The 71,606-nt window shown below is 49.8% G+C and overlaps 2 protein-coding genes across 5 annotated transcripts in view; both read right to left on the reverse strand.

Annotated features, from left to right (window-relative positions):
- Spsb1 (splA/ryanodine receptor domain and SOCS box containing 1) overlaps positions 1 to 1,919 on the reverse strand; it is a 69,452-nt gene extending 67,533 nt beyond the window's left edge. The window contains exon 1 of the mRNA XM_036177325.1: positions 1,705 to 1,919. The gene's annotated coding sequence lies outside the window, so the exon portion shown is untranslated. The remainder of the gene's footprint in view (positions 1 to 1,704) is intronic.
- A 24,912-nt stretch (positions 1,920 to 26,831) lies between these two features.
- On the reverse strand, positions 26,832 to 56,593 carry H6pd (hexose-6-phosphate dehydrogenase/glucose 1-dehydrogenase). Of its 4 annotated transcripts, XM_036177834.1 has the most exons (7): positions 56,286 to 56,593; positions 50,936 to 51,109; positions 49,336 to 49,474; positions 42,801 to 43,437; positions 41,535 to 41,652; positions 32,112 to 32,381; positions 26,832 to 31,070 (listed from the first exon to the last, which is right to left on the reverse strand). In XM_036177834.1, exons 4-7 carry the CDS (start codon positions 43,416 to 43,418, stop codon positions 29,707 to 29,709), a joined length of 2,370 nt encoding a protein of 789 aa, XP_036033727.1. In that variant the 5' UTR covers positions 43,419 to 43,437; positions 49,336 to 49,474; positions 50,936 to 51,109; positions 56,286 to 56,593; the 3' UTR covers positions 26,832 to 29,706. The 4 variants fall into 4 exon arrangements, with proteins under 4 accessions (XP_036033727.1, XP_036033728.1, XP_036033726.1 ...); XM_036177835.1 differs by lacking the exon at positions 50,936 to 51,109; XM_036177833.1 differs by lacking the exons at positions 49,336 to 49,474; positions 50,936 to 51,109.
- Between the last annotated feature and the right edge of the window lie 15,013 nt (positions 56,594 to 71,606).

The raw sequence follows: 71,606 nt of genomic DNA on the forward strand, positions 1-71,606 counted from the left end.
CATCACTTTGCAGCTGCCTGGCCTATGACCTCAGTGCCGGGGACACTAACCAACAACAGCCAGGACAGGACTTGGAACTTGGTCCACAGCACTTTGGGTAAGTCACCCAACCTCTCTGGGCTTCCACTGGGAAAGGGCTGGTCTAGCTAGATATTCTCTGAGTGATGTAGTGCTTTCCTGACTTCATGATTCCTTCTGTCTGTACCACTAATGTTAGTCTAGTGATTGCTACCTCCTAGAGATGGAAGTTAGGAAGGCAGTACTACTCTCCTAACAGCTAACAATTGTAAGAAAGCCAGCTCACTCCAGGTCATCCTCCCTCAGTGTACACACACACACACACACACACACACACACACACACACACACACACGCTTCTTCAAGGACACCAAGCCTTCATCATGGGGGACAGTGCTGTTACCATAAACACCTGTTAAAACTCAGCTCATGAGCAGTTTCTGATGCCACTAACTGGAGTATTTAATTAAATATTACTCACTCAGGAAGCAGCCTCTGCCAGCTCACCACCACACTGTACGGTTTTCTTTCAGAGAAAAAGAGAGAGGAAGAGAGAGGAGCCTGAGCCCTGCTCAGCTGGCACTTGCAGGGGCTTCCCTGGAAGGGTGCCGGCTAACGCTCTAGCAATACCCCACTTACCAGAACCATACAAGCAAGGGGAGTCACACTCCACAGCCTTCCAGAGCCAATGGCCAGCCCCACTTGTTACCCCAGATGGTGCACGCATAAACACACACGCACACACACACGCAGATGTACAGACACATGCTCATGCCACAGAAATATGTTCACAGACATGCAAGAGTACTTGGAAAACACACTCACAGGGATAAACGTATACAAACGCACGAGGACACACGCCCCTACTCAAAAGCACACACAACTTCCTGGCCGACCAGCATCTTGACAGGCACCATTTGGCGAATATTCAGAGCCTTTGCTCTCGGTAAACTTGGAAATTAACGTGTCTTTACACACTCGGCAGGCGCGGGGCAATCCATCCCGCTGCTCCACCAGCCGACTCCGGCTGCTCTTGTTTCTCTGGTTTCCATCGATTTCCTGACATAACCTCGGTTGCCGGGAGAAGCATCAGCGGCTCCGGGGTGGCTGGCGCCGCGCGCAGTGTCGTTAGGCTGTCTCCCATAGAGAGGCGCTACCGGGCCGGATCGGGAGGGGGACGGGATCGGGAGGGGGACCGGGACAGTAGTGAGCGCTACAAATAAGAGCCCGGACTGGCGGGAAAAGCGAAACTGACTTAACTCAGCAGGGTCGTAATGCTCGGTGCAGAAGGGATCCACTCTACTTTGGCGACGCGAGTCAGCTTCGAGAACAGAACCCTAGGGCACCCCGACACTACCGCGCTCCCCAGGCTTCTTTCCGTTCTGCAGCCGCCGAAGCTCATCCCATGGCGCGACAGTCCCGGCTCCACTGAGGCCCCCGCCCAGTGCCACCCCCGCAGGTGGGACCTTAGAGCCTCCCGGAGACGCCCTCGGCAGCACAGGCGGCAGCGCGCTGGGCGGCGCCCGGCCCCTCTCCAGGGACCCACAGCGAGCGGGGATCCTGGGCCAGCGCTTCACGCCGGGTGCCCACGCTCTGGCCCGCGCCCACCCTCCCAGTTCCCACAGCGCGACGGTCTCCACGTCGCCCCCTCCCCGGGTCCCAGAGGCCGACCGCGCGCCCACCCACCGGGTCTTCGGAGTCCCGCGCCGCCTACGGTGCAGAGAGGCCGCAGCCCCTGGAGCTCTGGAGGCTCGCGGTGCCCCGGGCCGCGCCCGCCGCAGACAGCGAAGTCGCTTCCTTCCCGCGGCCCCGGCGCCAGCGCCTGGAGCTGGTTCCTGCAGCAAGCGCGCGGGCCGCTCGAGCGCGACTCGTGCGCTGCGAAGAAAAACCAACCGACCGCTCTAAAGTGGGGGGGGGGGGGGGGAGGGAAAGGGGGACGCGCCGTGGGCGGGGTTTGTACGCCCCACCCCGCCTTCATCTGCCCTGACACGCCCCTTGCCCAGTGCCTTACACCACGCCGGGCCTCGGGTCACGCCCTTTATCCCCGCCCTCCCCTCTTCGGCCAGCCCCTCCCAAGCCCCTCCCCTCCCCGCTTTTCCACCGTGCCCCGCCCTGTGCCCCGCCCCTTCTCCCCGCCACGCCCCTCTACTCTCCCGGCCAAGTCTTGAGTTTCCCAGCGCTGAGCGCTACGAGGCGCCCGAGAGCGCACAGGGTGCAGAGGTGGGGCGGGATAGCGGGCGAGCGAGCTCTGCAGCCTCAGCCACCGCCCTCTTGCGGAGGCTCCCTGGGGGCCGCCGAGGCTGCAGCCAGGCATCTCTCTGCTCTGGCGTAGGCGGCGGCAACTGCTTCGATCCCTCTGGAGGAGTTTTTGGGAAAGGCTGGGCCTGAAGCCGGGATTGTAATAATGGAAAGCCTGCCGAGAGCTGCAGTGGTGCCAGGCCCTGCACGGGGGAGTTGAGGTTCATTCATGGGGTGGGGGGTTACGTTTGGCAGGGTGAGGTTATAGCAATAATCACAGGAGCAAAACCTTGCTTAACTCATTTGAAACTCCGCGTTTTAAGGTTCTGTAATGCCTACATGCAAAGGAGCGGTATATGAGTCAATTCGTAAACCGACTGGACTATCCTCACTGTTTCTGCGCCCATGGGACCAAGCAGGCATCTCAGGACTTCGAGACCCTGAGGGGCTGGTTACATAGGCATCCACAGTATCTAGACAGTCCCGAGTCTCCTTCTTTAAGGACCTCACATAAACAGTGCTCTGTTACAAGCTCTAGTCTGGAAGGAATCTTCCTTTCCCTCACCGAGCACAAGAGAGTAGTCACAGGTGATTGGGGGATTTCACATTCCTGTCTTAACGAAATCCCCCTAAGGTTTTCCCACTCTTCACCATGGGTGGGAAGGGAATGCCAGAGAAGATCTATAAATACTGTGGCCACTGTCATTTAATTACTCACTGTAAAGATGCAACCTGAAGGGCCAGAGGTGCTGTGAAGATTCCAACATCACTGTGTTGCAGATAAGTTTAGTTTTGTTTGAAAACACAGATGCCTCCACCTGCTATGAACAAGGTGGGCCTGAATGAGAAATGAGGCCTCAAGTGCACGGCTATATAGATGGGCAGCCTGGTCGGTGGCTTGGGGGTGCTTCCTACTTGGTGGACCATCATGACTGACTCCCTCTTGTTGGCTCCACTCCCTCTGCAGTTTGAAAACATGTGGCATTCTGGAGTGATCACAGCAGCCACTGACCGACTCCAACTTAGGAGGACAGCCATGCTCGGTGTGCAGTGCAGAAGGTGTGTGTTCCTTATCAGGTGTGGCTGTCTCATAGGGCTGGTACACCATACACCAGGGGCAAAGAGTATTGTTCCAGGCTTTGTCTTTTGCCTGGGGGACAGCTTCCAAGACATAGGGGGGCACATTTCAAATGATTAGAATGACAGCTGTTCCTTTGGGGTCCTCAGCTTTGGTGACCCCCAAAAAAGGCAGTTCTCAAAAGCCGTGAACTCCTATTTGTCAGCACTTATCTCAAACTCTTGAGTTCTGGTCTTGTTGGGTAACTAGATACTGACAGTCTTCCCCACCCCTGGGATACTGGGAAGGTAGGCTAGATACCAGATGGTTAGTCATATAGCAGTGACCTCTGTGATTCAGATCAAGCACTATTAAAGAACCCTCAAGGCCAGATTGTGAGTGAAAGGCGTAATAATATTGTTTGCTGAAAAGTCATAGTCTTGCAACAGTGTAACACCAGCTGAGAAACACCATTGGAAGGTCAGCTGATAAGTGCTTGAAGCCTGAGTCAGGCCTGTGATCCACAGGGGAGGAGGCGGCTCCAGACTCCCAGTTCTGCCCAAGCCTCCTCTGTTCCCCTCCCACATCTTCTGTATCACGTATGCTGTTGGTATAGTTTGATCACTTCTCTAATCTTGAGAAAATGATAAGAAGGGATCACTAGGGAACAAGCCTGTGTGGTGATATATTGTGTCTCCCAATATATTGTACACCCTAATAAACTTATCTGAGGATCAAAGAACAGAACAGCCACTAGATTAGATATAGAGGCCAGACAGTGGTGGCACACACTATTAATCCTGGCATTCCAGAGGCAGAGATCCATCTGGATCTCTGTGAGTTCAAGGCCACACTGGAAACAGAGCCAGGCAGTGGTGGCTCACACCTTTAATCCCATGACTTGAGATTTCACGTCTTTGTTTGGGAAAGACACACACCTTTAATCCCAGGAAGTGATGGCAGGACACAGAAAGGTATATAAGGTGTGAGGAAACAGGAACTTGCTTTCTTAAGGCATGAGGATCAGGAACTAGAGGTTTTTAAGCAATTCAGCGGAGATCCATTCCAGTGAGGACTCAGAGGCTGCTCCTATTCCGAAGAATCTCAGAGAAGACAGGAGCCTGTAGCCTTTTAAGAACAGCAGAAGGGTAAACTCCAACTCTGTGTTTCGTTCATTGTGTGTCGTTATCAAGATACTTAACCTGCAAGGATTGTTAGTTTTGAGGTTTGTGTGCACGCTGGTGTATGTAAATGTGGGCATGAGTGTACTGCAGTATGCATGTAGAGGTCAGTACCACCTCAGGCACTGGTCCTCACCTTCCACCTCGTTTGAGACGAGGGTCTCTTACTTGCTACTGCATACATTAGGCTAGCTGGTCTTGGATATTATCAAACTTGGGGATTACAACTTGTGATTCAAGTCAGGCTGGGCCACCCGTCCTCAATAAGCCAATTAATAGAGCCAAATTAAAAATGGAAAGCAGAAAAAGAAGATATATTCATATGATTGCACTGGGAAGAAGGACAGAGAGGATCTAAGAAATCCCACAAGTTCATTTTTGGGGTTCTGAGGTGGGCTAGAAGCCAAGGATATGCACACCTAAGCAGTCCCTGTCAAAGCATGGCTCCATCCACCACCTTGTTGGGGCTTCTGTCACATCCTGTGGGAGGTCTGATGAGTTCTTAGAACTGTGTGAAAGCTCTCTGGGAGACACGTTCCCCCGACTGGCATCCTTTCCTTCTACCAGCGTGAGATTCCTGGGGACAAACATACCCATTTCTCTGGGCTCCACTGTTGTTCAATAGTCTGACATGTGTCTCTTTAGAAGACATTTCTGTCTTCATTTCTGCCAGGCCCATTGCCAGAGCCTCTGGGGATTCTCCGGTCTCCACCTCACATCTTGAAGTATGAGTGTCGAAATGAGATTATAGGTGATCACCACCACAGCCTGCTTTACATGGTCACTGGGGACCTTAACTCAGATCCTCACAGTTGTGGGGTGTGCTTTACCCAGCCCAAGAGATTCAGCTTTGATATCCACAGAACTGCTCCAGTGTTTTCCAGGGTTCAGAGAGGCACCTTCGCATAGGTGGGTGTTCATTTAACAAATATGAGTGCAGGGCACTGTGTTAAGATGAAATCAGAAAGCTTTGAAGAGTTTAAAGATTCCACGGGATTTGTGAGAGCAATCCATGACACAGAAGTGAGGCAAGAGCTACCAGAACAGAACAAACACTGGGCATATTAATAAATGTAGGCCGCTGGGCCCCATAGCCTACCATTTCTCTCACAAAGTAAACCTAGACTGGTTCTTTCACAGATTTTGATCTTATAACTTTCATGAATTAGTGTGTTCATTCTTCCTACATTTGTCCGTGTCCGTGTCCGTGTCCGTGTCCGTGTCCGTGTCCGTGTGTGTGTGTGTGTGTGTGTGTGTGTGTGTGTGTGTGTGTAGTGCTGGTTGAGGATCACATGTTATTGAACAGTGACACCTGCTGGCCAAATGTGAGATTGCAGGATAGCTCTATCAAACATTCAGAGAAAAGTTTCAGTAACTTTATACCAGGCTTTGGATGGTACCCAGGCTTGAAGAGTTCCTAAGACTCTGAGAAGGCATTAACAAAGAAATGGTCATTCTGTGGGACACAGCTCAATTGGTAGAATGCTTAGCATCACATAAACCTGGCCTTGGGAGATAGAGGCAGGAAGATCTAAAATTCAAGGTCAGAATCCCTTACACAGTGAGTTTAAGGCCAGCTTGGGCTACGTGGGATCCCAAAGAGATGGGGGATAGAGGGAGAGAAGGGATCTTGGGACAACAGTTATTACAATGTTTATTTTTAAAGATGTATTCATTTTTATTTTGTATCAATGAGTGTTTTGCCTACATGTACACAAGCATACTTTGAGTGCCTGGTACTGCTGGAGGCCTGAAGAGGGTGCCAGATGCCCTGGAACCGGGAGTTTTGGATGTGAGCTGTCATGTGGGTGCTGAGACTGGAACCCACATTCTCTTAACCCACCTGCTCTTAACCACTGAGCCACCTCTCCAGCCCCTACCACAATGTTCTAAAACTTCTTCCAGTAAAATAATACCAAGTCGGCTGGGATGCCGGTGCCTGTCAACTTTTCACTAGTAATTTTTACCAGTCCTTCAGGGTATTTTTCCCATAGGACATTTTTACTAGAACAGTAAAAACTTTATTAAAACAGTGTAAGTGAACGCTTCCTTGAAGTATTTCTTCCTTTGGTCCCTCAGTATCTATTTTTAAATTAAATGTTGAGGGTCTTAATGAACACATACTGTGCTCTTCTTCTTTTTCCTTTTCTTACTTTCTATTTCCTTTTTGATCCTCTAGTTCAGTGGTGCTGCGTGCTGGAATGTGGACTGATCTCGTTGGCTTGCTCTTACACAGGGCTTGTGCAGGTAACAGTAGCTGCAGCAAGATCTGGAGCACAACATCCGTGCATGCCCTGAAGACAGCATTTCACAGCGCTCCTCCACATTCTCTGGCTCTTCATCTTTCTGTTCCCCCTTCAGGGATGGCCCGTGACCCTCGGGCAGTGTGTATAGGGAGAGGTTAATGTAGATGTCCCATTTAGGGATGAGCATTCAACAGCCATTTGTTCTCAGCACTTTGGCTAGTTCTGAGTCTCTGCATTAACTACTACTCAGAACAGAAAGGAGATCTCTGGCCAAGGCTGGGAGCAGCAGTCTATAAGTATAAGCACAGATGTTTAGAAGGTGCTCTGACGACATGAACATTTAGTAAAACAACAGTAGTATCCTCTCTCCCGGCCCCAGGGCCCATGACCTCCCAAGCTATGGGCTTTGAACAGGTTTACAGTAACAGAAATGAATTCCCTCTGGAGGAAAGCAGCTGGTTACTCCTATGATCTTTGCATCTTACCTGCCAGGCCGGCATTGCAGCATTCAGGATCCAGCACACTGGGGACTAATGCTTTTTCCCCTCAGCCCCTGTACAGAACCTTCCTTTGCTGTTCTGCACAATGGCAAATGGTAAACAAAACAGAGCAAGTCCTGGCTTTAGAGACTTTCCATGTAAATGGGAAAGGCTGGGATGGGATCATTCAAGGCTGGGAGATGGATCATTTGGTAAAATGAAGACCTGATAAGAATGTGGCCATGGTAGCACACCTATAACCCCAGTGCTGGAGAGGCAGAGACAGGAGGATCCTGTGGCTCACTGCCAGCCAGTCTAGTCCATCAGTGAGAGACCCTGTCTCAAAAGGAGACAGTGAGTGATTTAAAATGACATAGTGTTGACTTCTGGCCTCTACACACAAGCTACACACACCTGAACACACACACACACACACACACACACATACACACACACGCACGCACACACGCACACGCACATATACACATACACAGAACAAGTGGCATCGCTTAGACAGTAGCAGAGAGAATGAAGAATCACTTCATGGGACTGGAGAAATAGTTGAGTGGAAGACTCAGCTTTGGTTCCCAGCACCCAAGTGTGGCTCATAACTATCCATAATCCTAGTTTCAGGGGACTGATGCCTTATTCCGACCTCTGAAAGCACCAGGATCAAACATCATGTCCAGACATTCAGGCAACACACACACACACACACACACACACACACACACACACACAAATAAATCTTTTTTTTCCTTAAGCCATTTTTTAAAAAAGACTATTTTAGGTGTATTTGTTCAATGGTTGTTTTTCTTTTACTTAGAAGCTTGGGGGAAAGAATGCACCTATTCAGGACTCCGGCTCAGAATTTTAGTATATCAGTGGTTCTCATCCTGTGGTTTGTTACCCCTTTGGGGGTCAAAAGGTCCTTTCACAGTGGTTCCTTAAGACCATTAGAAAACATAGATATTTACATTACAATTCGTAACAGTAGCAAAATTACAGTTATGAAGTAGCAATGAAAATAATTTTATGGTTAGGGTCACCACAACATGAAGAACTGTATTAGGAAGGTTGAGAACCACTGCTCTTTAGAAAGAATCTAGAAAAGATACTCTGTTGTCCCCAAATGACAAGACACCTCCAGCAGCTAGGGACTCAGTCTCCTCTCCAGTCCTCACCACAGAGCTTGCTGTGTTTGGTGGATATCTTGATCATGAGTCCAGACCCACAGATCTGGACCCTCTGCTCCATCTTCACACCTAGCAAGACACAGTTGCCCCATCCGTTCAGCATTAGCATTTATTAGACATGAGCCATGTACCTTGCTGCATGCTGGGAGCGTGTTAGTGTTGATCCCACAGGATAGAGTAAGAGGAAAAGGATGGAGCATGAGACTGAGTCAGATGCCTGTTCTGCCTCACACCGAGAGCTCGGAGCATTGGTCCTGTCACCCTCTGCACACAGCCTAGAACATTCTAGAGTGTTCCTTGAAGATGTCCTGAATCTTTTCAGAGAAGATCAGGATGGAAGAAGAATAATTAAAATGTCCAGATTCGGGCTGAAGAGATGGCTCAGCAGTTAAGAACATTGGCCTCTCTTTCAGAGGACCTGGGTTCAATTCCCAGCACCTACATGGCAGCTCACACCTGTCTGTAACTCCGGTTCCAAGGGATCTCACACCCTCACACCACATAAAATAAAATTAAATCAATTATTAGAAAAATAAAATAAAATGTCCAGATTCATCAGACAAACACATATCTCTCTCAAGCTACATCTGTTATGTGCTTACCAACTCCATGAATTGCAGGTATCACATGCCTCCTCCCACACGGCCCTCCTAGGAAGTACATTCTATGATTCTCTCCATTTTGTCATGGAGATGCTGAGACACAAAATCGTTGAGTCCAGTGCCCAGAGGCATCCATCCCATAACTGGCAGAGTCAGGATTTGAACTCAGAGCTCCTGCAAAGCTAAAGCCAGGCTGAGCATGAACCCAGGGCAAGACATCAGCCAGAGAGTGACTCTGTGCTCAAGGAAAGGCCAACAGAATACTGGAGAGAAGGATGAGACACTACAGCCCCTTAGCAGGCCCAGCCCCACGTTCCATTCACTTTACCCCACCACCCCAACATTATCTACCTGTCACCTTTGCTGTCTCCTCCCTGTTCCATACTGTACTGGAGTGAAGAGTGTAGCCCCACAGTCCATGTCCACCCAAACCCTGTGAATACAGTCATACTTAGTCATTGGATCTTGGGTTAAGGATGTAGCTCAGGTGGCAGAGAGCTTGCCTAGCATGCATGGAGCCCTGAGTTCAATCCCCAGCATGACATAAAATTCAGTTTGGCAGTATATGCCTGTAATCCAAGCATGCATGTGGAGGAAGAGGCAGGAGGATCAGAAGTTCAAGGTCATCCTCGGCTACATAGCAAGTTGGAGACCAACCTGAGAGACCAAGGGGTGGAGAAAGAGAGACAGAGACAGACCAACACAGAGAGAGATCTTTGAAGATCTAAAATGACATCATACTGGACTCATGTGGGATTTTATCCAATGATGAATGACCTCAGAAGAGAATGACACAGACCCACAGACCAGAAAATTCAAAGAGAGAGAGAGAGAGAGAGAGAGAGAGAGAGAGAGAGAGAGAGAACACACAAGCGAGCCCCAGGCATGGTAGCACTCCATTGTAATTCCAGCACTCAAAAGCTGAGGCAGGAGTATGGGGCCAGCCTGAGCTACTCAGAGAACCTGTTAAACAACTAAAAAATCAAATCAACTGAGCAGAAAACAGGCAGATTAAGTCAAGAGGGCACACATCAATAAAACCAAAACTGTCGATATTCAGGGGTTGGGAGAGGTAAGAAATGAGTATTTCCTCAAGCCTAAGACACCTTCACCTTGACTTTGGCCCTGACAGGAAACTAATATGCACACCCCCCTCACCCCTCCGCTGCCTGTCGCCTGGCCCTCCATCCTCTTCCCTGTGGGAACTCAGCCCTTCCAATCAGCGTCCCACTCAACAACAGAAATGGTCTCTGCAATGCAAACTCCCACTGTCCCACTCTGTTATTAAAACAGCCCAAAGGTAGTCAGGATGGCTCAGTAGGTAAAGGGCTTGCTGCCAAGCCTGAGGCCTGGGTTTAATCCCCAGAATTCACATGGTGGAAGGAGAGACCAGATTCCCTTAGTTTGCCCTCCATATTCATTGAACAGGACACATGAGTGTGTGGGCATGTACGTACACACTCCACAAAAACACCACAGTCAATCAATATTTTTAAAACAGAGTTCCAAGATCTGACCACATCTACAAGGCCGTCGATGGCCTGCCTTCTGCCCCCCCCCCCCCCCACCCCTGCCCCCGCTCTCCCTCTCCCTCCTGACACCCTCTTCCACCTCTCCTAGCCCCCCTCCACTTTCCTCCACCCTCTCTCTCCACCTCCTGCTTCCTCCCACCATGACTGCCACAGACACTCTCCTCCTCCCCTGCTCTGCTCTGGCCCCCAGCTCCCATCTGCCCTTCTTGGCTTGTTCATGCCTGATTACATGCTCTCCCACCTGACCCTCCCTCACAACACCTGTCAGAGAGGCAGTCTCTACAGTTGGTCTGAATCTCTGATGAATCCCAACCTCATACTCTTATATTACATGAGGGGCTATGTTGCATTCCCACAAATCCCCAAGGCTCACCCGGGTCCAAGCTTGACTCATGGTATCTCTCAGTCATTGCCATGAAACAACCCCCCCAAACCCAGCGGGTTTAAAAAGCAATCATTTCTATTCTGTCACATGTGTTGAGCGGCTGGGGATGAGCTGGTTCTCCTGGCCTTGGGTTCCAGGGTTGTCTGATCCTGACTCACAGATGAGCAACCCAGTGTGTGCAACCCGGGACCTGTGCTGAAAGGGCAGCGGAAACTCTGTAGAAGACCTTGGAGGAAAACCTGTAGTTTGTATGCCTTTTAAGTCTCTCATACACTCCAGAAGAGAAGGAAGTCACAAGGGTGGAGGAAGGTGCTCCAGTGGGTAGGATTGAGTGACTATTTCCTTAACAATCTCAGTCCCCACTGTCCTCAAATAGTATTTGATGAATTAAGGAAGACATTAAATCCAATAAGCTTAGTCACATAAAGGGGTAGCACAGTGAAGAATGAAAAGGAGGAGCCGGTCATGTGACATGCTCTGTGCCCAGTATTCTTGAGGTGGCTTCTGGGCTGTGGCATGCAGAAAGCCTTGGGTTCAGTCCCCAAGTTCTGTCAATTTTTTTTTTTCAAGACAGGGTTTCTCTGTGTTTCCTGGATCTCACTCTGTAGCCCAGACTGGCCTCGAACTCACAGAGATCCACCTGCCTCTGCCTCCCGAGTGCTGGGATTAAAGGCGCCTGTTGAATAAATGAATTTTTAATTTTTGGTTGTGAGCCTAGCCTTTAACGGCTGAGCTATCCCTCCAGCCTGATAAATGAATTTTTAAAGAAAAACCTTGTTTAAAGTGCCAGCCATAGCTGCCTGACAATCCCAGCCCTTCGGAAGCAGAGGCAGGAGGATCAGCAGTTCAAGGCCAGCCTTCAATAAATGAGGCTCTGCCTCAAACAAAACAAAAGAAAACCTCACCTCGTTAGTCCTCACAGAAGCCTTCCGGGGTAGACGAGGAAATATGAGGCACAAATGAAATGAATGGTTTGTTCAGGACAGTGTAGCCACTGGCTCAGTTACTTACAAACTTATAGCTTGGATTTGAACCCAGCAACCTAGCTTCAAAATCAGCACAGGCACTGGTAACTCTTCTTATGACTATGACTAAAATCCCTCCCAGAAGCAATGTGTGGGAGGAAAGGTTGGTGTGGGCTCAGTTTCAGAGGCTCTCCCCGTGGGGAAGGCATGGTGGGAGGAACAGGTCAGTTCCAGGTTGGCCAGAGCTTGTAAGGAGCGACAAGAAGCAGAGAGCTCAGGCTAGAAGCAGAAGCAGACACCAGCTTCAAGGCTCCGAACCAACAACCCACCTCTGCCAGTCAGGCCACTGTCCCGTAGATCCCACGACCCCAAAACAGCTCTATGGACTATACTTTACATCCCAACTGTTAACAGCATCTCCCAGCTGCCATGGGCCCCTGGTTAGCTCTTCCTCCAAGAAAAGGCCCTTGAACCCAAGGTCTCTCCTGCCAGGCAGAGCTTAGAACCCGGGACATAGCTTCCTGGCTCTCACAGACACCTCAGGAGGCCAGACAGCCCTGGAAAAGGCTCCTGTAAGCACACCAGCATGCCTGTCCACTTTCCATTGTTACAGGTCTCCCCAATCCGGAACCCTTGCCTCTCCTCTGTGCTATGGAATGCCCTGGGCTTTGAAACAGGCCCCTCTGGCTACATGATGCTCTGGACATTGGGTAGACAAACACCAGTCTTACCCTGTCCTATCCCAACCAGTTCTCAGCAGTGGACAAGCCACATAACCACTCCTCACCCCACCCGACCCTGCTCCATTCCGGAGCCACGGCAGCTCAGTGTGGGGGCCGCTGAATCTGGCTGAGGTCCCAGGCGCCCACCCAGAACACAGAAGGCGGAGGCCTGGCATAGAGGGAGCTGAAGGGCCTTTCTATTTAAAGGAAAAACACAAGGCAATATTTTTGGGTGCCAGCGAAGTTGTCTGTTGTGTGGCTTAGTGGTAGAGGGCCCGTCTGCAGCAAGGACTGGAGCAGAGGAGGAAGAGGTGAGCTGGCGCCTCCTGTCTCTGAGTGGCTGGAGAGATTCTGACATCTGGTTTTAAGTGTGGGGTCTGTTATTTTTCTGTTCAACTGGTGGGTTTGCCTGGAGCCCTAGAAAAAACTCTCAGGAAATTGGTGGCAATCTGAATCCAGATCCTTTGGCCTCTGGGTCCCTGACACTAGACCACCCAGGATCTGGAACATACCATGAGTGGGCTGAACCTTTTCTAGTAGCTGCACCGGGAAACTACTCTGCAGCTGGGGGTGTGGGTGGGTGTACGAATGAAGGGGCAGAGCTGGGGCAGAGTGGGGGCAGGGATCCCCGGCTCTGGATGTCAGCTTGTGCTCCTCAGGTCTGGGCTTCACAAGGCTCCTGCTCCCTAGGGGCCAATGGCACAAAGGGACACCAAGCCAGTTCTGTGGCTAGGCAGGGCCACCCCAGCTAGAGATGACATGAGAGTTACAGCTAAGGCTGGGAGAGAAGCTGTGCCTCCTCAGGAAACCTGGTGCCATTGTGGCCAGGCTAAGTCACCTGCTTGGGGCCTGTTGCCTCCATCATAAACCTGCTTCCACAAGCCAGCTCTCGGCTGTAGGGGCACTCTGGGTGGCAATGGCTCCCAGAGGGCTTCAGTCCTAGCCAGGCGTGGTGGTGGTACACGTCCCCAATTCCAGCACTTGGAAAGAGGAGGCAGGAGAATCAGGAGTTCAACGCTAGCTTCATAGCGGGCTTGAGGCCAGCCTGGACAATACGAGATCCTGCCTCAAAAACCAAAGACAGAGCCAGGTGGTGGCGGCGCACGCCTTTAATCCCAGCACTCCGGAGGCAGAGCTAGGTGGATCTCTGTGAGTTCAAGGCCAGCCTGAGCTACAAACTTGAGTTCCAGAAAAAGGCTCAAAGCTACACAGAGAAACCCTGTCTCGGACCTCCCTTCCCCACAAAAAACAAACAAACAAACAAACAACCCCCAAGACAGAAAAGAGCCAGCCAAAGGCTTGATGGGTAAAAAGACTTCCAGCATTAGCCTGAGGATCTGAGTTCAATGCCCAGAAACCACAGTGAGGGATAGAAGAGACTCCTGGAAGCTGTCCTCTGACCGGCATGCGCTGACATGCTTATTCACACAGACATGACATAGACACAGATACATACATATGTACACACACACAAACACACAGAGAGACAGAGAGAGATGGACAGTCCCTCTTACTGAATCTGAGAACACCTGATAGTTACGCCATGGTAACTGCCAAAGCCTGAAAGGCAGCTTCTCACTGGGGGCAAGAGGGGGTGAGGCCAGGCCCCTGGGGATGAATGACCCACCTGTGCAGTAGAGCCTCCCATCTGTCTGGCTCCCAGCTGGGAGTTGGTGTCCCTGCAAGAGTTCCCTCTACCTGACTGCATACAGTCCTGGCTGCACAGTGCTCAGGGCCGTGGTTGCCTGGGACTTTGTCTATCTCCTTCAGACTGGGAATCCCAGGGCAGGTCTATGAAGTTTGTCCCGGTACTAAGCACCATGCGTGGCACACAGTGAGTGCATAAGTACCTGTAGAACCAAATTCCTGAATTGTGGCTCTGGCTCGGCGAAGGTCTTTCCTGACTCTTACTGCCCCCAACAGAAGTGCCCAGAGCCCTGCTGTGGACCATCCTAAGTTCTCATGATATCTGCAAGGTCTGAGGATACTCCGTTCTCTCTCCTGAAGTCCCTGGCAATAGACCCTCTGCTTAGCTCATTCTGAGCCACAGTGAGGTCCTGGCTTTGTGCCTCCTTTCTGGAAAGCAGAATTAACTATCCCAGTTCACAAAGGAGGAGACCAAAATTCAGAACAGTGACGTGACCCCATGACATTCACTGCTAAATTGTGGAGCCAGGATTTGAACTCTGATTTTGTGTGTGGACTCTTACAAGGTGTTATGTGAGAACAGGGGTCCCACATCCTTGCTCCTTGCTTCCTCCAGAGAGGGTAGGAAGCGTGTCACAGCCAAAGTTGATCCTCCCTTGTGGACCTGGGAGGAGGCCTGAAAGGAAATCACTGTTGGCAGGAGCCAGAAAACGGCTGTGTGAGCAGAACGCCAGCATGAGCCAGGCCGCTACTGAGCAAGCCCACGGGAAGGAAATGTTCGTGGGCAGGGCAGCATGGTGGTCTGGCCCACAGGCCTGACTCACTTTCTGAGTGTCCACCGCACACCAGGCAGGGTGTGTAACAAGGAACAGCAGCCCCTAATTGGGGAGACATGTCACATTGTGGCAAAGAAAGAGAGGACTTGGTCAGCTCCCTGGTAACCAGGGACCCAGCATCTGCCACTGTGCCTGAACTGAGGAGTTACAGAGGGATGAATGAGTGAATGAGTGAATGAATGGTGTGTTGGTATGCCCATCACCCACCCCTGTGCATTCCTGAGCATTCATACGGCAGCTGTCCTGGCTGGACACCTCCTAGTGTAAGCAAGCCATGCCAAAAACATTAACACACACATACTTGTATCTTCCCATAATGTCACAATAAATTCAACCAGTTCTCTTGACTGATGGTCCTTCAGCCCCAAAGAGAAGATGTTAGTGAACCCAGCTAGAAGGATGCTGGGGGCACATAGAGCTACTGGAGGGCCCCCCTCAGAGCTGAGTTGAGCTGCAGAAGGTTGTTCTGTGATCATGAGACACAGGAACAAGCGGACAGACGACAGCAATGTGGTGACGCCACAGCTTAAGCAGACACTCAAGCAGTGGGGACTGAGCTGAGCTGGAGCGCTGGGGACAATAGGGAGTTCTCTGCCTTTCAGTCCCTTGACACACACACACGTCAGGTGATCACACACAGGTCAGTCGGATCCTCCATCTCAGTGTTAAATGCCCTCCTTACCATGGAGTCCCATGAGGCTATCATCATCCCTTCAACATGTGGTGTGTTCAGCAAGTTCTCAGGCCTGCTTTCCTGATACGGTTTTATATTGTATTATTATTATTATTATTATTATTATTATTATTATTATTATTATTTGCATGTGCAGAGGTCAGAGTACAGCTTTGTGGGTTCAGTTCTCTCCTTCTACCTCTACATGAGTTCCATCAGGCTTGCATGCATGGGCGATGGTAAGCCTTTTTGCCAGGCCTGATATGATTTGGATCTCATTTTCAACTCTAGCTTTGTTTTAGGGCAAAAGTCTTTTCTGTGGATGCTTGGATATGGTTTTTATCTGGGAGATGGAGACATGAAGGTACAGGGGATGGGGAACCAAGTCTACGGGGTGGCCCAGTCTGAGAGGCTGGGACAGCATTCAAGGCTGTGGGGCTGTCCTCACAGCCTTCATAGCCCAGGCTGCCCACCTGGAACCATCCTGTCCAGCAGTTCAGGGCCTATGGGTCTCCCATCTGAGACACAGTGCTTTCGGCTGCCTGCCTGAGAAGCCCATGCTCTACCCTAGTCCTTTCTCCTGGCAGGGGTCTTCAGAACACAACCATCACCTCCTCCTCTTCCTGCTGAAGCCAGCGCCCTGCTTTGGGCTCCCCATATCATTGGAATCATGTTTTTCTGTGTCTAGAGATACATAGCTCAGTTGGTAGAATGTTTGCCCGACATGCTTGAAGCCTTGGGTTTGACCCTCAACACTGCATAAACTAGAGTGGTGGCCTGTGCCTATGATGTACACTCTGAAAATGATGAGTTCAAGCCTAAGCAGTGTGAGATCCTGTCTGAAACAACAAACAATAACAACAAACCTGTTTGTCTGTACCTGGCATGCACACATCCCTGGGGCTAATCCCTAGGCCTGCAAAAATTAAATAAATAAATACATAAACTAAATATAATATGACTATGAAGAATCCTAACTCTCTAATAGTCTCTTGGGCTGGGGATATGTCTTGGTGGCAGAGCACTGGCCTGAAATACTCTATTCTGTGCCTGTCTGTTCCATTGTCCAGGGGTTCTTTCCTTAAGAGTGAAAAAAATCGCTGGGCAGTGGTGGTGCACACCTTTAATCCCAGCACTTGGGAGGCAGAGCCAGGTGGATCTCTGTGAGTTCGAGGCCATCCTGGGCTACCAAGTGAGATCCAGGAAAAGGCACAAAGCTACACAGAGAAACCCTGTCTGTCTTGGAAAACCAAAACCAGAGAGAGAGAGAGAGAGAGAAAATCCAGTTCAAAGTAGTTTAAGCTGGGAAAGAAGCCAGATGGATTGGTTTACAGGCAGGGGAAGGCGTGGGCAGAGCCTTAGGCACCACAGGCTGGCGGGAGCCCTCAGGCCCCCTGTCTGCTGGGCTTCCTTCTCTGAGATCAGCAATGGGAGAGGAACGAGACCTACTGCCTGCTCTGCAGGCTTGAAGCACAGGACCAGCTCTTAGTCAAAAAGAGAAATTCACTTTTCCTCTCACTTCCGGGTAGAAATGTCAGGGGACAGTGCTTGAGTCCTAGCCCCAGCCTGTGGCTCATGCCCATTAGGGATGCCCTGATGGGTGGGAGTGTCGGGACCCTCCTATACTCCCTTCTAAAGGAAAGGAAAGGACTGGCAGGGAGCAGACCTGCATGAGATGAATGCTCACTGATGGCTCACACCTTGGTCAGGGCCAAGGGCGCCTGGACTGTTTATAGGATCAGCTTCCCTCAGATCAGGTGGAGATGGAATGGAGGAAAAGCTACTGGGCAGGACAAGACACCTATAGAGGACCAAAGCTGCCTGCTGCTACCCCTCTTCCTGGGAATCTGTGGCCATGGGAGAAGACCCAAATATAACCAGCCTAGGGCATCCAGCCTACCTATGGAGAAGGGCTCAGAGTCGGAACCAGGGGAGAGAAAGGGGACTGGGAAGTCAAAGCCATGGCCATTATACCCCCAGACACAAGGCTCCTCTTCCTGTCCTTAGCTCTATCCTCTCCTCTCTCTCTCTTGCTCCATTTGCACTCAAGATGGATAAATAAATGAAAGGGATAAATGAGGTGATCTCCAAGTCTGGCACTCAGGACCCTTAAGTATGTTCCAGGGCCCACCTTCTAGGGCTTTGACTCAGATTTTGGGCTAGCCAGATGGTGCATTCCTCTGTTCTCTTATACACTAACTCCTTCTAGGACAGGGGTGGCAGACCCAGGCATCCTGAGATCCAGCCCAGAGGAGGCCCTGGACTGCTTGCCTGCTGCACAAACCTGAGTTGTACCTGGGAACACATCCTTAAAGGAAGCTACTGAGTGGCATTTGGGGTGGGAGGGAAAGAGAGATGGGACACCTAGAGTCTGAAGAGGGGGAGAGAAGATGGGGGAAGCGCAAGAAACAAGTGAGGGGAAGCCTGTTTGTTTGCTTGTCCCTGGAACATTCTTTCTTGTACACTCCCCCAGTGGGCTGAGTGCAGTGGCTGTGGCCAAGCAGATGTGCAGAGGCACCATCTGCCTCTGTCACTGGAGGTTGGGCTCCAGGGCTCCTGTGTCTCATACTCGGCACTAACCAGCTTGCTACATCACTTAGATCTAAGAGACACCCACAGCCCCCCTCTCTCATGCATTCTAGGGTTTTGTGATGCCCCTCCACCACAGCACATGAAGTCACAATATTTATAAGAAATCAAAGGTGGATAAGAGCAGAGTGGCTGTGGCAGCCTTGGAACTTTTGAGGTACCAGCAGGTATTTAAGCATTTGGCCTCAGAAACCAAAGGGAAGCATCAAACGGTGGGAGATGACTCAGTGGGTACTTGCCTAATGACTTGGGTTCAATCCTTGGCACTCACATGGCAGGAGGAGAGAACCAACTTACCATAAGTTGTCTTCATGCTTTGTATACCTACACACACAAACAGAGAGAGAGAGAGAGAGAGAGAGAGAGACAGACAGACAGACAGACAGACAGACACAGACACAGACACAGACACAGACACACACACACACACACACACACACACACACACACACACACACACACACTGAAAACTTCAACACACTGGAAAAGGAAAACGAAGCTGGGCATGGTGGCACAGGCCTTTCATCCCAGCACTCAGGAGGCAGAAGCAGGCAGATCTCTGCGAGCTCAAGGCCAGCCTGGTCTATGTAGCAAATTTCAGGACAGCTAGGACTTCATAAAGAGACCTTGTCTCAAAACAAAAGCACAAAAGGAGAAGAAAAGAAAAAGGGAGAGAGGAAACCAGCGAAGAAGACCCTAGATAATGGAAACACTAAGTTTCTGGATTGGCAGGATTAATGTAACGAAAATGGTTCTCCTACCCAAATTAATCTAGTTAGTTGTAGCAGGTCCAGAAGTCCTGTGCTCACAGTTAGGCACTAGGGGGACCTGGAATATTAAACACACAGGGTTGTTTTTCAAAGGAATGGATGTATAACCTGTTATTCACCCAGAAGGCTGGAGTGGATCTGCTTTAAATAGCCTGGTGACCTTCCCTCTATCTGTGTGGCCAAGACCACACTGGAGACTCCTCAGACCCTTATGGTGAGCTGGTTTACTTTTTTTTTTTTTTTTCAATATATAGAACCTAACTTTATGGAAGGTGTCACATGTACTTTACAAAGAATTTCATTGCAGTCATGTCTGATCTTTATTTAGCTAATTTTGTTCCTCAAAGAGATTAACGGCTGCTTTGTTGTATACATGGACTTGAGTTAATTGTCACCAGAAAAGTTTCACCAAATTATGCTGTGCTTCAATATGCTTTAAAGAAACTACTTGGGGTCAGATTTCTGAAGTTTGAACCAACACCGGCTATTCAGTTTTGTTGAACCAAATTGCGTTCTTGGCTACCACAGAATGCCACTCTGCTGGACATGGAGGTTTCAGAGACCTCCCCCAGATATTCAATGTAATATTCATTAAAATTCTGACAACATTTTTTTTTTTGAGACAGGGTTTCTCTGATTAGCCCTGGCTGTCCTGGAACTCACTCTATAGACCTCACTGATCTTAAACTCAGAGATCCACCTGCCTCTGCCTCCCAAGTGCTGGGATTAAAGGGGTGTGCCCCCCCCTCCCCGCCTGGCTCTGACAACATTATTCACAGATCTAGATTAAAAACAAAACAAAACAACAACAACAAACCACCTAAGAATTAATGTGGAACCACAAAACAAAACACACACACACACACACACAGCCAAAGCAATCCTCAGAAGTAAGAACATAGGTAGTTGTATCACAGATTTGACCTCAAATTATACTACAGAGCTATAGTGACAAAGACAGCTTGATCTGGCATAAAAGCAGATATTTAGACCAATGAATAGACAGAATAGAATACACCAAAATAAAGCCACAGCACTATGGGAGCCTAATTTTTGACAAAGAAGGCAACAGCATGTGGGGTGGTGGGGAGGGAGGTCTAATCAGGAGACAGTGCTTGTAAAGCTGGGTCTCCACCTACAGAAAAATGAAATTAGATTCATGTCTTTCACTCTGTGTAAAAATCAACTTGAGGTGATCAAAGACCTTGATTTAAGACGTGAAATGCTGAAGGTGCTGGAAGAAAACATGGGGACCACTCCTCCAGCCCGGGGTAAGCAAGGGCTGCCTGAGTAGAATGGGGTAGTACAGGAACCGGCCTTAATATCCACACACAGGACCATGTGAAAACAAGTTTCTGCACAGCAAAAGAAACAATCAGCAGAGCAAACACACAGCCCGCAGTGGGAGGAAATCTTTGTCAGCTGTACCTCAGACAAGGGCTACTATCTAGAATTTACAAAGGACCTCAGAAATGAAGCTTCAAGGAGACAAAACAGCAAATCAACAGATGGACTAATGAATTGAACAGAGCTGGAAAAAGAAGAAACACACACAGAGACAAGATCTATTTTTAAAGTCTTCATCATCCCTAGTCACTGGAGAAACGCAAATTAAAATTACTCTAAGACGCCATCTCATCCCACTCAAAATGGCTATAGCCAAGAAAACAGACAAAGCTGTCTAAGTTAGGGTTGTCACTGGTGTGTGATGAAACACTGTCACCAAAAGCAAACTAGAGAGGAGAGGGTTTATTTGGCTTACACTTCCACATCACTGTTCATCATTGGAAGAAGTCAGGACAGGAACTCAAACAGGACAGGAACCTGGAGGCAGGAGCTGATGCAGAGGCCATGAAGGGGTGCTGCTTACTGGCTTGCTCCTTATGGCTCGCTCAGCCTACTTTCTTATTGAACCCAGGACCACCAGTCCAAGGTTGACCCCACCCACAAGGGCTGTGCCCTCCCTTGTTAATCTCTAATTGAGAAAGTGCCCTACAGGCTTGTCTACATCCCAACTTTATGAAGGCATTTTCTCAATCAATGCTCCCTCCTCTGATGACTCTAGCTGGTTGACATAAAACTGGCTAGTATACATTCCCATGTTGCATGAATCTTAAAAGTTCTTATTAATAAAACAAACCTGAAGCTGGGTATGGGGTGAACACTGAAAGATCAGAGAAGCAGAACAAGCCACAGCTAACCTCATCTGGCCAACTTCTCTGCTGATCCTGTTTCCTCAGACTGGAAGCCTCTATGTCCTCATCCAAATGGATATCAGCTAAAATGCTTCTCAAAAGCCTAAAAGCTTACCCAGCCTAGTTCCTGGTTCTCACACCTTATATACCTTTCTGCTTTCTGCCATCACTTCTTGGGATTAAAGGCATGAGTCACCATGCCTGGCTGTTTCCAGTGTGGCTTTAAACTCACAGAGATCCGGATGGATCTCTGCCTCCCAAGTGATAGGATTAAAGGTGTGATGAGTGCCTCTCATAATCTAGTGGCTGTTCTGTTCTCTGACCCCAGGTAAGTTTATTAGGGTGCACAATATTTTGGGGAACACAATATCACCACACTCCAGCTGTTAACAGTTGATGGCTTCTGGGGGAGGGAGAGTCAGTTTTCTTTAAGGGTATGATCCCTAGTAGGTTGACCATGGCCCAGTGGATGACCCCACCCATGAGTATTTGGTCAGCACAAATTGGACTCAGTGGGTTTTTTGTTTTGTTTTGTTTTGTTTTTTAAGAAGATACAAGAGCTGGAGAGATGTCTTAGCAGTTAAAAGCACTGGCTGCTTTTCCAGATGACAGGGTTTCAACTTTGAGCACTCACATGGCAGCTCACAACTGTTTATAACTCCTGACACAGACCAGACGTCCTCTTCTGTCCTCCTTGGGTATTGCACACATGTGGTACACAGAAATACATGCAGGCAAAACACTAATACACATAAAATTTAAAAATATTTTTTTAAAAAAGATACAAAGTTGAGAATGGTGGAAAAGCAGAGATGGATTCAGAAGTTAGATGGAAAGGTGAATTCCATCAAAATACAGTGTGTGGAATTCACAAAGAATTAATAAAAATAGCATTTAAAAAAAGCCTGACAACAAATGTTGGGAGGTTGTAGGGAAAGGGAACATTTGTTCACTGCTGGAGTGCAAATTAATGCAGCGATTGTGGAAATCAGTTTGGAGGTAACTACCCTATGACCCAGCCATTGCACTCTTGGGCATTTATCAAAGATCTCGATATTCCATCACAAAAAATATTAGCACATTCATGTTTGCTGTTGTTCTATTCATAGAGCAAGGAAATAGAATCCAAATAGATGTCCATCAACAGATGGAAGGTTAATGCAAATGTGGTATATTTACACACTGGAATACTTCTCGACAGTTAAAAAATGAAATTGTGAGATGTTTTCAGGAAAATGGATAGACCTGGAAAGTATAATATTATACAAGGTGATCCAACCCAAAACACATGTTCTCTGTCATACTTCAATCATAGCCTGCTGTGGGTTGACCCTTCTGTACACTGTGAAGATTTGTCACTGTGATTGGTTTAATAAACAAGCTGTTCAGCCAACAGCCAGGCAGAATAAGGTTATGTAGAAAAAACAAACTAAGGAGGGAAGAAGAAGGCAGAGACAGAGGGTCGCCATCCAGACACAGAGGAAGCCAGATGAGAATGTAGCACTGAGCAAAGGTACCAAGCCATATGGCTAAACACAGACAAAAATTATGGGTTAATTAAAGTGTAAGAGCTGGTCAGTAATAAGCCTGGGCTACTGGCTGATCATTTATAATTAATATAAGCCTCTGAGTGATTATTTGGAAGTGGCTGCAGGAAGGGGCGGGACAGAGAAAAGCCTCCATTTACAATAACTTATAATGTATTTGTGTGTATATGTAACAGGAGTCAGTATATATAGTCTAAAATTTAAAAAGGAGATGGAGAGAATAATATTAGGTAATAAGGAAGAATGAAATATAGGCCAAAGGACACATGAGTCATGAGAGAGAATCTTTTTTTTTTAAGTTTCAGCTCTATCATAGTTGTTTTCATGGTGGATATATAAATTCAATTGTCTTCTGAGCAGCATTTTGCATTCCAAAACAATAAAATTTTTTAAAAATTTACTTATGGCCAGGCAGTGGTGGTGCATGCCTTTAATCTCAGCACTCAGGAGGCAGAGGCAGGAGGATCTCTGAGTTCAAGGCCAGCCTGGTCTACAGAGTGAGTTCCAGGACAGCCAGGGCTACACAGAGAAAACCTCTAAAAAATTATGTATATGAGTGTGTATGTGTGTGCATTGTGTCTGTGTATGCATACATGCATGCGTGCGTGCGTGCGTGCGTGCGTGCGTGCGTGCGTGTGTGTGTGTGTGTGTGTGTGTGTGTGTGCATATCTCTCTGTGTGTGGGGATGCCCTAGGGAACCAAAAGAGGGCCTCTCTCTTTCCAGGTGACTCTAGCCTGTGTCAGGTTGACAAGCACTAACCAGTGGTGTCTCTGTTCCATGTCCCCTCCTCCATCACATTAGCCAGGCTCACAATCCACTTCACTCCATCCCCCAAAGGAAGAAACTTGGATTTTGGCAAATAAACAAATTTATTGTTTTTTTTAAAAAAAAAATCAGTGTTACATTTGCTATACAGAAAAACATAAAGAGTCTCAGAAAGTTTTAAAAGGCACTAATTCTGAATGTCTCTCATTCTCTGAGGCAGGTGCCAGTCTCCCTAAGATTGGGGGAGTTTCCCTCATGGGGGGGAATAAAACCCACATTCTTGCTCCTGGACATTCCCACCTATGCCACTGCCCACTACCATCCCAACCTGACAAGGGCCCAGACCCCCAATTCCCTTCTATCCAGCAGAGAGTAAGGGCACAACCCGGGTCACAAACCCGGGTCACAAACCCTGCCCCAGGCCCTCAGCACAGTAGTGACCTTCTGTGATACCTTGAGTGGAATCTGTCTGCAGAATCATGCTTGGGGAGCTGGGCTGCAGCTGGTGGTCTTTGGAGAACTGTCCTGAAGATGCTGAGGTCACGGATGCATTAATCCCCTGCTGACTTTATAATGTGAGAGCATTCTCAGAGGAGACAGGAGGTCAGCCTTCGCTGGAGAAAGCAAATACCCCGAGAGCGTGCTTGTGAAGGACATGTTCGTCCCTTGCCTCCTCCCTGCCTCTTTCATCCTACTTCTGGGTCACTATGCTCGCACCATGACATTCTGCCTTAGTTCTGGCCCACAAACAACCCAGTCAAGTAACCTTGGGCTAAAATGACCCATGAGTCAAAATAAACCTTCCTCCTTTGGTGTTTGTCAGGGTGACTAAGAAGTATAAAGGTCTCTGGGGACTCAGGCTCCTCACACAGGCACGGGTGGGCAGGAGCCGCCCTGGTAAGTGCTGGAGTCCACTCACCCGGCTCTCCCACCTGAACAGACACGGAAGAGTCAACTGGACCAGACCCCCCAGAGACACTGAGGGAAACAACTTGGGTGTTCTCACTCCCAGCTAACCTGGTCCTGTCCTTTTTCATTCACAGTGCTTTTTTTTTGAAACAGGATCTCATCTATCCCAGGCTGGTTTGACCTTGCTACGTAGCCAAGGATAGCCTTGAATTACCGGTCCTCCAGCCTCCACCTCCTAGGATTACAGGCGTATTCCACCATTCCCAGTTTATGCGGCACTGGGAATGGAGTCCAGGGCTTTTTGCATGTTAGGCAAGTGCTCTATCAGTTGAGCATAATGCATCATAACCAGCCCTCTGGAAGGCACAGCAGACCACACACACACACACACACACACACACACACACACACACACACACGGTGCACACCTGTACTATCAATGCCAACTCAACTCCCAGCTGTTCATGAACCCAACAGTGCTTGGCAAATGCAGATCTTTTGCCACTCAACAGAAAGGGACAGAAAAGACACACAGACTTCCTTTAAAACACCAACCATTGAAGCAACTTGGGGCTTTAACAAAGCTCACCCTTGGAGGTCAAAGAATGGACAGAGTGTCATTAATTTGAGGCCTTGTCACACACAGACATGGACATCCCCTGGGGATGCAAATAAATATACTCCCAATGTTGGTTGGCTGGAGGGACAATACATCCAAGCCATCTCTGTCCCCATGGCTTGCTAGATCACAGTGATGCATCCTCAGATCACTTGCCAGGATGTCTTGTGCTGGTGACAGCAGTGGTGAATTGACACCTTGCTCAGCTAGGAGCTGAAGGATTCTTGGGGTGGGGTAGAGGGTTCCTCACTCCCATCTCTAGGTGTGAAGAGTCTGCAGTAGGTGTGAAGAACCTGCAGAAGGTGCTACTAGCCTGCAGAAGGCAGGGTTTGGTGTTCCTGGAAGGCATCTGCCACTTGCACCTTCCAGGAACACATTCTGGTTTGATCCCTGCTCTCCTTCCCAGAGGCCACACTCTTGCAAGGACTCCCTGGATTCCTGGAGGGTCAGTTCTGCTGTGGAGCGGGAAGGGCTGGAGGCAGGGCAACCTTGTGTCTAGAGCCCACATGGGCTGCAGCATGAGGCAAGCAAGAGACATGTGCAACCAACTGAACGACAGTGCAGCTAACGCCAGCTCTGATGGGCTCAAGGTAAGTGAAGGCAGGGCTGAGTCAGGAACAGATCTCATCTTCAACCGGGCATCCCCACCACTGCAATTAAAACGGGCCCAGACAGAGCAGTGCAGACTCACCCTGACTGCTGCTAAGGGTTGCATTCTGACTAACTCCTGAGTGCAATCCTTTCCCCCAGGGATATGCTGTCAAACCAAGGCATGAGCATGTCTTCAAGTGCGAAGGTCCCTGGGCCACAGCACGACCTTGGGGCCTGAGACACTGGTACAGAACTGCCACATGAGAGCTGGGAGCTTGGGAGAGGAATGCAGGGAGCAGAAGGGCCTGCTTTCTCCAGTTTGGCCAGCAGAAAGCCTCATGACCTGTGCAGTCTGTGACACCTGGGGACAGCAGCCCGTTCAGATCCTTGGTTCACCTGGAGCGTCATTCCCAGGGCAGGTATGTGCTGACCAACCAATGTGACTTCCCTCCACCACCTGTGGCTCATCCCCTGACACCGGATGTTGCCAGGTGGTTTTTCTACCAGTAGACTGAGGGCTGCAGGAGCCCCAGCTGTTTAAGATAAAAATACAGCTGGGGATCTGCTGCAGGGCCCCTTTGTGGGGCTATACATACTTTGTAGGAAACAAAAACAAAGTTCCTGAAAATTAAATTCCAAGAAATAGCCCCATTTGGGCTTTCTGGAAACTTCTTCACTCCCTTTTCCATCACACGCCCCCGGCTCTCTGTCAGGACGGGGGAAGAGGGAAACTGGGTAACATGGAGAACTGGGGATCAAGCCTGGTTTCGTTTCTGGGAGAAGGTCCTTGAGGGAAAGGTCTAAGGTGTCGGTGCAAGAGGCAGGGAGCTCTGATTACACCGATAATCTGGGGACCAATGTGGAAGAGAGTATTTTTGTAGAGCAATAAGAAGCAGAGAATACAGGCTGGAGAGATGGCTCAGTGGTTAAGAACACAGTCAGCTCTTCCAGAGGACTCGGGTTCAATTCCCAGCACCCACATGGCAGCTCGCAACTGTCTGTGACTCCAGTTCCAGGGGATCTGACACCCTCACATAGACACATATGCAGGCAAAACACCAATGCACATGAAACTAAAAAAAATTAATCAAAAGAAAAAGCAGAAATTAAGAAGATGGGACCATTTAGCACACAATTAATTAGCAAGAACACTTGCCCAGGACTGGAAATCAGATCTAGCTTGTGACACCCAGCTGCTGCAATGTTTGTGCTGGAGATGCTAACTGGCATGTCACCCAAGGGCTCCTTCTGCCATTCACATGCCCCTACGTTCTTCCCAGAGTAATCATGGGCCCATTCAGGGAACCTGGCTGCCATGTGAGGCCCTTGTGGGTGCTGGGAACAGGCTCTAGAACCTAACAGAGTTTCTGGCTGCCACTGGACTTCAGTTTCAAATCATCAGTCACTGAGGTCCCACCAGCAGCAAACTGGCCTGTCAGCGGGACAAGGTGTGCTCTCTTCAGCACAGGACACACAAGAGCCACCTGAGCAAGGGGCAGGCCTCTGCTTCCACTGTTTCCTCTTCCTCCTCCCCCTCCCTAAGAGGGGGATGGGGACGCAGTCAGCAGCATCCACCAGGGCTCTGAGTGAGCACAGGGCGAATGCTTGCAAGGCCAGGGGTCCCCACAGCTGCAGGGACCTCACTTCCCTGGGGAAGCATGCGTGGAAGTGGACTGCAGGGAAGGAAGGCTGTGTCCTTGATACAAATGACCATACATCCCCTGTCCCCAGGGACCTGGACACCCATCCCCTCTTCCTAGCCTCAGACCCCCACTTCCTGACAGGCAGGAAGCTGGCAAAGGCTGTGTTCACACTGTTAATCAACTCAACATAAGTGATTTGCAAGCAACCATTTTTTTTTTTTTTTTAATGAAGAACAGAAAATTGAGGGTGTCCCAGGTTCTAAGGCTGAGAACTCCTTCCTGAAACTCAAGACAGATTATGTGACTGACTGGCGATGTAAAGCACACTGCTTGCAGTGGATGATGGACCACAGGGTCTGAAGAGCAGCAGCCTCAGTGGTCCTGACTCTGAGCATCTTCCTAACTAACCCTGGGGCAGGAGGGGAAAGGGCGCACACAGGTGCATGCCAAAGAACACTGACAATGTCTCCCGCCAACCTTTCCAACGCGATTTTATTAGTGCTTGCTTCCGGAAAGGAAATCTTTGGTATTTCCCCACACTGGCCTCCCCTGTGCAACTCCCCACAGATAGAGGCGAGTCATTCTTCTGGGTAAGAACAGGACATTCTAAGCTCAGGCTGGGCAGTGACTCACTGTTATTCAGCATGGTGACACAAAGCCTGTTCACCCTCTCTTCCAAGGCATGCAAGGCCCCTTTCTCTCTGATTTTGAAACTTCAGAGGACCGAGTCCTTAAAGAACAGATGAGAACACTAAGAAGCCGGAGAGGTAGAGCTAAAACAAAGAGATGACGATGTTTGGCACTAAACTTGCCTCCTGGATGGAATGTGAGCGGTGGCACGTGAGCTCCCCCACATGGCCAAAGGTGGAACCTCACCTGCAACTCCCTGAGACACCAGTCACAAAAATGAGCAATACCAGCTAGAAAAGGACCCCAAGGCATTATGGGTCCTTTCTCCCAGGGTAGCTCTCTTGCAATAGAGGTGTTCTGTCAGTCTGGGTCACTGGAGGTCAGAGTAAGCAGAATTTTAACAAGAGTGCCTTTCATACAGAGCCCCAGCTCAGGCTACACTGTGCACACACCTCTAGTGAAAGCAAAGGTTCTTTCCATGCACTGCCTGGGAGAAAGTACAATCAATCAAAAGTAGAGAAACAGATTTCCTGATGTTCCTCACCAAATGAAAGCCCCTCTCTGGGAAAATCACAGAAGACACTGAGACTCTGTGACCGACAGTGTGACTGGGAGGCAGGGGCCATGGCAACCCTTCTATGCCCTGCCTTGTCCACATGACTGAACAGGAGGCCTAAACAAAAGCTTCATGTGCCCTGAGAAGTTTGCTTTATGCTGTCGGCTTTCTTTTAAAAAATAAAAATGCAGAGGCCCTGGAGGAGGCTGCAGTTAGGAGCTGTCTGTCCTGATCCCAGTGGTACCAGGTTAGTGGTGAAGAGTCAGCTGCCAGGCTTGGAACCCCTAGAGAGGTAGTGTGATGAGGGCTAGCTGCAGCCCAACCCCTAGTGCTGGGAATTGGCCACATACAGTCTAGGAAGAGGCTGTGATCTGTGGTCATCCCCCCAGGAGCAGACAAAGCACCCTATCTAATAGATCAGAGACACCTGATGGCCCCGTGAGGGCAGAACGGATCTCAGTGGGGAAAGGGGAGCCCAGGTCTTTAGATTGGGGGGGTTGACATGGCAGTGTCTGTATCTGTCTCTCCTTTGTATATAGGGAGAGGCTGAGGGTCAAGGGAATGCAGAGGACAGTGGTTGTCAGGCACTGAGCAGGTAGAAGCTGCCTGAAGGACCAGACGTCAGCTAGATGCACAGAGGGATGATGGGATTCCAGAAGAGGCAGGCCATCCAGTGCAATCCCAGGATTGTGTCTACTCTTCTTGTCTGGCTCACTCACCAGACTCCTTCTCTCCACCAACTCCAGTTCCTCTTCCTACAGAAACTGGTCCAAGGACCACCACCGGCCAGTCTTTGCACACCACACTGGTTCTTTAACATGCAGCCTTCTCCCTGTCTTATTCTGCGTTGTAGATACTGACAAGTAACTGATAGGGGCCTTAGAGTTTCTCTCCTGTCTGGGTTTCGAGGCATCTCTCCAAAGCAGAGGTCCGAGTTCTGCCTTGTTTTTGTGTCTAGGCACCATAATTACACAGAACCAGTGGGCCCAGGAAGTGGGGCAGAATTTTGTCCCCCATTCTCTGGGGCCTGCCTCTGGTACTAGGCTCAGGACAGCTGGGGCACATTGAGCGGGTGACAGAAAGTTCTATAGTGACTAAGACCAGGGTGCTCCTGTCATCCCAGAAAGGCCTCGTAATCCATGTACCAAACCAGCTGTCCAGAAATTGGCAGCACGCCGGAGATGGGCCACTTCTTGGGCTCATGGCCCACCCGGCTCACCAGCATGGTGATCTCACGTTTTGTCCTCCCCATGACCAGGACAGCTACCTTTTTGGCACGGTTGATGAGGGGCAGGCTGAGACTCATGCGTTGGTATGGCCTGAATGGGCTCTCCGTCAGCACCACCAGCTGATCTCCATCCAGGCCCGTGGGTGACTGTGGGAACAGGGAGGCTGTGTGCCCATCAGTGCCCATGCCCAGCAGCACCAGGTCAAAGCTGCTGTTGGCCACCAGGGCTGAGATCTCACTGGCATAGGTCTGGGCACCCTGGTCCTCTTCAGCACAAAGCCGCTGGTGCAGGTGTACCGGCATGGGGTGAATGTTGTAGTAGGGTACCCTAACGTGCTGCAGCAGGTGAGCCTGCAGGCCCTGGAAGTTGGACTCTGGATCTGAGAGAGGGACACAGCGCTCATCAACCAGCCAAAGGTGTGTGTGGGCCCAGGGGAAGCTGTAATGCCCTGTGGCCAACTGCTGGAAGAGGGCTATGGGGCTTGAACCCCCTGACAGTGCCAAGTGGAACTTGCCAAAGCGTCGTATGGACTGCACTGCGGTTGTTTCAATGTCACTGGCTAGCTTAGAGATCAGCTCCTCCGGCCAGGCAGTGACCAGTGGGCTCTCTCTGTACTGGGCCCCGAGGACCTGGAAGTCACTGGGCTTTGGGACTGACCCCAGCTCTGGCATCAACACCTCTAGCTGCTGCTGGGAGAAGGACAGCTGACCACCACTGAACTCAAAATCCAGCAGATGGCCATTCTCCGCTCCCCCCGGGTAAAGGCGTGGAACTTCGAGGGCCAGGCTGTCCAGTAAGGGGGTCCAGAAGACCCAGGAGGCCAACAGATTCTCTGTGGTGATGAAGGACTCCTTTCGGCGGTGGAAGATGTGAGACAAGAGGGTGGAGTAGGCATCTTGCTCCCGCACAGGTTTATAGGCATAGTAATCAGACAGAGGACGACCAAAGAGGCGGAGCCCAGGCTGGTCCTGCACCTCCGTCCAGCTCTGGGTAGGTACATAGGGCTTGAACAGGTTCTGGCTGACCAAAATGGTGGGGTGGCCCAGCTCACCATGTCCAATGTAGAAGACAATCTGCTGGGGCAGGCACCGGCTCTGCTCTGATGCCCAGTGTCTCTCGCTCTGGGTGCAGTATGCCCGGTTCTTAAACAAGATCCGAACGTAGCCCACTCTTTCGTCCAAGGCCTTGCCAGACATCAAGATGAAAGGAACACCTTCCCAGCGCAGGCTGTCGATGTGGACAAGGACACCTAAGGTAGAGAAGAGTAGAAAGCGATACCACAGCCTGAGAGCTGGCTCTGCAGTCCAGCCTGCACCCAGTGCCCCTGCTCAGCCCGTCTTGCTGTACCTTCAGCCTTCTGCTGTTTCTTCTTCCCAGGCAGGGATGGAAACAGCTAGCAAAGTGAACTATATGGCCACAACATCAGCACTCTGAGGTCCCTCTGAGAGACCTGGTCTACCTGGGTTTGGAGTCTGCCGTGGAAGGCTCTCTGGGGCAAAAGGAGTGAGAGGCAGCGTTGGATCTTGATGGATAAGGGCAGTGTCCCGAGGCAGCGTCTCCTTTTGCGAAGCCCCCCCCAGAATGCCAAAACAAAGTCAAGCATGAGTGGAAGCCAGGTGGGTGGGGGTAGGTGAACAGGCGTCTACAGAGTAGGAGGAATTGTGCATGTGTGTGTGCCACAGTCATACTACCAGGCGCTGACATACTACGCTCCGTTCAAGCCTAGCTGAGATCCTGCCTTTTCCCTGTAGCCTCACCAACGAAGACAACAACCGCACCTGCCCGTGGCTGTGTGGGGACTGACTGAGGGCGGTACATACACGGCCCGGCACATCAAACGGCCTTTATATGCAGAGGCTTCTCACAGTCATAGTCTCTACCAGCTAGGATCCAGCTGCTCTCCCCAAAGGCTTCTGGAACTTTCCACATGGATCTAGCAACTATCTGCTGGCCAATGTGGTGTCTGTCCACAGGGACATTCCTCGGCTGTGGCTGGACTGAGGTTTTCTATATTGTGGAAGTCATATACACAGCCCACGAAGGTGGCACCTATCTGAACCCCATAGGCACGCCCTTAGTAGACCTTTCTAGAACTGAATGAAGGCTGCTGGAGGTGACCTGCAGCTTTAAAATGACAGAAGGCCTAGGGGTTGGTGATCACAATGTACTAAGCCCTCTTGTAAAGACTCTTTGGAGTCTAAGCTACCACGCTCCACGCTCCACAGGGCACTGGCTGGAACAGCTGCTTCCAGCTGCTGGTGGCCCCATGGCTGCCGGCTCTGGTGCCTACCTGCAAAGGTTGGTGTCAGGCTCTGGAAACCGTCTGGCTTCTGCAGCTCTTGACGCACCTGCCCACTATAGGCCTGGTACTGGCCCAGGATGGCACTGGTCTTCTGCAGGCCCCGCAGGGCCTGGAAGGCCTGGAGCTTATGCTGCAGCACAGCGGCTGAGCTGCTGATGTTCTGGGGCAGTTCCATGGCCACCAGCGTGAGGATCTCCGTCAGGTGGTTCTGCAGCGTGTCACGGATGACGCCGTACTCCTCATAGAAACTGGCTCTGCCTGAGTGACAGGAGGGTGGTCAGGAGGGTCCCCGAGGTGGCAAGGCACTACCCATCACTTGTCCTGGCACCATCATTCCTTCATCCAAAGAACCCATGACAAGGAGTGTCACTGCAAACCTCGACATGAGACAGGAAAGGGGACAGCGGGGTAGTCTCCTTCCATCAAGGGCTACTCTAAGAGAAGGGATCATCCCACTGGGCCTGTTCAGGAATTATCTTGGGAAGGTTCTAGTCTCAGGGCTAGGCAGAAACATCTGTAGAGCTTGGCTGCCCTCCTTGCCTGCCCTCCTTCCCTGGACACTGGCCAGCAGGGGGGGTAACCTAGCCAGGGCGAGGGGAGGGTAAGATGGTTGAGAAAAAACTAGGTGTTGACTCTGACAGCCACCTCCTAATGTGAGATGCTTAGTTGACTGGTTTGTGTATCCGACCACTAGACAGAACCAAACACACACACACACACACACACACACACACACACACACACACACACCACTTAGCCAGGGTACATGGAAATGGGAAGGAGAAAGGGGGAAGAAGAGAAAGGAAATAAAACTGTGAGCTGTGACAGAGGATCATGGGAGGCTCCTCTGAGACGAGAGCATTTCAGATGAACAGACCCTCATGTGCACAGCCCTGGGGCAGGAGAGCCGGGGCCTGCTGGGGCCGGATAGAGAGAAGCAGCAAGGAGACAGTGGAGATGAGGCTGGAGGGGGTTGGGGTCCTGTGGGATGAGGTAATGGCACAGTGCTCTGGACTCCAAGAGAAGGCACACTGAGAGCAGGGCCTGGCCTGCTGTGTGGCGAGGCTGTGGAAGCAGGAAGAGACGGAAGGGGTGGCCAGGCTCCTGCTGGAGCAGTGGCTGAGGAGCGAGAGTCATTTCTGTCTGGAACTACTGGACTTGCAGAGGACAGTGTGAGTGAAGGGAGAGGGGAGGAGGCGAAGGCAGAGCCTCAGCCTGGGCCTGAGCAACAGGGTGGCCGGTGGTAACACTCACAGGGACGGGAGGACAGGGCAGGGACAAATGGGAAGGAAACCATGCATGTGTCTCATTCAGGTGGAGACAGATGGCTGACTGACAGGTGAGAAGGGCCACAGTGAAGGTCAGGGGTCGTGCCTAGAACACGGAGACCAAAGCTTGCCACCGTGGTACAGCACCAAGCACCTGACATATGTCACTCTTGTACCACAAAGTCTCCACGTGGCAAGTACATACTTATCCCTGCTCTACATGGGAAAGGATCACATGACCGGGGCCAGGGGAGCCCTCCTTCCTAGACTAAGGTATGTGAGTTCTGATTACCCCTGACTTCAACAGAGACACAAGCATGGAAGTACAGAATTCAGATCTACCGTTCCCTCATCACAGTCTTGGGTGTCCCAGCTTGCCAACACCCAGTCCATCACCACCTCACTCACAGAGCAAACCTGAAAGCCTGGCACAGAGGGCAATTGCTTACCAAATGCTTTGCTCCACATACTGCTGTGTAGCTGATTCCTATGTATTCTGAGCACCTGGGGGCGTGGGCCTCCAATCCTGCAGGCCTGCCTTCTCCAGCCCACTTGATGCTGGCCATTCATGCGGCACCTGAGGCCCACAGCGGGGACTCGCTATGTAAGGTACTGCCACTTTCGCACAGTAGGCAGCAGAAGGAACGGGTGCACACACGTCCTGGCACACACGTCCTGGCTCATGACATCACAAGGAGACAGCACTGCTTGGATCAAGTAGGAGCTTATTTGAGGAGGGTACAGGGGCTGAAATGATGGGTCAGTAGTTAAGAGTACTTCCTGCTCTTACAGAGGACCAGAGTTCAGTTCCTGACATCTACATTAGTCAGCTCACAACTGCCTGTGACTCTAGCTCCAGGGGATCTGACACCCTCTTCTGGCCTCTGAGGGTACTGCACTCACATGTGCTAACAAAGATGTGAGTGCAGACACATGCACACACACAAAGAAAAGTAAAGTCATAACTGGCCCACATGAACAGGATTTCAATTAGTAATCATCACTGAAATTGGCAATTCAGTAGGGGTAGTTACAGATCAGAAGGCGCTGGGGGAGTCGGAGTAGAAAAGACCCCTGCAGCTTGCAGAGGGAGGCAGGTTGACGAGGTGGAAGGAGGGTTGGTGGAGCTTGGCAGCAGAGCCTTACCTAGACACATGTGGCCCTGGGCTCCAACCTCAGCACCCCCAAAAAAGAAACAGGCAAACCAAAAGTTGCTGTACAGTGTGTGGCTCCTCACTAAAGTTTAACAAACATTCTTTAAGGGCACAGACATATACTGAGACAACCCAGTCAGCCACGTTCCTGTCACATGCACATGAAAAGCTAAGATCAGAGTTCTGGCACCCGTATAAGAAGCTGGGTGTGGTGGTGCACATCTGCAACCCCAGTCCTGAGGAGGTGGAGACAGGGGGAGCCCCAGTAATAGCTAGCTGGTCACAAAGAGACCCTAAGTCAAAATAAACAATGTGGAGAATGATTGAGGAAGATACCTGGCTCCCCACAAGCACACATATGTACACACATGTACATACAAAAGTGCACAAACATACCAACAGAAGTAAGCACACTCAAAATTGGGACCAACGAGAGGGCAGGAAACAGGACAGAGTACAAGAAGACGCACATAGAGCTCTTTAGGTGCTTTAATAACTGCAGGAGGGGATGAGGACGACCATGGGCAGAGGTGTCAGCAAACCAGGCTGATGACTGGAACCCGCAGTCTCACAGATGGAAAGAGGAACCGGCTCCCACTGGTTATCATCCGGCCTCCACGTGTGTGCCATGGCGTGCACACGTCCATACATGCACATCAATAATAAGTAAATAAGTTAACTAAAGGGTTTTTGGAGTAAAACATTGGAAGGTGCTTGGATGTGGCACAGTGGTTTATTTATTATGCTCAAGGCTCTGGGCTCATTCCTAGGGGGGCAAAGTAAAAAAATTTAAATTAAAACCTGTTTGCATTTCTTATTACGTAGTTAAATTCACCTTGCATGTGTTTTCTAAGCATTATTTTTCCTGGAATCTAGTTAATATTTAATCCAAACAGATAAAAGGGAGGCAACCCTGGCTTAGACTTGTAAAGCTGAGCATGTTCTGAGCAGGCACCCTGAGTCCTTCAGAACCTGCCCTGCTGGAGAGACATGGTGACATGGAAATAATAAAATTTAAAAGGCAGTTGGGGGGCTAGAGAGATGGATCAGTGGTTAAGAGTACTTGCCATTTTTCCAGAAGAACTGAGTTCAGTTCCCAACACCCTCAACTACCTGAACTCTAGCTCCAGGGGATTTGATGCCCTCTTCTGGGCTCCACAGGTACACAGGTACTGCACTGACATATACAAACACACACACACACACACACACACACACACACACACACACACACACACACACAATTAAAAGCAAAAACAGAGACCAGCAGTGGTGGCCCACACCTTTAATCCCAGTACTTGGAAGGCAAACTTCTGTGATCTTGAGGCCAGCCTGGTCTACATAGTAAGTTATAGGAAAAGCCAGCACTACATAGTGAGACCCTGTCTCAGAAGAAAATAAAATAAAATAAAATAAAATAAAATAAAATAAATAAAAATAGAGTCCTTTAAAAAGATATATTTTTAAAAATGGTAGTTGCAGGGAGCTGGCGATGGCTCAGCGTTTGTGTTCTTACAGAGGACTAGGATTCAGTTCCCAGCACCCACATGGTTGCTCACACCATGCCTAATTCCAGTTTCAGGGGCTCTTACACCCTCTTCTGACACCCACAGGCAGCAGGTACTGGTGTGATGCACAGACATATATTCAAGCAAGATGCTTATACACATGAAATAGGGACAAATACTTTTTTAAAAAGGTAGTTGGCATTTTATGAGAAACGTGTAATGGTGCCCATTTAAGAGCCTGCTGATTCTGAAGAGGGCTGACAGGACATCTGGTGGTCATCCCTGAAAGGTCACTGGAGGTACAAGGTGAGGCAACAATGTACTTCACCAAGCCTGAGATTCGAACCTGGCTAATTATAGCCACAGGAAGAAGCTGGGTGCTGGCTCAGCCTGGCACCCTTGACAGCAAATCCAGCTTCAGGGATACTCAAACATGAAAACCCATACCTGATAAAAACCCATGAGTTAGAGCAGATTTAAGCAAAGAGAGGACGGTTACAGCTTTAAGAACAGATGAATTTTTGATGGAGAGAGAGCACCAGAGTCCTTAAAAGCCCGCTATCTGCTTACTATTCATTAATTTCCTAAATCCCGAGTGGCCCCTTTCCTATTTTTATCCACCGGCTTCTTGATTCTGGGGAGATTGTATGCCTGGGGTTTACTACATGCTGAGTGGAAGGGAGCTGTCTTGATTTCTTCATTTCAGGCTCCGGGGGTGTGCCTGTGTTTAGCACAACCCATGGATTTGTGGTCTCTGCTCTCAACCTGGTCAGCCAGGGCTGTGGCCTGGGCCACATGTGAAGGAGAAAGAGACTGTGCAGGGGGCTCAGCAGCTGAGCGGCAGGTGGGAAGCCAGGTGCTGGCGCTCCCATGGTACTCAATGTGCTGACTTAGTCCAGGAACTCATTTTTCCCCCCGAAAGGGGGTCTGTACTGGCTTTGTAAATCCTTTCCTAGGTTAAAGGTTGCCAGCTAAAATCTATACTATTGAAAAGAGAAAGTGCAAGCAGTATGGCCAACTCAAAGAAAGACCCTGTGAACTCAGCTCCTGGCTGTACGAGTCCAGGGTGGATCACGGCTTTGCCCTCTGTCATCCTGGCCGTCTAAGGGAAGGAAGACAGCTTGAAACTGCTTGCCATCTTTGGCCCAGTGACTCCACTGTAGAAATATACTAGAGGGGAAACAGTTAATGATCATAAATGTTCTGGAAGTAGAGACTGGCTGCACAATATTGCAAAGTACTAAACACACTGAGTCACAAACTTGAAGTTGTGAGTCTTACAGAATGCGAATTTGATCTCAGAAAAAAATTTCAGAAAGTACTACTTAAAATAGCAGAAACTAGAAACAGCCAAAATGCCTACTTATAGAGTTTATACTGCATATTCTATGATATAAATAGAACTGAACAAAAATATAGAGCTGTTAAAAATATATTATGCAGATTGTCAATATATGGAAATGTAGGTGGGGGCCAAGTAAGAAAGGACAAGTATTACAAACCAATTGCAGGTTGTCACACACTAAGCCAACGTTGGCTGGAACAGGCATCTTAAGACTGTTCCTCTCCTGGTAAACTTGGAGAGCATCTCTATTTGTTAAGCACATCCATGGATGTTACCTAGTTTAATGCCGAAAATCACCCAGAGAACACTACCATGGCTTTTAGCACTATAAACTTTGAGCTGGGGGTCACGTCTCCAGAAAGGAACCAGTAACCCCCTTCCGTAGCTTTGGTGCTGTGCGAGAACTGGGTTTCCCAGCAAAAATAGATTATTTGAATGAAACAAAGGAAAAACTACTAAAAGCCAGCTGCAGTCCCTCCTTCCCAATGTCTTCGGGGATTGCTAAAAATAAGGACGGTAAGAGCAGAGCGGAAACTGTCTGATGCCTGGCTGCTCCTCCCCTTCTCCCTGGCCCTCTTTCTGGACAGGAGGATGCACTACCGCAGCTCAGCCTGCTGACAGTACAGCAGATGGGTCAGAAGGGACACTGCTCTGCTGAGCAAGTGCCCAGCGCCACCGCAAGTCACACGGTGGAAGGAAAGCAGCTGGTGCTGCCCCGCGAGGACCCTGGCTGTTTTGGTGAGAGGCGCAGGGCAGTCACTCTAACTCATACATCACACTCCTTTCTCTGGGGCCTGAACAGAGACACTGCCCAGCACGGACAGCCTCGGGAAGTGTGCCCCCACCCACCCACCCCTTCCAAAGGCTTCTGTGCAGGGGGAAACTGGGTTAGTAGAGAGTGCCTCTGAGTACAAGGTAGTGAGGAAGGCCAGCTCCTGAGGCCTGGGCACTGAGAGGATGAGGAACACATGGTTAAAAGTTTGGGTTCTGATGATCCAGAGGCTGGGTTCAGATCCCAGAACACAGACTACTGGCCATCAGAAGACCTGATTACTCTGCACAGCAATTTGGAGTCACTGCTACACTGCAGCAGGTGACCTAACCAAGGTCACACCCATAGCACACACTGCCGCATCAGGAGACCCCACCGAGGGCCCTAGGATGTCTGTGGCTTGGGGCAGGGCCTCCTGTGGGTTGAACCCAGGTCACACACTGCAGGGTTACTACTGGCCTGACGATGGTTCTTGCTTCCTCATCCAGGGTGCCCCAGCCTCTGCAGCAAGCTCCACTGAGCCAGAGGCTGCGGCAGAGCTGCAGAAGGAGGGAGAGAGGGAGGGAAGGAGGGAGGGAGAGAGGGAGGGAGGGAGGGGGCTGTGGAACTGCTGCTGCCCAGGTGGATGCGGGTGGGAGAAAGAGCCAAGTGACCTTGCAGTTCAAAAGTCCCTCCCATGGCTGCCACAAAGCAGGGGAACAACAGGCCGGGATAGCAGCCCCTCCCCTCCCAGAATGCAGGGTACAGTTTAGACTTCCCAAGCATCTACTCATAGGTAGGAGTAACTTAGGAGTGGTGTGGGGGGGCAGTGGACAGGGAATGCCTTGTGACCTTGGTCTTTTTGCTTAAAATTCAAACTGAAGGGCTCAGAATTCAGCCTTGGAAGCATTCAGCCCACACTGAGGCCATCACTATCACCCAGATGTTGGCACGAGAGGGCACATGCTTATACGGGGACAGCGCCTCCTTAGGATTGAATAAGACGTCCTCCTAGCACTCACGCGTGTTCATTCTATTGCCAAAGTGGCCCATGACAGAGCCCTCCTCCTAGGCTTGGGGCTTGGTAGCAGAATTTCCCAGTATTGCTGTACCTAGACCAGAAAGACCCAACAGAGCAGCAGTCCCGCTGGCCAGCACAGCAAAAACAGATTCTAGAAGAGGGAAGTGGTAGCATGAGTCTGTAATCCCAGCACTTGGGAGCCTGAGGCAGGAGGATTTCTATGAGTTCAAGGCCAGCCTGAGCTATATTGTAAGATGGAGGCCAGCCTAGGCTACCTTGAGAGACAGTCTTAAACAAAACAAAACAAAACAAAACAAAACAATTGTTAAAAGGAAGCACATCCAGCTAGCTAGCGGGCCAGTCCCACACAACAGCCATTATCTGTTACTAGGTGTAGGCCCTCAGAACAAGGGAGAGCCTGACCGTTGGCCTCCCACTGAGGGGGAGCATATTGTGCTAGAGGCTCAGGGGCAGTTAAGTCTACCTGCTACAGCAGCCTTGTAGCCAGAGCTCATGACCGTTCCCTGCGCACAGCTATCCGGGTACCAGCTGTTGCTCAGACCCACACTCTCACTGTTACAGGCTCAACTCAGCAAGTCCACCTGCCCAGGCATCCACCTGTAGAGAAGGCCAGTAACTGTCCCCACCCCATATGCTACTAGGGAGATAGTTAGCTAATTTTTAAATTACTATTATTATTATACAATTATTAGGTGATTGATGATGATGTAAGAACCAGTGTTGTAAATGTAGTGACCAAAAATTTCAGTAACAGGGCTGGAGAGATTTTCATCACTGGGCTCAGTGGTTAAAAACACTTATGCTTTCCCGGGCGGTGGTGGCGCACGCCTTTAATCCTAGCACTCGGGAGGCAGAGGCAGGCAGATCTCTGTGAGTTCGAGGCAGGCAGACCAAGTGAGTTCCAGGAAAGGCGCAAAGCTACACAGAGAAATCCTGTCTCGAAAAACCAAAAAAACAAACAAAAAAAAAACAAAAACAAACAAACAAACAAAACCATTTATGCTCTTGCAGAGGATCTGCATTCAATTCCCAGCACCCACATGATGACTCACAACTGTATGTGACTCCAGTCCTGGGATCCAGCGTCCTCTTCTGACCTCTCTGGGCAGTGGCATGCATGTGGTGTATATACACTTTCAGGCAAAACACTAATACACATGAAATAATGAAATACATCTACAAAATAGTTTTAATTATAATAACAGGGCCAGAAAGGTGGCTTCATGAGTAGATGGGCTTGCCACCCCAACGGAGAATCTGAGTTCAATATCTAGGAGCCACACGGTAGAAAAGAGCTGAATCCAGAGATTGTCCTCTAACCTCCACAAGATCACATGACACATGTGCACACACACACACACACACACACACACACACACACGCACGCACAGCACTTTCAAAAGTTTTGTAATAACATGGCAGAATACCAGAGCTCAAAGTAACCTTATCTGTCATCACCTGCAAAACCTACTCTTGCCAGAGATGTAAGAGTGACACACTGAGGTCACTACGCTAGAGGCAGAGACAAGTGTAACACGCTGTCTCCCGGCCCTGGACTGGCACCTACAATCATACAGTACTTTGTAAGACAGGTGACCTCCTGGCACCTACAATCACGTGAGAGAGACAGCAAGGCCAGCACAGGACAAGAGCAGCTCCACAGGGAGCAATGGAAGTCTGTGGCTTCCGGAGGGAGTGACCGCAAAGGCCTCTCACAGGAAGAGCAAGGTGCTAGAGGTCACTTGAGAGGGAGGAGGGCACAGGAGAGGCTGCCACGTCCCTGGTGGTGGCATCACTCACACAAGCACAAACCCTCACAACTGCAATGACCCACATCACACTAGTGTAAAACCCACATTAGCAGAGTATGGCAGCACACACCTAGAGTCCCAGCACCAGGGAGGCAGAGGCTGGAGGATCACAAGTTCAAGGTCATTCCTGGCTATGTAGTAACTTTGAGGCCAGCCTGGCCTATGAAACCCTGTCTCAAAAAAATACATACATGCATACATATAGACACACACACACACATGAAAACATGCCTGGAGTAACCTCCAACACTGACTTCTTGTCAGCTGTTTCAAGTGTCTGCACTAGGTGCCTGTCACTAGACCAAATGCCTCCTATGGCATCAGTGACAACTTGGGTTTGCCACCAGGCACCCTGCAGGTTAGCTCAGTAAAGAGTGCAGCACACAGCAGGTCATCTACCAACAGGACTCCTCCCTCCAAGCTGAGCTGCCCATGGTGCAAAGGCCTGGCGGGCACTCCAGACCACAGCTGGAGCACCACCAAAGCCCAGGCAGGCAAGGCTGAGGAGCTGCGGGGTGCTAGACCCATGTACCTTTTGCATCCACGGTCTCCTTCATGATGATCTCCACCCGCTCCACGTGGTGCCTGTTCCAGAGGCCATCCAAGGCCTTACGGTTCTGATCTCGGAAGGGCAGGATCTGAGCCACAGCCTGTTGGGAAGGGAGAATCCTAGCTCCCGAGCTCCAGGCCTCTTCCCTTAAGGGAGAAACCGTCTGTGGGCACCAGGTTCTAGACCTCAGGTCTCACAGCTCACTGGAGATACTTAAAACTAAATGACATAAACAGTTTCCAGCCAAGAAAGAACATGTTTAAGATTGACTGTCTTCCTGTGGCTGTAGCCCAGTGGTAGAACGCTTGCCTCACATGCCTGAGACCCCAGGTTCAATCTGCAGTACAAAGTGGGCAGGGGAAGGAAAGTAAAGGGAGAAAATGAACCCTACCTTTTAAGACGATCAACTTTAATAAAAATAGTTTAATGACAAAATTATAACATGAAAAAACTTTAAACTGTATACATTTAATATTATTCCCTTTCATTTCCAGGGCAACGATCCCTTATCAAGACTGGCCCTGGTCTGGGGAGCCAGTCTGAGACTATTACCACGACAGATGCAGAGGGTCAGATGGGAAGGGAGGCACCTGCCTGTGAGCTGGTTCCCTGCCCAGTATGTGGCCCAGCTCAGCAGTCTGGGTACCAGAGGGCAGAGGCACAGTGTACTCTATTCTGGGAATGCTAGCGCTCGATGAGCCCAGAGTTCTGAGGCCTGTGCAGAGTGAACTGGCCGCTGACCTGTACCTTCCAGACCGCTCCCAACTCCTGTTTCTAGGCTTCACTGAACCACCTGGACTCAGGGGTCCACTCCTTCACTCAGTTCTAAGTTGTTATTATCCTTTTGCCTCAAGATAGAATTCAAGATGACCAAGGTTGTTATTTTAAAAAGGCAGATGGATGAGGAATTTAAAAAGCTAATTCTAATTCCCACAGCATTTCCAAATGAAAAACAGATCCAGATATCAGAGTCCCTGGACCACTTCTGTGGAGAAGGCAGGTCAACATGGGGGAATCAGGATGCACACCCTCTCTGGAAAGCCAAGACAAGGAGACAAAAAGCGGTCCTTCCTGCTATTCACTGGTCTCTCCTACTTCTACATCTCCTTCCTGCCTTCAGGAAGACCACGGATGCTGAGGGTTCCCAACACTCTCTAGCCCAATTCTACATTAGGTAGTAAGTCCTTGATGATAGATTCATGGTACCCCACATAGCACAGCCATGCCAGACTCCAGGCTGCAGCTCACCTGCTTGCCCAGGTAATGGTCTACCCGATACATCTCCTCTTCCTGGAAAAAGCTTCCAAGTTCTGAAGCCAGCTGCTGGGCTGAGAGGTGGTCATGGCCAAAGGGTTTTTCAAGAACAACCCGCAGCCAGGCACCTGGGCGTGGTCGGCAGCTGCTGTTGATGTTGCGGGCAATGTCTGCATAGGCAAAGGGTGGCACAGAGAAGTAGAAGATCCTGCCAGCTTCCCAGAGCCCATCCCGCTGGACCTGGGTCTCGATGTCCTTGTTCAGGATCTGATAGTGCTCGGCCGTCTTCAGTTGGTGGTATTGGCTCAGCTGTAGAAACTGACCCTTGAGTTCATCACAGTGGCTGGGTGCCAAGTCCTTGGGGCAGGAGAGGGATTCCAAGGCCTTGTCCATGAGCTTCTGGCTCTGCTTGGGGTCTGTCAGGGCAGCCCCATGGAAGCTGAAACTGTGGCCCTTCCCAGCCTCATCCAGGTAGAGCTGAAACAGTCCCTGCCACAGGTACTTCTTAGCTAGGTCCCCAGTTGCTCCCAGCAGGATTATGGAAACATGTCCCTTGAATTCCTGGGCCTGCAGGCAGCCCAGAAGGGCTAAGCACATTGCTGGTATGAGCATCTTCCAAATGTCTGGGTGCCTGGGAAGAATAGACAAGGAAGGGGAAGCATCAGACATGGCTCAGGAGGTTATGATGTGGAATAACACAGCTAGGGCATCTGACACTTCCTGCCTGGCAAGAAACAGCCACATGTTTCTGGGGAAATGTTATAGTCACTCAGCATTCCCCTCCCTCCTGAGCAGACTGGCTTCTGTGCCAGGAAGTCGGTGTGTAGGGAGCTTGCTCTGTAAGCAGGAATTGGGCCCAGGAGAGTCCTAGGCCGTTCGATGGATCCAGGGCATTCTGCTGCTAGAAGCACCAGAGAGCAGCACAAATCACCAGGGAGGCCCACAGTGCTGAGAGAGGAGGGGGCCACTTCACAACCACAGCTAGCCTCCGCCATGAGCACAGGCTAGTTAGACAGCAGGGGAAGTCTAACCCAGGAACAGCAGCAGGTGCCCTTCGGCCAATGGCTACCTTCTCCCATCCATCTCTCAGCCTTTTCCCATGTTTATTGGACTCCACACACAAAATCACAACTAATAGAGGGTGTGGGGGCCAGCAATGTGGTTCATTGTGAGAAACACACCTGCCCCCAACCTGACAACCTGAGTATAATCCCTGGGACCCACATGGTGGGAGGAGAGAATCAGCTCCTGCAAGCTGTCCTCTGAGCTCCTTCATGTATGCATGCATGCACATGTGCACATGCACAGATAAATGTGTCAGAGAAAGCACAGACTTGGGGGTGGAGTGTGTGTGGCTCAGTAGTAAACTGTTCAGTATAACGAGGACACTGTGTCCTATTCCCAACACAGGAAGGAAAACAAAAAGAAGGTACATGGTAGCACACACCTTTAATCCCAGCACTCGGGAGGCAGAGGCAGGTAGATCTCTGAGTTCAACATCAGCCTAGTCTACAGAGCGAGTTCCAGGACAGCCAGGGCCACACTAAGAAACTCTGTCTGAAAAACAAATAAACAAACAAACCCAACACAAAAATAAAACCCCAAACCATCACAACAAACAATTAAACAAGACTGTGCAGCCTAGTGCCTGAGTATTAACGCAGCTCTGCTCCTTAACCTGACAACTAGCCTGGCAACACCCCAGTTTCCTCTGAAATGGGTGCTATAGTGGTACCTTCATCACAGGCTTGTTGCAAGAATAAAATGACTTCACATTCACACGATGCTTAGGGCAGTACCTGCTGCCTCTCAGCCACTGCTTTCAGGGAAGCTAACAGTATAAAATGATATTCACAGGAGCCAATCACAACACCAAACGTTTTCAGTCTGATCTCACTGGATCCAAACCAGAGCCCTGACGACCCACACAGGACAGTTTAACTACAGTCCCCTTGCACATGGGAGGGCTGAGGTGCTGTGGAATGAAGCTTCCACAGTGACAGAGCGGCAGCTGGGTCCTGGCAATCGCTTGGCCTTCCACAGGCAAACACGCCTGCCTGGCTAGCTAGCTTTGTCAGCCTGTGTGGCAGCTGGCACATCTGAGAGGCATGAGGCCTGAGTCAAGTCACAAGCACCTGCGTATTTATTGGGATGGTTCTCTGTTCTAGCCCAGGGCTGTGTTAGTATCACCATAGTCCTCTAGCTCTCCATGAAGCCCAGCTTTGGGAAAGGGGCAAAGGAATCGGAGAGGGCAGAAACCACAGCTAAGGGAAGCAAAGGTGGAAATGGGGGCAGTACAGAGGTGGAGAGGTGGAGAGGTGAAGAGGGAACCACAGAAACTGGTGGAACACGGTTCATTAACCAGACAGCGTGAGCAGAATAAATATGACCTCACAGATGGGAAACTGGGGTTAGAGAGATCATCGAGCATACCAGAGGCTCCACAGAGTTGACCAGCCTACCAGCACTGTTCTGTTGGGATTAAATTTGCCTGTTTGTTTGATTGTTGCTGTTATTGTTATTGTATGAAATGGGCTGGCCTCACACTCATGGCAATCCTCCTGCCTCAGCCTCTGAAGTGCTGGGATTGCAGGTGTGAGCCATGCACCCACTTTGACCTGGTTCTAGCCTCTCTTCTTCATCTCTCTGGGAACCCGCCACCAAGATGGCCCTAGTGACACCCAAGTAAGACAATATCAGTGTCTGTGCCAGCATCCACAGGACACATCACACCTCCATCCATTCAAAGGACCTGAGAGGCCCCAGCCTTCCTCTCTGGCCCACCCTGTATCTCTGTTCTCAAATACACAGACAGACTCCAGGGCATTCTGTTTTCCTCTGCTTTCCAAGTCCCGTCCTTGGCACCTGAGCCGTTCTTTCTCACTGGCACCAGCTCTGCCCTGGGGGAGGAAAAGCTGCAAGGTCAGTGCAGGAGAAATCCGAAGCCCAGAGAACAGCCTGGAGAAGAGGAGGTGCCAGCTGGCAAGCTGCTTCCCAAACTCCTGATCCGGCCCTGGGAGCCAGGGCTCAGGATGTGCTGGTACAGAGAGAAGCTGGGGGTCTCACAGGGGCTGTCAGGTGGGGGATCCCAAGGCCACTTCTCTGAGGACGGGGTTGGATGGCACCTGACCCACACACTGCCTTCTGGCCCTCTATCACACTGTTTTCCTTGGACAACGTGTGTGTTCTGGACCTAGGGCCAAAGTAAACTAGTCTTCTCTCTTGCATTCCCAGAACTCTTGAAGCAAGCAGCATTGGGAATTTCGACAGAACTGTTGACAGTGTGATTACTAAACACCTACCGTAACTACTCTTTCTGAAGTCAGTGTGGGCGGCATACAGTTTTCTAACTTTCTTTTTATTTATTCTTTGTGTCTTTCACAACATGCCTCCCAATCCCACCCATCTCCCTCCCACCCCCATCTCCAGAATAAAACAAAAATAAAATTTTGAGAAATATTTTTCTTTATCAGTAAACCCCTTTACCCATACATTTTTACATGCAGGCATTTATCACAAAGAATCATTGGTCTGGTTCAAGGCCCCTGGTCTCTGCGGCACCATCACTGCCAGGCCCTCACTGGGACTCTCCCTGGACACCCTGTTGCTGCCCTGTGTCATACAGATCCTGCAGCCTTGGGTCCACGGGATCAACCCTACCCCCATCCCTCACCCCCATGCTCCAGCAGATCACAGATAGGGTGGATGCTGGGGTGGGTCAACAAAGAAAACAGCCTGGAGAAGGAGGTTCTGGGCCTGGGTAACTGCAGGGTTGGTCAGCCTGCCAGCTCTCCCCTGTCTTCACCACTAGGGTGAGCTCTCCAGCATTGCCCTGGCTAGTTCACCCTTTGCAGTGATGAGCAAGGGGCAGAGCCAGTTCTCCCACTTCCACATTCTCAGGGTTGGTTCTCCCACATCCACACCTCCTGGGCCAGCTCTACTGTGTGGCCCAGTCAAGGTGCAGGGTCTGCTCTTCCTGGTGCTGCAGCTGGTGAGGGGCAGGGACAGATTTCCCACTCTTATGACCTCAGGGCCAGCTCTTCCACCTGCCTCAGGCACTGATGGGAGGGGGTGGGGGGGAAGTAGAGGGCATCTCTCCTCTGCCCATGCTGCCACATGACAGATGAATAATGGGGACATCTCTCCCATGCTCACAACTCTGGGGCTGACTCACTTACACATCCACCAACAGGGTCAGCTCTACTGTGCTGCCCAAGCGAGGTGCAGGGCCTGCTCTCCTGAGTGTTGCAGCTGGTTGGGGGCAGGCAGGGACAGGTCTCCTGCTCTTAGGATCTCAGGGCCAGCTCTCCCATCTGTCTCACTCAGGTTCCAGCACACTGAGCACAGAAGGCATCAGTGTCAAAACATATATGCCTGGAGCTGGAGAGTCAACTCAGTGGTTAAAAGCACTAGTTGCTACCAGAGTTAGATTCCCAACACCCACATGGCAGTTCACAACCGTTTGTAACTCCAATGCCCTCTTCTGGCCTCTGTATATACCAGGCATGCATCTGGCGCATGCAAAACACTCATACACACCAAGGGAAAAAATAAAGCATGCACACACCTGCCTGGCCTCCTGCTTTCATCACCACGTCAGAACAATCCTGCTGGAGCTTTCCTCAGACGCTTTAGTTCACCCTTCTCCTTGTCATAAACGGCTCCAAATAAGCCCCGTGTTGACTGTGGTAGCCACATGAGCCAGCTGACTTAGCTGTGCTGCCTGGCCCCAGTGGTTCTGACGTAATTCTCAGAATACAGCTGTGTTGTAGGTTGTTGTTTGTTTTTGCTCTTTTCTGGGGGGCCCACCACCCAGTTCCCAAACAAATCACACAAAGAGGCTAATTCTTAATAAGCCTTAGCTCGGCTAGTTTCTTGCCAGCTTTCCTTAACTTATCCCATCTGCCTTTCGCCTCTGGGCTTTTCCCGTTCTCTAACTTCTGTAAATCTTACTCTACTCTGTGGCTTGCTGTGTAGCTGGGTGGCAAGTCCCTAATGTCTTCATCCTTCTCAATCTCTCCTCCCAGATTTCTCCTTCTATTTTTTTCTCTCGGCCTGCCAGCCCAGCCCTGCCTGTCCTTTCTCCTGCCTCGCTATTGGCTGTTCAGCTTTTTATTAGATCATCAGGTGCATTAGACAGGTACAGTAACAGAGCTTCACAGAGTTAAATAAATGCAACATAAACAAAAGTAACACCCCTAAAAACAGTATCCCCAACACAGTTGAGGAGATTAGGAGGAGGAACGAATTATGGAGCCATAAAGCTCAAGTCACCGTGCTAAACCCTCTTTCTTAGTCAATCATGATGGGGGGGTGGGGGGGGGGGCTTAACCCGCCTTCTAGCTTCAGGACTTTTGGAAAATAGTTAATCCATTTGGGTCCTGACTTCTTCATCTATAAAACATGGCAGAAACCAGGCACGGCTCATGCCTATGATCCTGGCACTTGGGAGGTTGAAGCAGGACAGCCAAAAGTTCAAGCCAGCTTGGGCTACAAATGGAGTCTGAGGTCAGTCTGGACAACTTAGACCTGTCTCAAAATTAAGAATGAGAAAAGGGCTGAAGATCCCAGTCAATGGTAGAGCATTTGTCTATCATGAGTGAGGTCTGGGTCCAGTTTCTAGTACATTAAAAAAAATCCTGACAGATTCTGCTGACCTGAAAGACGGAAGGGTTGTAAAGACAAACAGAGATGAGGTATGTGACCCAAACCAAAGCAAAACAAAAACATGCATAACCATATATGAGGTCACATGCTTGTCATCCCAGCAGTCAGAAAACGAAGGCAAAATTACTGAAAGTTCAAGCCCAGCCTCGGCTACATAGTAAGACTGTCTCCAAACCAAAAATAACCCCCCCATCTCTCCCCTTCCTCCCCAGCCCCAGGAGGATGAGAGGGCTCAGTGAGTTAAGGCATCTCTTGCTACTGAACAGCATGATAACCTAATTGCAGTCCCTGGAACTGGCATGGTAGAAGGAGAAATTTGACTCCATGAACTTGGTCCCTGACCCCCACATGCATGCCATGGCAAGTAAATGGATATGCATGCATGTAGCACACACTAAATACGAGGGTTTTTTTTTTAATGAATACTAGACAAATGTTAACTAATTAGACTACTCAAATAGGCCAGGTATGGTGATGTACCCCTGTAACCCAGCACCTGGGAGATGAAATTAGGGAGGTCAGAAATTCAGAGCCAGCCTCAAATATAAGTAGCTGGAGGCACTGACTGGGGGGGGGGAGAACAGAAATTTAATTAAATATAAAGTGATCTCCCACACCAGAGTGGCACAACACCATTATTGAGAGATACTGACCATTCCTCTCACCTCTGGGCTGCAGAGCCAACCCCACCAAGCACTCTGGTGAGGAAAGCCTGTTCCCAATCTCACAGCCAGCTCAGCCTCCCAGGATGAGGACCGTGAGAGCTGGGCTCTCTGCCCTGCGGCTGACCTCCAGCTGCTGCAGAGGCTACCTTTGAGGGGTTTCTCACTGACTGAGAGGAAGGGACTATAAAATATCCTACCGGAGCTGTGCACACGATGCTGGATACTGGTCAAGAGGCAGGAAACCAAATGCCCACTTGGGAATTTTCTTCTTCCTTGCTTTCTTCTTTGTCTAATTAAGCAATCAGTCAGGAAACCATTGCTAAACAGTCCGAGAAGCTGGAGAGAAGGACAGAGACGTCAACATGGACACTGGAAAACATCATTCTCAGCCACACTCTTACCCTCATCCTAAATAACCACACAACCTTGAAGAAGGCATTTAATCTGCCAAGGCCTCAGCTTCCTCGCCTTGGAAAAGTATGTCCAGGTAGTTTACTGGTCCCATGCTTTTCCAGGGAGGTCCCCATCATACTATCAAGGAGACACCACCACCTATCTATATAGGCAGGGAAGTGCTAGGGGAGACAGAGATCTCTGTGGGTCATAGGGCCAAGAAATATAAAGCCAAATCTACAACCTGGTCTACAGAGTGAGTTCCAGGACAGCCAGGGATACACAGAGAAAGCCTGTCTCAAAAAACCAAACAAACAAGCTAAAAAGAGTGTGGAGAATACAATTTCATATATAACAAATTTTGTTCAAGAAACAGCTGGAACAGGACATGGTAACTCAAACCTACAATCTCAGCCCTTGGGAGTCAGGAGGATTGTGAGTTCAGGGTTAGCCTGGGCTACACAGCAACCCCAAATCAAAAGGAAGAAAAGCAAGGAAAAGTAAGAAAGAGGGTAGAGGCTGGAGAGAGGGTTCAGGAGCTTAGGGCATTTGCTGTTCTTGCAGAGGGCCCATTCCCAGCACCCACACGGTGGCTCGTACCATTCGTAACTCCAGTTCCAGGGAAACCTACACCAAGCATCACGTGGTGCACATATGAACATGTAGGCAAAATACTCTCACACACAAAGTAAAATAAGTAAAAAAGAGGTGGAGTCAGCAAGCAGGAAGACAGGTAGGCCTCCTCTGGGTGATAATACATTGCTCTGACCGGCTCAATTTAGAATTAGGACTGAGTGTACACACAGGATCTTATTTCAACACCCTTGGCTCTCCAACCCTCAACTAAGAAAGGCCCTGCTAACATTCCAAAAGGTGAAAGACTGACTTGGCCAGCCATGGTGAACAGTCCAGTCCCATCCTCCGTTTACTCTCACAGGGGAGGGGGGCGTGGCCAGCCAGCCAGCTGTCCCTGCCCAGGCCAGCAGAGGAAGAAGCATGGGGCTGGTGCTGCTGGCTAGTCACAGCAGTGAGCAGGAAAATCAGGTGTCATTACACACACACACATACACACACACACACACACACACACACACACACACAAACCCTCCCTTTCCTAGCTCCAACAGATGCCTTGACAAAGCTGACTCCTGGGGGCAGGGCTAGAAGAAAGGATTCCTCAAATCATGGCCCAGAAATCTGGACTCTTTAAAAGAATTGGGAAGGGGACCTGCTATAGGCCCCCACTGTGATTCATTTGTAAATTATGATTTTCTGCACTAAAATGTTTGTTTCTGGGGAAAAAAAACTGGGAAGGAAGCAAGAATTGAAATGAAAGAACATTTATAAAACCATCCCTACCAGGCAAAGGTCCCCTCTAGTTCTGAGGTCCGATGTCAGACTTACCAGTGCAGGCAAACAAGAGTGTCAATCAACCTTGATCTGCATTTGGTCCTCTGCGGCCAATCTGGGGACCTGGGCTTCCAGCTCAAGCTCTTCTCTACCACTCAAAGAGCCATTTCCCTGGCCTCCTCAGGTGGCAGCTGGCGGCAGAGAATGTCACCCAAAGTCCCTTTGTACCTGTTTGCAAGATTTGATTGCTAAATTTCTGGGTGTTTTCCCAGCTGGCTGTCAAGCATAGCCATTACCAAATCAAAGTTATATCAATGAATAGCCAACTGAATTCTATTAAGAACAAAAGTCAATACACCTCCTACATAGCAGCTGTTCAAAGTTGACCGGCCAGTGGCTATCTGTGTGGCCAAGCCTGTATTTCCAGTTTGGACACTCCCACCTCACCTCCAGAGTGGTCAATCAGTCCACACTCTGACCCTCTGGGCACATTAGTTGAATGCTTACTAGGCTTACCCACATCAAAATCCAACTGGTTTATTTACCTCAAATCTAGCTGCTTCCCTCCTCCCCCCTTCTCTCCTTCCCTTCAGGTTAGTGTTTGTTTTTGAGACAAAGCATTTCTACGTAGCCCAGGCTGGCCTCCACTTGCCATCCTCCAGCCTCATCCTCCCTGGCACAGGGATTACAGGCATGTACCACCACACCTCTCAACCTGCTTCAAATGCAGTTTCCACAAGCCCCGGTAAACATACACATGTTCAGATCATAAACCTTAGAGGTGTCTGGTCTGTTGGAAAATACTAGTATCGACCTTCAGATTATATTTGAGGGCAGCTATAGGCCCCTGTCACCAAGCCTGATAACCTGAGTTCAACTCACAGGATGAAAGGAGAGATCCAACTCCAGTACTTGTCCTTTGACCTCGACATGTGTGCACACGTATGCGCACACAATCACAATGAAAGTTACAGAGGTTTGGAGCACAGTGTTCCTCACCGTCTTCATCTGTCCTGCTATCACCTCTGTCTGCATTACTACGGAAGGCCCTTCCTGCCTCCTACCGCCTCCTCCGGCCCCTGCAGAGGTGAGTCTGCCCAGGGGCCACACTGACCCTCCCAGGGTTCCTATCATGCCAGTTCTCTGGTCACAGGTCTGTCTGGAAGGTGACACACTCTAGCTCCTCACTATCACTTCTTTGACTATCCTGCCCATCCTCCTGCCTCAGGGACTTTGTGCTGGCTCTTGTCTCTGTCTGACCTACTCCCCACAAGTGCCCACATGGTGCACTCCTTACTAACTTCAGGAAGACCATTTGCTCAGTCGGGCTCTCTCAGAGCACCCCACAAAACCCTAGAGCTGCCACTCCACTCCATACCTCCTGCCACCCTACTTCTCTGTAGTTCCTCCTCCTCCTCCTCCCTGCCTCCCTCCCTGCCTCCTTTCCTTCCTTCCGGTTTCATGTAGCCCAGGCTGCCCTCAAACTTGCTATGAGGATGACCTTGAATTTCCCCAAAATTATTTTATGTGTGTGTGTGTTTTGTATGTTTGTGTGCCACACACATGCCTAGGGCCCACAGAGGCCAGAACAGGGCTTGGAGTGCTCTGGAATGGGAGTTACAGACAGGTGTGAGCTGCCATGTGGGTGCTGGGAAACTGAACCCAGGTCCTCTGGGAGAGCAGCCAGTGCTCTTAACTGCTGAGCCATCTCTCCTCCCCTATGAACTTCTGCCCCCACCCCCCCACCCCCGTCTCCTGAATGCTAGGGTGACAGGCATGTGTCACCATGTTTAGTTTTATGCAGTGTTGGATGTATAGCATATTCTAGGCCAACACTCCACCAGCTGAGCTACATCCCCAGCCCTATGTCTCTAACACTTTCTAGGACCCTGTGTGATGATTACATGGAGCTTGCTTACTGCCTGCCACTCTTTCTCCCAAGAAATCAAGTCCAGCCTGAACAGGGAGAGGTGTGTTCATTTCACTGCAGGATCTCCAGCATCCCAAACGGGGCCAAGTAGTCAGCAAGCTCCCCAGTGATGTCTGCTAAACAAATACCATTTGCACAGGATCACTGTAACCTCATGGACAAGATGCCTAGGACGGAATGACCGCATGAACACAAGACATCGTTAACGCCACTTCCGGCACTGTGACACCGCAACCACCAGCGGCTGCTGCTTGCTTATACCAAGACTATCAGTAGTGTGAGCTATTTATGGTGCACATGCCACGTACCGAATGTGAGGCCTAGTGCGTGACAAGCGACAGACTCTCACTCCTCCCAGTTCTGTGAGGTAGGTACTATCATCAACCATTTGTGTAGCAGAGAACGAGGACACAGATAGGTCACCTACCTTGCTGAAGGTCAGACAACTCAGAGGTGACAGAAGTACTAAGCTCCAATGTTGCTATCAAATGTGTGGGAAGACGGCTCGGCAATCCAGAGCACTTGCTACTCTTGCAGAGGACTCAGGTTCAGTTCCCAGCACCGACACAATGGCTTGTAACTACCTGTAACTGCTGTCCCAGAGGACCCAGCAACCTCTTTTGGTCTCTGCAGGCAGTGTACACATGTGGTGCTCATACATACATGCAGACAAAAACTCATACACAGAAATAAAATTAAAAATAAAAATAAATAAACCTTTAAAAAAAAGAGAGAGAGCGAGAAGAAAGAAAATGTGTGGTCACATCCCTGAACACGGCAGACAGCGTGGTGCAGCGTCACTGGTTTTCCTGACAGCGATGGCTCACATAAGCCAGCTGGCCAGGCACTGCTCTAGGTTGCCACATTACCCCCAACACTAATGGCCTCTCACTGGTCTCTGCTAAGGCCCCATATCCACTTGCCTAATAGTGACTTGTATCCCTCCTTCTGATATTAAGACAGAGAGTCGTATCTTAGTAAAAACTGAAAGGCTCTGTGGGCTAAGACACTGAGTATACAATCTGGAATTCAACTCTGTACCTCTCTGCAGCTGCTATTTAACCTCTGTTCCTCAACTACAGAACAGAAAAGCAAGTCCATTATAAGTACACACGAAGACGATCCGTGTAAGGCACTTTAGCGCAATGCTTGGCAAGCCGTAGGCTCTCATGAAATGCTAGCTTCTACCACTGAACATCAGCATCATGAAGGCACTTCCCACAATGCCTCAAATACAATTAACCATCTTGCTACAGGAAAACTGCAAGGCACAACTCACAAGAGCTCAGCTGGCTCCTCTGATCACTCTGGAACAGAGCTGCAGGGCTGGGATGGCCCCTTCTTAGATCTTGAGAAATCTACCATCTGGCCAGAAGAAGAATATGAGAGCTGGGTTATGTCTGTAACCCCCTAACTCAAGAAGCTGAGAGAGAAGGATTGAGAGCTTGAGACCAGCCTGGGATACAAAACAAGACCTTGTCCCAAAAAAACCACAGCAGGGCTGGAGATGACTCAGCAGTTACGGGTGCCTGCTGCTCTTGCAGAGGACCTAAGTTCAATTCCCACCGCAGCTCACAACCATCTGTAACTCCAGCCCTCGCCTGTCCTCCAAGGTTTCCAGGCACACATGTGGTACACAGACATGCTCCGAGATAAAACACCCAACCACACAAATAAAATAAATAAGTAATATGAAAACAAAACAAATGGGGTTGGGTAGGGGAGGGCTAGAGAATTATTTGCTGTTCTTGTAGAGACCTAGGTTCAGTTCCTAGCACCAACGTGGCAGCTCGCGGTAACTCCAGCTCCATGGACTCCAACTCCCTCTCCCATTCTCCACAGGCATGCACGCACGTCCACACACACATACAAATAAAATAAATGGGGCTGGACAGATGGCTCAGTGGTGGACTCGGGTTTGATTCCCCACATCCACACGGCAGCTCATAACCATCTATAACTCCAGTTCCAGGAGCGCTCAAACCCTCTTCTAGACGCAGTGAACACTGCACACACTGCATACTTACATGCAGGCAAAATACTCAGACACACATTTTTTAATCTTTAAAAAATAATACATTATTTGAAAAGAAATATAAACTGGAATGTAGCTCACAGGTTTGGGGCATGTCCTAGGTGGGGAAAAAAATGACACCAAAGAGCAGAAAAAGGAAGGCTGTTAGTGTGTGGCCCTACCTCTGGCTTCATTCTTGATTATTTTCCCTGGCTATTAAATGGGGATAAACAACCTCATTTTAATAGCTGGCCAGAAGAAAGCAGATCAGGGAACAAAACATACTTTGTGAGGACATGATGTAAGAGGTCTTCCTGACTTTACAAACCAGGACAGCTGCTCTAGCAGATCTGGAGGACTGGGCCACAGATGCTAAAGCAATCTTCATAAGTCTCCTTTTCCGTTTTATTTGGAGAAAAGAGTGTGGCTAGGTAGCCCAGGTTGGCCTGGCTCAATATTCTTCTGCTTCAGGCTCAGAAATGCTGGGAAAATGGGTGGGCCCTACCAGCCCATCTTTCCTTTCCTTTTTAAATGGTCCCTAATCTACCCAAACAGCCAATAGTAATCTGTTGTTCTCTGTTAAATCGTCTTGTATTTAAAAAAAAAAAAAAAAAAAAAAAAAAAAAAGTTGTTGTTAAATCCAAAACCCTTTTAAAATGAGCTGTGCTCAAGTCAAACACAACATTTTTTAAAGGTAGGGTCTCAGTGTGTGACTAGCCTCGAGTGCTCAGAGATCTTCCTGCCTCTGCCTCCTGATTCTGCTCCTCTCCCTCCAAATGCTGGGATTAAAGGTGTACACCACTACGACCCTCTTAAACAGGCACTTTTCTGTGATGTGTTCCCAAAATACAGATTAGCCTCATCAACTCAAAAGAGTCGGTCTGCTATGCTTCCCGGCAGAGACTATAGGGGTCCTGGCTTTCCAACTGGTTACTTTTCAAGGGCCATGAAGGAAGGGGTGAACTGCCTACTAAATCAGCTCTATGGAACTTTCAGTTCTTTGCTTCCGGCTAAGCATCCAGGGCTGGGAAAGCCGACTTTCAGAGGCTCCATGCCTCTGGAAAAGAATTTGCTGGGTCAATATGTAGAGAACGCTCATGCGACAGCAGCTGCCAAAGTTTAAGCATTGGGAAATCACCCGCTGCTCTCTGCGGCACGTTCCGGGAAGCCTAGGGACAAGGGCGCGCTGGGCCCCCAGGGCTGCCAGGGAAGGGGTCTGGCCGCCTCCTACTGGCCCGCCACCTAACTGCACCGCATCCCTAGGCCCTGCAGGGGTAGGGTGGGGTGGGGTGGGGTGGGGTGATGGTGCCTTTATTCCGCGGAAGGAGGGGCCTGCGGGTGGAGGATCGGTGACTAGGGCGAGCACCGTAGGACCCGAGCCACCCCTGTGGCCAGATGACTGGCGTGCCTTTGGATGCAAGAAGAGCGCAGCCCAGAGCAAGCAGGGGGGTGCAGCTTACTTCATCTCGCTCCTCCGGGAAGTGGCCCGGGCTGGCTAACAGGACAAGCGGCCGGGGCGTTGGGGGGACCTGGGACCCCCTGCCCGTGCTTCGTCTTCAGCAGGTGCGCGCTTCACGCGGGGCCGCGCCTCGGTGCTCCGAGAGCGCCCAGGCGCGAGGCCAAGTTCAGCCCGGGATGCCGCAGTATTTCAGGCTGCGTAGCGACAGGGCCCAGCGGGCAGGCCTCAGGCCACCGCGGCCCCGCGCTGCGCTCACCCGGGCGCCAGGAGCGCGCGCAGCGGAGCCTAGGGCGAAACGCGCGCGGAGGAGGCGGGGTCTCAGGCCTGGGCACGTCCCCTATCTCGCGGGCGCGGTGGCGGAGGCGGAGCCTCTGAGTGCTTCTTGGCGTCCTGCGGCTACCCTTGGCCTCTTCCCGGCCCTTGCACCCTTGTCTTTTCTCTTACCTGGGTCATACTGTCTGCGGCAGGGCTGCCCTGCTGCACGGAGACGCACATGTGCCCCTGAAGATGCTAGGGGTGGAGATAGTGGATGTGTCATTGAGAAGATTCAGAGGATGAGCAGTGTCTCTGGCTTGTCGTCTGGAACCTTCCCCAGGCCTCATGGTCCCCCATCTATAGAGTGAATAGCGTGGTCCACTAGGCATTCCCTTACCCAGAGGAGTGAGTTAAACGCTGGGAGTGCACACTCTTGCTACACCTTCGCCAATCAGCTCCAGATCTCTGACACTCCCTAATTTACAGAGTCCTGGGACTGTCTCTGTGTTCTTCTGTAAATGAAGGTAGTGAGAGTGTGGGCCAAAATTTAACTGTCAGTTAGATGCTGAGCGTTAGCTTGTGCCTATGTGGCTTTAAGTAAGACAGGAAAGAAAACGATGCTTTAGGTAGAGAGCAGCCAGTATTTAAAAGACAGCTCTTGGCTCCATCCCACCCCTATCCATTTTGATGCCCTGTTCTCAACCTCACACCCATTTTAATTCTAACGCTACAGTGTCCCCCATGACCCCTGACACCGAAGGTGAAGCTGCTTCTTCCAATGTGGCCCTTAATCTCCGCAGAACTCAGGCCATTTGGGGTGAAGGAAGGCAGGGATGGTGTGGCACTCAGGCCAGATGCCCTTGGCCACCTCCACAGCTCTGTTCCTTCTTCAGAGGCTCCTCCCAGACACCCCACTGACAGAAAGGCTGCATGGTCACCTCCGAGCCTGCCATGAACCAGTCATTTCTTTCACAATGGCTCTCCAAGTAGCACTAGCAGGGGGAGTTTGTCAGGACCAGCAGAACCAACAGGCATGATTACCACATGGGATGTTGGGCAAGAAGGTTCCAGGAAGGCTGGGGAGCTAAGGGAAGCTGGGGCCCACTGTCATCACTCCCAGGGCCACCGGGAGGCCTGAAGAAAAGACTGCTGATCTTCAGCAAGGATTGAGGTCACGTTGAGTGCAGTCTGAGGTGGGACATGGGGCAAAGTGCCAGGCCTCTGGGCCACCTCTAGAACTGGAAGTGAGGGTCTAAGGCAGGGGTCAGCCACACTGAACTCAGCTGATGTCAAGAGTCTTAGCCTAGAGCCCTCCCACATTCCCTAGTCCTGTGAGACACAACAGGACCAGGGAAGGGCCAGGTGGGAGTGGACAGGTATCCAGAGGTTGAGAAGAGCAGGGTGCTTCCCAGACCTCTATGTGCCCATCATAGAGTGTGTCATCTCTGGTTACTTTGAAGACATCTTTTAAAACATCCCCAAACCAATGTAGCTGTGACCAGCTTGATAAGGAACACTGGGGTGTCCCCTGTGTGGTGAGGACGGAGCTGGGGAAGGAATGGGCCTGTCATCATGTGTGCTCTGCTGGACCGCTGCTCCCACGTTGTTCTAAGTTGCTTTGTTTCCCACCTTCCTTTCTCATCTGTGTCTGTGTGTGCACACGTGTAGGTCAGGGCTCGTAGGGCACCTTCCTTTATCTTTCTACACTTTTTAAAAAAATATGTATTTATTTTATTTTACATGTATGACTCTTTTGCTTACATGTATTTATGTGCACCGTATGTGTACTTGGTGCTGGTAGATGTCAGAAGAGGGCATCAGATCCCAAGAATTTGGAGTTACAGATGGTTATAAGTCACCATGTGGGTGCTGGAAACTGAACTGGGTCTTCTGTGAGAGCTGCAGAGCTCTAACTGCCAGGCTGTCTCTCCAGGCTCCACCCCTTGTTTTTTTGAGTCAGGGTCTCTCACTGAACCTGGAGCTTGCTGATTAGGCCGTTCCATCTCCAGTGCTTGGATTTCAGGATATATTTCACTGTGCCCGGCTTTTTTATGTGGGTGCTCAGGATCCAAACCTAGATCCTCCCAGCTGCACAGCAGTCACTGTACCCACAGACTCATCTCTCACCTTCGCCTCAGTCTCCTCCTATCCTACCCTGTGCCTTCTGGTTTGATCCGAACAGTTTCTTGAGTTTCTCCAGAGAAACAATCCGGTTATATTAAACCCCAATAGTCTAGGTATAAGAGCACTGCCTCCCCCAAATCAGTCCCGGAAACCTTGTCTGTGCAGGCTGTGGGATTGGTTCCAGGACCTCTGCCTGCCCGGAATTTCTTATTTCTGTGCTAGCTGCTGCTACCCACTCCAAACGGTATCACACGATGTGTGCTCTCAGAGCTCCATGGAGGAAGGTAGGGCCGGGAGGAAAGTGCCTCTTGGGGGAAGGTGCTGTGATCAGATTGCATCCGGCTTGTCGGCTTGTCTTGCCCTGGGTAAGGAAGACAGCAGGGCTCCGTTTATGAGCACATTGGTGAGACTTTGCTTCCTAGTCATCACACAGCATTCTGGGTAAGCAGAAGTCAAGGTAACTCAGACTGCTCTGCAGACATGGAAAGTGAAACCCAGGGAGATGAATGACTCACAGAGATGTCTGCAGAGTTAGAAGGAAAATCACGTTTCTATTTTCAGGCACCAAGCCCCAGGACGGCTCTGCTTGCTGGCTCCTTGCTTCTCACAGGGGAGGGAGGGAACAGGTGTCCTGTGTTTTTCAGCCATGGGTAGACATTTTCATCCCCAGATGAGAAACCTCCAAATGACTCGTTATATTTTAAAGTAGTGATTATTTCATTCTCTTTTGCTGCCATAATAGGGTACCACCTCCAAAGAGCCTAGATCTGTCATCTCACTGGCTCTGGTCTGGCTGGGCTACAGGGTCAAGGCTGAGCTCCGGTGCAGAGAAGCCATTTTCTGGCTCTGTCTTGCTTCAACCATCTTCTTCTGCTCATGGCACAGCTCAGTGCCTGTGATCTAAGGAATTCCTAGTTTCCCTCTGGCTTTCACTGAGGACTGTTCTTAGCTTGGAAGTTCCTTGCCTGGGGCCCCTTATCTTCAAGGATGGAAAGTTAAGAGTTGAGAATTTCTCTTGCTCTTATCTGGGTGCAGTTTCTGACTCAGCCACGACAGGGGATTTGCTTTAAGAGCCTGTGATATTAGACTGGGGAGGGACACATGATAATTCCAAATGGTAATATTTCTCATTTTAGACTCCATATTGGTGGGGGGAGGGTTGGAACTCTGTGTAGACCAGGCTGGCCTTGAACTCACAGAGATCTGCCTGCCTCTGCCTCCTCGAGTAATAGGATTAAAGTTGTGTGCCACCATACCTGCTCCCAAATGATTTTTTAATTATTTAATTTATTAGTTTTATGTGCATGGGTGTTTTGCCTGTATGATGTCTGTGCACCACATGCATGCTTGGTGCCCTTAGAGGCTTTAAGAGGCAATCAGAGCCCCTAGGACTAGAGTTACAGATGGTTGTGAGCCGCCATGTGGTGTTGGGAATCAAACCTGGATTCTCTGAAAGAGCAGACAGTGCTCTTAACCACTGGGCCATCTCTCTAGTCCCCCTAAAGTCTTTGTTTTTTGTTTTGCGAGACAGGGTTTCTCTGTGTAGCTTTTAGAGCCTATCCTGGAATTCACTCTCGAACTCACAGAGATCTGCCTGCCTCTGCCTCCTGAGTGCTGGGATTAAAGGCATGTGCCATCACCATCAGGCCCCCAAAAGTATTTTTAAGATTATTTTTAATTATGTGTATATGTGTGTATATACATATGTGTACAAATGCCTGAAGAGGCTAGAAGAGAGCATAGGATCCTCTAGAACTGGAATTACAGGCTGTGTGGGCACCCAATCTGTGTGCTGGTATCTTAGTTAGGGTTTTTATTGCTGTGAAAGACACCATGACCATTGAAACTCTTAAAAGGAAAACATTTAATTGGGGTGGCTCACTTACAGTTTCAGAGGTTCAGTCCATTATCATCATGGCCAGAGGCATGGCCATGTGAAGGCAGATGTGGAGCTAGAGTAAGGGCTGAGAGCCCCTATATTTTGCAGGAAACAGGAAGTTGAGCAAAGGAAACCTCAAAGCCCATCCTCACAATGACACACACACCATTTTGGAAAACAGTGGAGTGGGTCTTCAAAGGTCAAACACAGAACTACCCTGTGACCTTGCTGTTCTGCCATGAGTATGCACACCCAAGAAAAGCAAAAGCTTGCATTCACATTAAAACATGCACACACATGTTCAAAATTGCATCATTTTCAAGAGCCAAAAAGTAGAAATAATCCAAATATCCATCTAACCATGATGGCATCAACAAAACAAGGCACACCCAAGCAATTAAACATTATTTATGGGGACTGAAGAAATGGTTCAGTGGTCAAGGGAGCTTGTACTCACTCCTGAAGTAGACTGGGGTTTGGTTCCCAGCTGTGGTGGTTTGAACGTAATTGGCCCCCATAATCTCTTAGGAAGTGGCACTATTAGGAAGTGTGGCTTTGTTGGAGTGGGTATGGCCTTGTTAGATGAAGTGTGTCACTGTGTGGGCGGGCTTTGAACCCTGCAATGCACCAACACTTGTGATTGTCTGGCTCCTGATGGCAGCCATTCTCAAGGCTGCAAAGGGGATCTGCTTGTCATTCTTATTTGCATTTTCTCTAGTGCCTAATGATGCTGATGACCAGCCTGTCTTATTTACCATCACTGTTTTCTGGGGAAATGTCTAGTTAGGAACTAGTTCTTTGCCCATTTTGGTCTTGTGTGTATCTGCGTGTGGGTACTTGAGGAGAAGCCATATGCTTTGGATCCCATGGAGCTAAAGTGACAGGTTGTTGTGAGCCATCTGGTGTGGGTGCCAGGAATGGAACTCAGGTCCTCTAGAAGAGCAGCATGCAACCTCAACTGCTGAGCCATCTCTCCAGCCCTAGTTCTCAAAATATTCTCAGTACAAATTCCTCATCAGGTAAGTTATTTGATTTTTGGTTTTTTTGTTTGTTTTTCTTGTTGTTGTTCGTTTTTTTGTTTTGTTTTGTTTTTTTGAGACCTGGTGTCTTGGTTTGCTTTCTATTGCTGTGATAAAGACCATGACCCAAAACATCTTTTGGAGGAGGATTATTTTAGCTTACATTTTCTAATCCAAGATTGAGAAAAGTTTGGCAGAAACTCAAAGCAGGAACCTGGAGGCAGGAACTGAATCGGGAACCATGAAGAAAAGCCTCTCACTGGCTTCTCCATGGCTTGCTCAGCTTGATTTTTTGTTTTATACAACCCAGGACAACCTGCCCAGAGACAGGATAACCTGCCCAGAGACAGCACCACCTACAGTGAACTGGGCCCTCCCATATCAATCATGAATCAAGAAAATGCCCTCACAGACTTGCCTACAGGCCAATAAGATGGAAGCATTTTTACATTTGAGGGTCCTTCTTTCTAAATGACTCTATCTTGTACCAAGTTGACCAAAAAAAAAAAAAAAAAAAAAAAAAAAAAAGGCAACCAGCACACAGGGCCTCATATAGCCAGGCTGGCCCCAACTTCACTATGTAGCTGAGGATGACTTTGAACTTCTGATCCTCCTGCCTCCATCTGTAGAATACTGGGATTATAGGTGTGCACCATCAGGTCTAGTTTATGAAGACTGGAGATTGAACCCAGGGCCTTGTGCATGCTAGGGAAGTGCTATATCAACTGAGCTGCACCTCCCAGCCCTGATTACAAATCTTCTCCCTCATTTTGTTAGCTATCTCTTCATTTTCCTGATGGTGTCCTTTAAGACATAAAAGTTTTTAATTCTGATGATGTCCAGTTTATCTATTTTTACTTTTGCTGTCTTTGCTCTTAGTGTCCTATCTAAGAAGGCTTACTTTGCTAACCCAATGTCATAAAGATTTCTCTATGTATGGTACTGTGGATGAAATCCAGGGCCTCATGTACACTAGAGCAAGTATTCTGCCACAGAGCCACACCACCAAGCCACACCAGAGTCCACACCACTGAACCACACTACAGAGCCAAATCACTAAGCCACACCACTGAGCCACACCACAGAGACACACCAGAGGCCACACCACAGAGCCACACCACAGAGACACACCAGAGGCCACACCACAGAGCGACACTACCAAGCCACACCACAGAGGCTGCACCACAGAGCCACACCACAGAGCCATACCACAGAGCGACACCACAGAGCCACACCACAGAGCCATACCACAGAGACACACCACAGAGCCACACCAGAGGCCACACCACAGAGCCACACCACAGAGCCGTACCACAGAGCCACACCACAGAGCCCGCACCACAGAGACACACCACAGAGACACACCAGAGGCCACACCACAGAGCCACACCACAGAGCCACACCACAGAGCCACACCACTGAACCACACCACAGAGCCACACCACAGAACCACACCACAGAGACACACCACAGAGACACACCACAGAACCACACCACAGAGACACACCACAGAACCACACCACAGAGACACACCACAGAGCCACACCAGAGGCCACACCACAGAGCCACACCACAGAGCCATACCACAGAGACACACCACAGAGACACACCACAGAGCCACACCAGAGTCCACACCACTGAACCACACTACAGAGCCACACCACAGAACCACACCACAGAGCCACACCACAGAGACACACCACAGAACCACACCACAGAGCCACACCACAGAGCCACACCACAGAGCCACACCAGAGGCCACACCACCGAGCCACACCACAGAGCCACACCACAGAACCACACCACAGAGCCACACCAGAGGCCACACCAGAGGCCACACCACAGAGCCACACCAGAGGCCACACCACAGAGCCACACCACAGAGCCACACCACAGTCTTGCCAGGGAAATGTGTGCTTTGCATTCTGTCCTAGAAAGAAATCCTTTAGGCTTCTATATTTAGGTTTGTTTGCTGTTTTTGTCTTTTTTCATTACTGAGGATAAAACCCAGGACCTTGAGCCTATGACAAAAGCAATCTACCACCGAGCTACACCCCTAGCCCAACAAACCTTTCAGATCATTCTTGGTTAACTTCTGTAGCATGTGGACATCTGTCTGTCTCAGGATTCACATGGTGCACCTTTGAAGCATTTGCTCACAGACACATAATACACACATGACCAAAACACTTATCCCATCCCATGCAACTGACCCAGGAAACCAGTACCTGACAAACGACAGACCATCATGACAACTGTCCACAGAGTGAGAGCATACTGAGGAGCCACAGACACCAAGCCCAGGTGCTGGGGAGTGAGGGTCCCTTCGCTCTGCACATGGCCAAGATACCTGGGGGATGTTTGTCTGAGGAGTGCCGCAATACACTTGGACAGAAGGGTTACACGAGCCAGATGGAGGGGGTAGAATCCCAAACTCCATTTGAGGCTTCCTCTGAGTGGGGAGCAAAGGGAAAAGCGGAGAGAGAGAGATCAGGAGCAGTTGGCCTGAGTGTGAGCCAGGGCGGGACCTTGGGTTAGCAAAGAGAAGCACCTGCCCTCAAGGCTGCCACCCCTTGCCTTGAGCTCCAAGGGGGAGGAAGCAGGACAGGCTCTCAGCTGGCAGACACCACAGAAGGATAAAAGTGCTGCTAGCTGCTGCGGTCATCACTACACCAGCAAGAGCTGCATCGTAGCCTGTGGGCCAAGGGAAGACGCAGCCCAGCTGCAGCCAAGCAGCTGGCAAGCCTAGGGTCCTGGGGGAAGGACAAGGCATCCTTGTAGGGGAAAAGTGATGGTCAGCAGGACCTCATGAGACAGCGGCTTCTCCAGGAAGCAGGCTCTGTCTGCCTTTCCCCAGCCTTCCACTGCAGTGGCCTGGTCTGGGGCCAAGAGTTTGGAAGTCTCTGGTGAGCCAGCAGTTCCCAAGTGGCTGCAGGGTCACAGCAGGAGACAGGTCCACACTCAAAGGCTCCTTACATTCCTCTTGTGCTGGAAATGCAGGTAAGGCACCCCTCAGACACCCCTCATCCATTCAGCCAGTAGCACCTGCCAAGCTCTGCCAAGCTCTGCCAGGCTCAGGGGCACAGGCAAGAGCCCTGTTCTCAGGCAGCCTCTAGTCTGTTCTGCATACGGAACAGAAGAAATCAAATGGGGAATCAGAGTGAGGTCCGTGCCAGGAAGGAAATATGATTGAGTGACAGGTTGGGTCTCACTAGGTGCTTCAAGATGAGATCCGGAGGTGACATTGGAGGACAGGGGCTGGCGCACAAAAGCTGGAGGAAAATGTCACCCAGGAAGAACACATACAAAGGCCCAAGCTAGGATCAGCTTGGCACCGCAAAGAGCCAAAAGGCAGCTAGCACCATCTGGTCCCTGAGCAGAGGCTTCCTGAGGGCAGGGTCTGTGATGCACAGGACCTGGGAAACCACACTGAGACACGCGGGATTGATTCCAGATGCCAACAGAAGGCTCTGTGGGATTTTAAATGAGAGAGAGGCACAACTGGTTTTCATGTTAGAAGTCTTTTTTAGCTGGGACTTGGTGGAGATGGGAGAATGCAGAGTTCAAGGCCAGCACGGGGTACAATGTGAACCCGGAGTATAGAGCTCAGGCTCTGTCTCAAAACAAGTAAATGAATAAGGGCTGGGAATGTAGTTCAGTTGCTGGAGTGCTGGCCTAGCATGCAGGAAGTCCTGGGTTTGACTCCCCCGTACCTCATAAACCAGGTGTGGTGGCACATACCGGTAGAGCCAGCACTGGGGAGGTGGCTGCAGGAAGACCGGAAGTTCACTGTTATCTTTAGCTACCTGAGGTCAGCCTGTGCTTTGTGGGATCCCACAAACAAACAAACAAATAAATAAGAAGCAAGATGTTTTAGGCTCTTGGGTTACAGAGAAGCTTGTTGGGTAGAACTCATAGTAGGGCCATTCAGGCTAGCTGCACAGCTCCAAGGTGCATTGGTTGGACATGGTATCACATGCCTTTAATCCTAGCACCTGAGGATGTAGAGGCAGGTGGGTCTCTCAGAGTTTGGGGCCAGCCTGGCTTACATAGTGAGTTCCAGGCTAGCCAAAACTACATAGAGAGACCCTCTCTCTAACAAACAAATAAGCAAATGTAAGTTTGGGGCTGGAAATGTAGTTCCATAGTAGAGTACTTGCCCAGCATATATGAGGCCTGGGTTTTGATCTCTAGAACTGACAAGGAGGGCTGCTATAGATTCTTCATATTCCAGCATGGTGGGGAAAACAGATCCGAGACAAGTGACATGGAAAGATGGCTTATTGTTTCCAAAGTCCCCAACAGGGGGAGGGAGGACACCACACTAGGAAGCGTCTGGGTTGCTCAGGAGGTAAAGCAAGAGGACAGTGTGCGCGGTCTCTGCACGAGCTTACGGCTCAGGCTAAGCAGGTCTGTGAATGGACAGGTGCTCTGGGCAGGAAAGCCCCTTCAGTCTGTTTCCTGCCATGGTAATGAACTTGTGACCTGTCCTTTATAATGAAAACAGGCTTATTTAGTTCATAGTGTTGTTGGGGGGGGGGGGGTCATTTGCTTGTTTCTGTTTTTGTTTTTTGAGATAGGGTTTCTCTGTGAAATGGCCCTGGCTGTCCCAGAACTCACTTTGTGGACCAAGCTGGCCTTGAACTCACAGAGATCCACCTGCCTCCACCTCCCAAATGCTGGGATCTCCCATACCCAGCTAGTTCATAACTTTCAAAGGATCAAGAACATGACATTCCTTTGGCAGCACCAAATGGTAGCCAGCATCATAACAGAATCATGGCGGGGAGAGGCAGATCCCAGAGAGACGAGAAGTAGAAAATGCATGAGACAGACTTTCCCTTTTACAACAAACTACCTTTGCAAGAATGACCAGGAGCCCATAAGAACTGCCTTAATCCCCTCTGAGGGCAGAGACCAATCACCTACAGGCCCCCCTCCCTCCCAACAAGCTTCCAACACACATGCTTGTAAAGCACGGCCTGCCCCCCTGGTGTCTGTGCTCAGTGATGAAGGCAGCTGCTCCATGATACTCCAGAAGGAATGGGCAGTGTGGGGCTCCAGGTTGTTCAGTTTGCATATTAAAAAGCTCCCAGGCAAACTCTTGGCAACTTCTGTTAACTAATTTGACCTGAGGTTCAGGGCTTTCTGTGTCAGCAGGGCCTCAGATATCAGAACACCAGAAACACACAGTGTACACAGGACTCCTGGGTCCGGTGGCATGGTCCTAGGGAGGAGAAATTAGCAGGACTGACTGATAGACAGACATCTATCAGGAAAGAGGAGAACCCAAAGCCAAAGCCTGCAAGTGAGTCCCCTGGCCCTGTTTTTGGCTTTGTTTTAAGTTTCTTTTAAGGGGAGTGGAGAGATGGCTCAGTGGTTAAGAGCACTAGCTGTTCTTCCAGAGGACCCAGGTTCAGTTCCCAGCACCCACAGGGTAGCTCACAACTGTCTGTAACTCCAATTCCAGAGGATCCAGTGCCCTCTTCTGCCTCTTCATACACACGTGTGGTGCACAGACGTACATGCAGGCAGAACACCTACATGTATATAAAGTGAATAATTTAGAAGCACACATACAGCAGACTCTCCTGAGTATGTAAATAATTGCTTCCTAATTTTCTTATTTTGTTAAATCTCATTTTATTTGGGTTGGGGATTTAGCTCAGTGGTAGAGCGCTTGCCTAGCAAGCGCAGGGCCCTGGGTTCGATCCTCACTCCAAAAAAAAAAATCTCATTTTATTGAATTTAATTATATATATGCCTGTAACAATTTTTTAAGACACGGTATAGTTATGTAGCCCAGGCTAGCCTCAAACCTCCCACAGTCCTGGGATTACAGATATGTGCCATACCTGAGCATGTCATTCTTATTTGTTTGCTTATTTATTTAGAGGCAGGATCTCACTATGTAATCCAGGCCACACTTGAACTTGTGAATGCCAGTTTCTGAAGTAGCTGCAATTACAGGTATATACCACCCCACCTAGCTGTTATTCTCCTTTTTAAATCAAAATTAAGAAAATTAGAATCCTCATATGACATGAAATAAGCGCTCAAAAAAATGTCCTCTGGCTTTTGATGGCTCAGCCTCCTTGGAAGGAAGGACAGATGATGTTTTTGTGCCTGACTGAGAGCTATAAAGAATTCTGTACTGGTCAGGTTTTATTGTCCATTGACACAATCTAGAGTCTCCTGGGAAGAGAAAACCTTAATGAAAGAGCTGCTCATATCAGAGAAGAGTATCTTGATTGACGGATGCTGTGGGAGGGCCCAGCCCACTGTGGGAGGCACCATCCCTAAGCAAGTTGGCTGGGCTGTGTAAGAAATCCAGCTGAGCTGAGCATGAGGCAGGCAATAAGCAGCATTCTCGCTTGGTTTCCACTTCAGTTCGGCTTCAGCAGCTGCCCTGACTTCCCTCAGTGATGGACTGTGACCTAGAAGAGTAAACCAATTAAAGCCTTCCTCTCCTTGAGTCACTCTGTCATGGTGTTTACCACAGCAACAGAAAAGCTAACTAGAGCAGAGTCCTCTAGAAAATGACCTTGACCCGGTAAGAGACTCAATGAGCCAGGGCTGTCATAACACCTGGCGTCAATGCTTGCTGATCTAGATGTCACTCGGCATCTGCCGTGTGTGTGTGTGTGTGTGGAATATTGATTCTTGGTGAGAAATTGGATTGTGTGGTTTGGGGCAGATGAAGAAGGACTCAGGTGGCTTTTTTGACATCGACTGACAAATGCACATGTTAGAGGTGACCATGTGGCACCTTCAAGCTTTACTGTTTACAGGCAAAAATATAATAGCAAAAAATATAATAGAAGGGTTGCAGCCTTCTCCTGTCAACCAGACTGTAAACACTGTGCAGGTAAGGCATCTGGTAGCTCCTGGCTTTACCCAGTGCCCCCCAAAGGCTATTCTTATCCATGTTTGGTGGTTACATGAGTGAATTAGTTAACAGAGTTGTTAGCAAGGTGGACCTTTGTCAGATAAACTTCTGTTTTTCACATATAAAAAATCTCTCACTTGGTTGTGTTTTGGGGGAGATCAGGAGAGTGAAAGAGCTGGGGAGATGGTTCAGTGGGTAAAGTGTTTGCTGAGTAAGTTTGGGGACTAGGGCCCCAGAACTCAGGTAAAGCAACTTAGGACATAGCATGGGTCTGTAATTGTAGCATGCCTACTGTGGTATGAGAAGCCGGTCCAGAGCACAGCAACAAAAAAGATGCCCTGCCTCAAGCAAAGTGAAAGGTGAGGACCAAAAGCTGAATTTGTCCTCTGACCTCTACACACATGCCATGGTGCACACACAACACACACACCAGACACACACATACATACACACACATACATACATAAACACACATATACACACACACATATACACACACCATACACACACATACACACACACAACACACACACACACACACACACACACACACACACACACCCCACGATTTTTTTTAGTAACTCTGCCTAGCTTGGAACTCACTGTGTAGACCAGGCTGTTCTCACATTTACAGAGATCTGCCTGCATCTGGGATTAAAGGCATACACTGCCACACCCAGCACAAAAGATTTTGTAAAAAGAATGAACAGACAGAATTGGAAGAGATGTTTGGAAACAGCATCTCTGATGAAAAATTATCATCCAAAATTCATAAAGGCCTCTGGCACCGTGATAGCAATAACTACCACAAAGAAATCTCAAACAGTTCTAGGCTCACTTGGACCAGGAGGAGGAGGAAAGGGAGGGAGGGATGGGGAGAGGGATGGGGAGAGGGAGGGAGGGAGGGAGGGAGGGAGGGAGGGAAACTGGGATGTCCTGTCAAAGAGCCTTGATGTCCCTCCAGTGCATCCTAAGTGAGATGCTTTAGACACCTGTCTGTCTGTCTGTGTCCCCACCACAGGAGGAGGCAGAAGTGCCACCAGGAGGGGGGATGCCAGTGGGGAGGTACTAAACTAAGAGACCCACACACGCACGGGGGGGGGGGGGGGGGGGGGGGGGGAATGACTTTGGGTTGCAGTTCCTCTGTGGGACTGGGGAAGGGGCCAAGAATTCCAGGGCCTAGCCTTAGACGCCACTCAAGGGGCTCGGGAGCCATTTTCCGGACCAGGGAAAACGTGCCTGTTTTCTCTCACACCCTGTGAGTTCCACTTGTTCAGTGTGACAGGCAAAGGCTTTGAAAATGTCCACCAGGGGCTCATCTCGCCATTTCAGCCAGCACAATTAGCACATGTACTAACGAGGGATGCTGTTTGCACTCCCCGCCTCACCTCTTCCTGCTTTCTGCAGATAGCGCTCACTCCAAACGCCTGCACTCATTAGTTCTATCTGTGACGAGATTCCTTCAAGTGGCAGAGCCTGAAGCTAGCTGGCATGGTCGCGTCCTGGAACTTAGTACAGAGAGGCAGATTCAGGTAGGGCCTCATCCAGGGAGTGCTTAATTCTCCAAGTCAGAAGAGAAGCATCCTGTGAGCTTATTGAGCGGGCTCAGGGGAGGAAGTGTTTCAGCGACCTCAGCCTAGGTTGGGGTTCTTTTCTTCCTTCTTTCCTCCCTTTCTCCCTCCCTCCCTTCCCTTCTTTCTTTCCTTTGCAGACAGAATCTCGTGTAGCCCAGGCTGGCCTCAAACTCACTATGTAGCTAAGGATGACCTTGAGCTCCTCATTCCCCTGTCCTCTCTTCCCTAAAGCTGGAACTACAGGCATATGCCACCATCCCAGGTTTATTCCATGCTGGAGATGGAACCCAGGAAGGGCACTGCTCAAGGATACCACTAAGAGCCAGACTCACTGAGAGGCTCCATCTCCAAGCCCCAAGGCTTTCTCCTCCAGCACTACTGAAGGTCCCCCAGCCACCCTCCTGCCTCTCTCCTCCCCTGCCCTAGTTACGAAGGCTGGGACACACACATCTCTGGGTGAGCAGGTGCAGCGCTGACAGCCATGCCACCTTAGTCCCAGTCCCATGGCAGCTCTTTTCCTAGGATCAGGCTGAAGGAGATGGTCCACAGAGACCAGGAATCTTACTCTTCGAGGAGCTCTCTCTTCTCTTTAAAGACAGCCGTTTAATTAGAATCGAGTTATAAAAAATTCAATCTGCTTTTTTTTTTTTTAATTATTACTCTCCTGCTCTTTGAGATTGTGCCCTTGGTGCCTGAGAATGGTGATGAGCAGAAGTCAGCAGACAAAAGCTGGTACATTCTAAGAGCCTGTATAAAAAAAACCAAACAGTCCCTGATACCGCCGCCCCCCCCCCCCCAATTGGGATTCCTCATAGACCCAGCCAATGCTCCTCCCCCTCTCCCTAGTGACAGAGCCTTGTTTCTCTTCTGTGTGGCAATTAATAGTTGGGCCACTGTATTTCCAAGCTTCTTTTGAAACTGGATATGACCACGTGCCTAAGTTCTGCCCATCAGAGTGTGGACAAAATTGATGGAGTAGGATTATGAGGAGGGTTTGACCTTTGTCCATAGTTTTCTCTTTCTTGCCTCTTCTTGTTTGAGATGTTGATGGGACAAATGGCATGCCAGCCTCTCTTTTGGCTCATGAAGAGTGAAGTCTCAGGCTAAGGATGGCAGAAGAGAAGGAAGGAGGAGCCAGGGTCTCTGGTGACGCAAAGGAGCCACCATAGCTACCAAGGACTGTTAAAACATTTTGACCTCTACAATATTTTTTTAGTTTTAAAAAAATTAATTTATGTGTTTATTTGGGGACCAGGAATCAGGAACTGCACATGTGCCAAGGACACACGTCTGGAAGTCGGAGAACTACTTGCAGAAGTGGGTTCTCTCCTTCCACACCATGTGGGTCCCAGGAATGAGGCTGCAAGCACCTTTTTACTGGTGAGCCATCTCACTGGCCCCTCAATGGTGTTTTTAAGTGGAAGAGAAATGAATTCGTGTTCACCCACAGGGGCCTAACCTTAAGTTCCTCTCTCTACATGTGACCAATGTGCAGACAGGGATAGACCAACTTTCAAGAGACATATTTGTTCAAATGGGATCCTTAGGATAGGTCCTGATCTCACCACTGCTGTCTTATACA

Source organism: Onychomys torridus, chromosome 2 (assembly GCF_903995425.1).
Source record: "Onychomys torridus chromosome 2, mOncTor1.1, whole genome shotgun sequence".
NCBI classification, from domain to species: domain Eukaryota; kingdom Metazoa; phylum Chordata; class Mammalia; order Rodentia; family Cricetidae; genus Onychomys; species Onychomys torridus.

Coding starts and splice junctions, on each gene's coding strand:
- H6pd (XM_036177833.1), bottom strand. Junction 32,382..41,534: donor GGAGACCGTGGATGCAAAAG/GTACATGGGTCT, acceptor CCTGTCACTCAG/GCAGAGCCAGTTTCTATGAG. Junction 31,071..32,111: donor CCTGACACCAACCTTTGCAG/GTAGGCACCAGA, acceptor TCTCTACCTTAG/GTGTCCTTGTCCACATCGAC.